The sequence below is a fragment of the Suillus fuscotomentosus genome (genome assembly GCF_016647785.1).
Source record: "Suillus fuscotomentosus strain FC203 chromosome Unknown F5891scaffold_15, whole genome shotgun sequence".
NCBI classification, from domain to species: Eukaryota; Fungi; Basidiomycota; class Agaricomycetes; order Boletales; family Suillaceae; genus Suillus; species Suillus fuscotomentosus.
The window spans coordinates 1-53757 of record NW_024539527.1 but is presented as its reverse complement, the minus strand read 5'-3'; the positions used below and the strand labels follow the sequence as shown (position 1 = coordinate 53757).

Below are 53757 nucleotides of genomic sequence, written 5' to 3'. Positions count from 1 at the left end.
CTGCTACCCTCCTAGGCATACTTTCTATCAATTTCTGACACTCCTCCTTAGCAATCTTTCCCCACTCTACTACAACTCCTCCCATAACTGAAATAGTCCATTAGGTGGGTCTTGATAGGCAGCAAGCATTCTCTTGAGTAATTCCCAAAGATGTTCAATGGGATTGAGGTCTGGAGACTGTGCTGGCCATGATAGGACAGTAATATCATGGTCCTCAAACCATTTGGTGGCCAACTTTGAGGTATGCTTGGGGTCATTATCTTGTTGGAAGATAATGTCTTCTTCATCAATACCTGATTCTTGCATGCTTTTGAGCAGACACTCCTCCAGAATGGAGACATACTGCTCTGCATTCATCCTCCCCTCCACCTCACATAGAATTCCCACCCCATGCCACCCCATGCAGCCCCACACCATCATATTTCCTCCTCCAAACTTAAGAGTACCTTTCACTTCTTTTTCTCCAAGTGGATCTCCTGCCTTTTTCCAAACATACTCTTGATCATCTGACCCCATCCTATTTATTTTAGTTTCATCTGACCAAATAACTCTCTTCCAGTCCTCTATAGTCCAGTGCTGGTGCTTTAAAGCAAATGCTAGTCTCCTTTTCCTATAGGCTGGTGACAGTAGGGGTTTCTTCTTCTTGACTACAGCTTTAAGATTGGCTTCCTTGAGGGTGTTCCTAACTGTTTGAGTGGAGACAGTGGTAGTGATGATGGAATTGATGTATTTTGTGGCTTGAACAGCAGTAGAGGCCTTTCCAGATATAATATGATGAACAAGAGCTCTTTTGTCATGCAGAGTAAGTTTAGAAGGACGACCCATTTTGACATTTTCTTTGTTGGGAATATTCTGGTTGATAACCCTGGCACTAGTTGACTTCCCCAGACCAGTTTTGGAGGCAATCTGCCTGATAAATAGACCAGAGGTGGAGAGAAAAAGGATATTATCTCTTTGAGAAGAGGAAATAGACTTCATGCTGATTATAAGGGACATGATGTTATTGGAAGGGTTTATATATGTACAGGATATTAAAATGAGACCATATTGTCAATATGGGACCATTTATATATATATTTGTAAATGGTGTCATGTCTAAATGATCTGATTTTCATATTTTAATAGAAACTCAAAAAAGTGTCCCAATGAGTCACCTAATTAAAATAGCCATATCTTCGCACGGTGTCAATGTATTCTCACGCTATAGGGGACATAATTGTAGCCGAGAAGCGGAGCTTTTTGGGACCTCCCTTTGACTTAGTCAGATTCTCACACCCTGGCTCGCAATAACACAATTACATGAAAACCTACAAACATTGGGACACTTTTTTGAGCCACTGTATTAATTGTAAAGTGAGAAAAGACGCAGATATGCATCACATTATCCCTATTTGATTGATCATTGCATCACCAGATATGAACAAAGACAAAAATGCCTTACCTTGGCTTTCTTTCCTTTCCGATGGGAACTCACAACAGCAGAGCCTGTACTGTCTGAAATACTAGTATATGATAGAGGAGGCTTCTAAATATTTGACATCAGCCCCAACTGTTTGGATAGAAACTTGAGCTTACTGAGGGACAGCCATGGCCTTTTTGATGTGATTCAGGAGCAAGAGGGTTTGCTGAGATATTTGGCGCGAGGGTTGTGGAGCCCTTAAGTAGGTTTGTCCATGTTCGGGCCTCCGGAACTGCACCAACTTTCTCTAGTTGAGCATTCCCTGTACCTGCACCAAGCGACAACACCAAACCAGCTTTATATGCTGCACATGCCTTCTTTCCTTGCCCAGTAACTGCTGTAATGTGAGATTCCATGACTTTGCACTTTGCCTTTACTTTTGGGGGCTAGACGTAGCTTGAGAGCAAGGGAGCATGATTGACACTAACAAAAGGTAGGAATGTCAGAAGAGAAATAAGCAACAAGACTCAGACAAAACTCACTCAACTCTTAAGGGACTTGGCTGAACCAAGCAACTTATCAGGATTAATATTGTGCAATATGCGCACCAAAGTTACATGGAAATTGTTGGGGCCAAATTTCTCTCTCCCCACTTTTCTCTCCCTCCTACTTTTCTCTCCCTCCCCACCTTTCTCGCTCCCACCATCTTCCCACCTCCAAGTTAAAGGTCTCACCACTCTCCTCCACTAGTTCCACCTTATGAGTGTCTCCAATCTCATATGTCATTTATCTGGTATGATTATACTGACCATACGAGTCTAGAATAGTGGGATGGTTTCATGTTTAATCTGTATCACAGACTGTGTTGGGACAGTATGAGGCTGCAGTAGGTCATAATAACATTTTTACGCGCATATATTCATATCTAGTGCAGAAATGTGATGAGGAGATGACAGAACTTATAGGTCACTGTTTTTAACAGAAACCTAGCATCAGCTCAGTGCGAGGTAAGTCGTCGGTCCCCATGCACCGACTTGCTGATGAACTTATTCACACTAGAAATATGAAACTGAGGACTATTGGCGCGTGACTTTTGTTTGTTTGTGATGCAGTTCTAAACCGTTCACTTGCAACAGGTTGCCAATGATTCTTGAACTTCTGAGACCTGAATTTTGTGCTTACTATGGAGATCTCACACCAGCTCAATGAAAGGTGTGTTGCTACTTTATTTCAGGCATGCAACAAGACCTATTAGCATCCCATTTCAAGTGTATTAACACCCAGTGCAATGCATATCATTTGTCGTCCCATTCAAGCACGTTTGCAAGGCAACTGGTGGGCACACATACAATCATATATAGTACTATTTGAGCATATTTTGAGATAGACCATGCATATGTTCAAATATGATTAGAAAATGTTTGTGCAGAGACAAACATAAATGGACATCTGCGAGTTTACCCCGTCTTATTTGAAATGTGATGTAAGTTTCACACTCTATATAACATGTGATGAGATCTGTTTTTATTTTTGACCACTGCAAAAATCACATCTCAACTCCAAGTTTGATAACTTTCTCCTCTTCACAGATTCGACAGTCCACCATCATTCAGACCATGTTTTTTCACTGGGATCTGGTGGCTCATCTTTTCTGTGATTGTTCTCAATGCATGTATGTCCTCCACACTCTTGTCTGTCAACCTCTTGTGCAACAACCATTCAGGGGACAGCTCAGGCGCATTTTTGAGTCCAGCAATCACTGCAGAAACGAGAAAATGACTGTATCCAGATTGAGTATAGATAGAACAGTCAACCATACCCAAACTAGATACAAGCAAGGTCGTCTGTCTAAGTCCAAAACATGTATGAAAGGGCTCACTGCCCTGCTGCTAGTTCCGAAGTTCCTTCATAAGAATAAGTACCTGCATGGTGTATTGGCGGATTGCCTCATTCATCAATACCTAGATATTGTCTTAAAACTGCTTAAGGAGGCTGCTCTACATGGCATGATGCTCTCAGATCCCATTAGACAGAGCCACTATTGTTTCACTCCACTTGCAAGTTATATTGTCAATACTCCTGAAGCCATGATGTTAGCCTGCATCAGTGGAAAGTCACCATGTACAAACAATTTGGAGATTCCTTTTACCATGAACCTCATATGGCATCAATCACTCTTGCACAAATATCTGTTATTTGCACATGAGCTGATCCATCAGATCTACAGGCCTTCTTTTGTGAAGTGCAAAAATTCCACTTGAATGGTGTCTTTGAGCCATTTTGGCGGGACTGGGTGCTTACAGATCCCTCCTGTTTCTTCACACCTGAGACACTCCATGTCTATTATGAGCCTCTTCTTATAACCCCACCTTGCGCTTCTCCTGCGCTTCGCACCGCTTAACCGCTCCATAATGCACTCTGCGCCGCTCAAGCACTCTATATCCGTGCTCGCACCTCACACACTTTCCCACACTTCACATCAGCCGACGAGCGGCACCCTCCACACCAATCCCTAGATCTCTGCTGCACTTGCTTCCCCTTTAGGGTCAAATGCTCTTGTCACTACAAGCATAGCAGCTTAGGCAAGCAAGACCCAACATATAGTTCAGTATAACACCATCTGAATTGTTGTTTCTACACCGGATCCACCCAAACAAGAGCACAAAAAGAGTAAAAAGGGTGAAAGACATGAGGGGAGACTGCCAGGGGGGAGTGAGGCACCTGGCAGAGGCAGTACTTTCAATTCAAACTCAACTATTGAACACATAGTTGTGGGGCTTCAGAATAGCCTCACAGTGGCACTTTCTCGACACAGACTCAAAGCTAATCGAGCAAATTGTGTATGGAGTGGGGTGCACTCAATCACTGCAATAAAGGGAGAAAATATCTCCCACAAACCTGACATTGTTATGTCAGATCAGGGAAGTGTGCTGCAAAATCCTTTAACACCAAGGCACATATGTATTATCTTGAAGCACCAGCCCTAGAGGCACTTCACCCTCATGCTATCTCTATGTAATCACTATCATGAACTTCATGTCCACATATACGACCACTCTTGTTCTGCTGTATCACCTTCATTCCATATTGACTGACAGAAGGACCAATTTCTGCAAATCCTCTCATCTATTGTCTTTGGCAATGATGAGTGCATCGGTTTTGATATGACAATGAACATTTGACAGCTTGAACTCCCTATACTATCACGTTATTCTCGTCCTCTTCAGGAGATTGCATGCTCTGACAAAGAGGGTCATTACTCATGGTACATCCAGTACATAGGCCAAGTCAGAAGATATGGCCTCAGGTGAGGAGTTAGGTGAGTCAGATGAGGACTCAACAAGTCAGGCGAGTCAGATGAAGCTTCCAGCCAGGAGTCAAGATATGAGTCAGCTTCATCATACAAATCTTCACCCTCACAGACTTCCAGTGATGATTGCCCATCAAGCATCTTCTCCTCCTTTGAGCTACATAGATGAGCAGCCTGATATCAGGACTGGTCCTCCTGCACTCCCCTCTGAGCTAGTTCCTTTCATTGCCCAAACTTCTGTTCCTCTAAATTTGTCACCAATCAGTAAAATTCAAGTCAACGACAACTGGTACAATATCCTGGAGGTCATATTTTCAAGTCATAGCCTGGTTGGTTGGTCATGACACTGTTTGCTACTTGGCCAGGAAGGATGACCAAGAGTACATCATCAAGGTCCACTGGGTCCTTGGAAATGCAGATGATGAAGATATCTTAAATGAGGTCATTATATTGAAGAAGATGCAGGGTGTCTGTGGTGTCCTGGAACTCATAGAATTCAGCAAAGTTAAGCTGTTGACTGGTGAGGTTGACAATACACTGATTTACTGCTATCAAGAGCTGCCTAGCATAGTCAACACTTGCCACACTCATTTTTGCCTCATTATGAAGCCCTGAGGGCAACCTTTACATAAATTTCAAATGAAGTTGGAATCTATTTAAGCTATATGTGACATCATGACCAGTAAGCATATCTCTCCTTCCAAATATACATATAGTATGTTGATACTAACCAGGAAGTGATCTCCCAGTTCAACAGGAAGCACATGCATGAGGTATTTCCATTCATGTCACAGCAGCTCCTTTTGGCAATTGAATCCGTCAAGCAAGACTATTTCAGATGATCTTGAATCACTGTTTTACATCTTTTCTTTGGTCTGCATTGGATGCAGTGACACACTTGGCATGGAACACCATTTGAACACTGAAAGCATGGCTTCCACATGCATGGAGCAACCGGAGTATTGCTGGATGCTTTAATACCAAAGTGTCATTAATGACCAACTCACAAGCTTTGGTGCAATGGAATATATCAGTCTCATTTACCGATGGCTGCAGAAGACGAATTAGGTGGCAAAATTCTGGGCATTCAATGATATTGATTGCCTGAAGAAAATCACTAACCATAGCACATAGAAAGTGCAATCGACTCACCTGATCGTCAGCAATAATGAATTTGACAATGTGTTTATGCATCTCATTGAGAGTAAACACAGGCAATGTATCATCTGGAGTCGGCAGGCTGGTTCCAGGGAGTGAGACAGGACTAGGGAGAGTACCGAGTGACTCTAATGTGCAAGCCAGTGTGTGCGAGGAATGATAGCTAGATGAGAAGGGGTGAAAGGGGAAGAAAGGGTGAAGTGGGGCAAAACTCAAATAGACCTTTGGAGACAAGTATATGATTCAGCCCAAGGGGATTGCTACTGAGAACGATTCCTCTATGTAAAATTGGAGGGAAATCACTGTAACTAATAAGGGTGGTTGAGAATGGATGGAGTGCGAGGACTAGCACAATGCAATGCGAGCGCAAGTGAGCCGCCATTGACACGGTGCAAAGTGAGGTTGAGTGGCCAAAGGTACATTGACACGTGGTAATGTGTGGTCGTGTAGAAACTGGTATGCGGGCTCCGCGAAGTGTTAAGGCGAAGTGGCAAAAATGGTGGATTCGTAAGTAGCGCGATGGCTACTTTAGCAAGGAATTGGTGGGATAACACAGCCGGTAGGTAGACATGCATGGCGGATGATGCAAAGTTTAGACTTTAAGTTCGGACAAAAATGCGTGCAAGTGGATGATAATTCCAAGCAGGAGGTAAGATGATACATGAAATTCATAAGTAAGTATATATGAGAACGTGCCAAAGCGCTGTTCAGAGCCGAGTAGGTAGCAGTTGTAGGTAATAAGGGTCCATGATGAAAGTGATAGAGATATAAACGAAATAGCGTCGGAATAATGGTCAGTCTATTCCAAAACAAGTGAAATACACACCGATAGACCAGCGGAGGACAGGATAAGGACGCACAATGGAGCCAAGTAAAAGCCAGTATGGTCTGATACATGCGCGTGAGCCGCAACCATCAGCCGATAGCGGAAAAGATGTGGGCTGCGAGGACCTATGGGACGACACAAAAATAGCCTTTACAAGGCCACAAGGACTAAGTCCTACACCGGATCTTTCAGCCTTTGACACATGGTCGTGATTTACCAGCCTTCATTCAAAAGAGTCTTCAGTCGCGATGACTTATAGAGACATGCCAGTGCTGACACTCTGCCTCACTCCAGGTAAATGTCGGTGTATTCGGTGAAGGTGTGTGCACGACGAGTTGAGGTGCTTGTACTAGGAATGTATGATGTAACATGGTAATTAACATCAAGGTTGTGGATTTTTCTGGTGAAGAATGTCAGAAAGAATAATAGATTGCAGATACAATACTCACTCACAGGCTTTGTAGACATTGGAATGAGTTGTAGGGTCCTGTCTGAAGAAGGAATGTATATTGGCAGAGGATTTAGGTGGTTTTGCTTGGCCACTAGTGGTGAGAGGGTCGGTGATAGCCAGTACTCATAGTGGTCTGAAGTGGGCTGTTGCCTGCTGCAGGCCTTACTGCAGATGCAGGTGAGTTAACCATGTCATCTTCCTCATCCCCGGAGACATTCTCAAGGTGGAAGGATTCCCTTTCATCTCCATTGTTTTGTCTGAATCGGAGAGGAGGCTAACAATGCCTTTTGAGGATTGTGAAAAATATTCGCATTCACTGCAGCAGCCATGGGAGCAACAGTGATGGGAGCACCAGCAGGAGTGGAAGCATCAATGAAACCGGGAGTAACAGAAGCAGCAATGGGAGTAGTAGCAGTGGCTTTGGTAGCAAGCTGGGAAGTGTTCTTCCATCGAGGAGGCATGTCATTGTTGATGGTTGGTGGACGGTGGTGATAGCGATATATATTTGCCTGGGGAAACTCCAGAACATGCTGATGAATGTGCTCACACTAGGACTCACCACCTCTATGACAACCGAGGCCAACATGGATGATACAGAAGCCAAAGGTGGCAATCCCCATCAATAAGCAGTGCCAAGTCGTCGTTATTACATAGTATGACTTGTCTGCTGGTTGAAATCACCATGATGATTCATGCAACAGGTGTAACCTGCAGGCTACAGCATGTTGACATTGAGGGCGCTGCATGGGAGTTGAAGAAATCATATTACATAATACCAAGTATTATTATTGTGCATAGGCACTGGCAGCTGTGTCATATTGTATAGTATATACACATACAGTGTTTGTACAAAAATAGGAGGGGCCATTACATGGATGTAAACTTGCAATTATATTAATTCATATGACACAGGAACATAAATGAACTACTCACACAAGTTGATCTGTGAAGCGGTGGGCATGGAGGCACTGCCTCAATTACCCAAGGTTCATGGGATACTGAAGGGGAATTGTACATCATGCTGGTTGAAATCCAGCAAGCATGCAAGCTGGTACAGGTGATGTAGAACTGAGCATATGAAGTAATGAACGAAGGTGGTTATAATCAGGATCCTCTGAGAGCATGAGAGAGCATGTGTAAATGAGGATTGTTGCGAACTCGACAGGAATTCCACAACATAAATTTTCAATGGTAGTGTTCACCTTGCACTCAAGTATCAAAGAGCTGGAGAGTTTCTCTTCATTGCTGGTTAACCACGGAAGAGAGCCTTGCAAAAAGTAGATTAACATGTATGTAAGTGACTCAAGGTCATCATGATGACCCAGTTCGACTCCCAGGTGGTTGTTGATCAATGCAAAAGTAGGAGTGCCAGTGACACGTTGATCTTGGTGAAATGGAATATGAACACTGGTTGATGTATTCCAGAATTCCTTTGCAATGCCAAAATCGATAATGAAGGCAGTGTCCCTCAAATCACCAAGCCCCACTACAACATTCTGCGGTTTTAGATCACCATGAATATATTCAAGACGTGAGAGCTAGGGAAGTGGGTCAGCGATTTGCATGTGCAACAACCCACACACAACTGACCAGCTGGTCTCCTAGAGTAATATGGTATCAAGGCTGAATTTTTGGTTGTAAGGAATAGACTGTATAGTGATGGCCCAAGGAGGTCAAGAACCAGAGCGTGATACGTAACTCCCTACCAAACCAAAGGACATGGGGAATACCAACACCACCTTCGAGGTGTTTCAAAATTTTGTATTCATGCTGCACAGAAGATGAGTTGCTGATGGGTTCAAGTTTAATGGCAACTGCATCATCCTTGATGATGTTCCATGCACAATACATGACAGCTAAATGGAGTGCAAATGTTGAATTATCATGTAGCTGGTATTATGTGCATAATGTATCATATGAACTAGATCCCAAGACATCTCCTAACCTAAATTTTCCATCAACTCAAACAGAGGTCTTATCCATGGTGTATACAATAAGCAAAGAGTCAGGGAATCTAGCCAACACTGAGAGACAATAAGAAAAGTTCAATTCAACCGCCACACTCCTTGTGGTAGTGTTATGGTCTGTGTACTTCAGTCTCTTTCTATCTTGAGACCCAATAGCCAGGTAAGCTCTCCTAGGTTGTTATCTTGAACCTTTGTATTTGTTCTAGATGCTTCAAAGTCACTGCCATGTCGTCGACTGGTACTGTTACAATAGTGTCTTCTTCTTCTTCCCTTTGGTATGAAGTTGAATACTAAGCCTGAGAATATCAACCACTCGAGGATCTGCTACGACTGCACTAGTCTTTTAGGTGTGCCAGTCGCTGGTAGTCCTCATTGAATGCTGTGATCTTCATCTTTCAAGATGAGGAGAAGCTGGTTGAAATGGGTGAGAATGGGACACAAGGAGGAGATCCATCTGACTGTCTGAGGAACTGTGAAGCAAGTACTCTAGGGGAATGCCAATGGTCTACAATGATGGGAGAACATCCCATGAAAGAAATATACTAGTTTGATGACCTGAGACCACACTGTAACAACAAGTGATCTGCAGGAATGGCTAGAGAGAGTCTTAAGGGTATTCTTCACAACTGAAGATGTTGAGAAAGCATGAGCGGCATTGGTTGCTAGGATTAGCTGTGTAAGATCCAACATCATGGACTGTAGTTCATTGATAATGAGAGCTTGGGCTTCATTTGAGCATTTGATGATGATGGGGAATAGGGGACTATGCAGGCCTGTGTTATTGATATTAAGGCTACGATGAATGAGCTTTGTGAACAGATATAACAAGAATTGCTGAGCTCACCACTGTTCCTTAATGCCCATATCCTGCCCAATGAAGCATTTAAGGCTAATAGCTAGTCCTATGCTCATAACTGACCGTTCATAGAGACAGATCCAAATGTTCCTCGTAAAAAGTCGGAAGGACCCACACACTGGACAAAGGTCGTGAAGGTAAGCTTAAGGTAGCTACTGGTAAAGTTGACACTGATTGCAGAAGATCCCCATTGGATGGCTCACTAGAAGAAGACTGATGGCTTCCAGTAAGGCTTTGTGCAGTGCTGCAGGCACAATTCTCAGCATCTTGCCTTACACTGCAGGTATTTTCCCATGTTCCTCCACAAACATCCAAAAAAACATTAATTGAGAAGATAGAAATTTCCCCTCATTTTTCCTGTCAAAACATTGAAAAAAGTAATTCATGTTTCAATGATGTTCTGTGTGTGGGACATGATGCAAAAATTAATCATGTTCCTTCAAGGATAATGCTATATTTTTTTCCATGTATTGTCTTCTTGGAGGGTGCTCAATGTGTCCCCAAAGTCTCTGAGCTTGGTTCTAAAATGCAGCATCAGTCTGTCAATGTATCTCAAGGTATTTAGGAATTTGATGGCCCTCAGATACAATATCCATCCAGTAGTACATCCCCACTCCTAGCCTGAAGATGTAGCTGACAACATTATAGGTCAGCATCACAAGACAAATGAGTGACCTCATCTTCCTGACCCTACTTCCCTAGAGCTCTTATGTTATGTGACCAGGAAAAAGAATTCAATGAACAATAAGGATCTTAATGACATGCAGCAACCAGCTAAAGGCAGACATGGGCTAAAACACATACAGCTGTTAGCCTGGTCACAAGCCTGATATGGCGAAGCTTGTAAGTGTATTATCATTGGCTTTCTCTCATTATTTCCTCATACTTCCTGGCATCCAGTTATATAAGGATCTCTCGACATGGCGCTCAGGGTAAAGGTAGGCTCAAAGTTTTTATGTGATGGTGTGGATGAACAGATTTGTTGAGGTACAATCTCATGAACATCTAAATAACAAGGCACTGCAGGGAAAAACACAAAACTTTGCCAACCCTGCACTTTGTGATGTCATCATCACATTCATGCACACTGGCCCATATAGAATTATTCAAAGACATCTAGACATTTCCAGCAAGCAGTTGCCATTGTCATGCTTGACTTTAGTTTGTGCTATGGTATTTTCTCAATTTTATTTTTACATTTGACAACAGACTGACTTTTTTATAGTTCATTTGTGTTCTCAATGGCCTCATCAAAAAACAGCAGTGGACAATCATTCCATAAATTCACTATTAAGGAATATGGCCCAACCTACAAATCTGCACTAAAGTCACTCTAAGATATCATGCTACATAAGGAACAACAATGTCATTACCTAGTCTGCCATTCAAGGAGCCTATTCATCCTTTGTTGCACGGTAGGGCCAGGGACATCTTCAAAGATCTCCACAATGTTGTTCCAGAAGGCTTCATAATCAAAGTCGCCATCCACAGTGTACCACGATGAGATACCTGATAGAGCAAAACATACCTGCCATACAAAAGTTAGATGCTAGACATTCAATTAATAGATATCACGATCTGCTCACTTGACAAATGATGTATATGATAGCATGAGGTGTGACCTTTCTCATGTTGATGATCAAGGCAATGCATATTTTCACCTTTGTATGGTCTGATTTTTGCTGGGTGCACCTGGTGTTCTCAAGAATGTCAGCTCTATCACCATTGCCACCAGCTTCCTTCACAGAGGAAGGTGATGTAAAGATGGCCTTGAGTACCAAGCCAACTAATCAGAACCAAAAGCTTGGACTTGAGGAAACTTCCTTCAAGGTTGTCACAGTTGATTTTGTAGCCCTCATAAGTGAACATCAGCCAAGAGTTTTCCGACACAATGTAATTTGATGTTTGATCACAGATACCAGCATTCATGCTACCCAAACATCAGCATCATGCAATGCTTGACAAGTATTGGTGCTCACTGGTCATTGTTCCAGTCCCACTCAGTAGGGCAGAGCAATGCCCCACAGATATCACTTATAAAGCCTTGTGAGTACTTGTCATGAGGCTTGATCAGAGGAGATGGACAAAATTCCTGATTAACCTACACAGCAATGAGCTCCTTGAGGCAGAAGGTATCATTGCCACATGCAGCATCTGCTTCTTTTTTGAGCTAAAAGACAATTAGGGAAATTCTTTGCAAACAAATATTACATACCTTCTTCAACATATCTTTGGATTCTTCATGTTCGAATTCTCCAATCTTCTCTTGAAACCATGCAGTGTCTGCGAGAGTTCAATGTAGCCCCATTGCGTGTGATTCTGCCTGTGTGATAATACAATTCATAGAAATGATAGAGGAAACAGTCGATGACATACTCCAAGGTTGATACCACATCATCTGAGCAATGTTTGTACCTGCAATCATTCTCGTTGACCAAGTCCTCCAAACTAGTATAGAGGCAGACCATGTGACAAATGACCCTACCTTGTGCAATGTAATAGCTGGTCTTTCTTCAAGAATAAATTGATATTAGCAAGTGCTGACATGCACAAAGTATGTTTTGTACATGAACATGGCAAATATCTAGCTTGTAATACCCTTCATAATAGCCTATGGTTATGCCTAGAATTTTCTTTGTAGCATTCATAATTTAGTTGAGTATGTTCGGGCTCAAAATAAGTGCAACACTACTTAACTGTTAAGACCGTGCACAAAGGGTAGGACTGATTCTGAGGGGCTTGGCTTCAGCTCATGTGCTGCACCCCTTACCCAAGTATGTGCCCTTAATTTCAGAATGATGTCTGGAGGAAGTCCAAAGAAGTCCGAAGGAGCGCGGGAAATTTCAGACAGACATTCCAGATGAGTGCAAGTAACTTCCAGATGAGTGTGGGAAAGTTCTGGAGGAACTTCTGAAAATTACAATGAGGTTTCGTCCTGATACAGATATGTATAATGGCTACTTAGGACATGTCCTGAGTAGAAGCAAACAGAGGAAAGGCTGCAAGGACAAAGTCCAAAGCAGAATAGGTCTGGAGGACCGCAGGAAAGTTCTGGATGAACTTCTGGAAACTTTGGATGAGTGGAGGATTGGAGGAGCAGAGCTCTGGCCTAGGGAGTTTCTCCCTAGGCCCAAGATGGAAATTGACTAAGTTAGAAGACTAGAACTGATATGAGGACTTAGAGTGAGATCTAGTGCGAGGAATAATATGATATTCAGACTGAGGAACTACAGGACATATACAAGAGTTTATATACTAAGTGACTATCGGAAAGATCAATAAGCAAAGGTCTGAGGCTATGTATGAAGCATAAGCAAAGTTATCAAACGCGAGTCAGAAATGAAGCATAGGTTAACAGATCAGTAAGCATACCGGTAGTAAGTATAACCGAGGTACCAGGAACAAGGAATACCAGATAGGCTGTGTTAACGTTATATGCACAGGAAATGAATGAAGTAGCTTATCATATATCAGATCAGATCAGATATGGTCCGGACAAGATGCATGGATGTATGGAATATGACATTAGGGCGATAGGACAAAGGATGAATGAAGCAGGCTAGCTGTGGAGGTATGGAGGTCTTGTGTACGGAGGTAAAGGGATTTGAATGTGGATGTGCGGATGTAGATGTGCAGAGGTGCAGGGATCTGGATGGGTAGAGGACTGGAGACATGGATAAGGCGTCCAAAGGTCCGGATGAGGCATGGGAATATTGTTGGACATAGGGCCGGAATATTTGCACACTTCTTATTTTCTTCACCACTTTCCTAATGAAAGTCTATCTAAAATCACCAAATATGTCAAAATTGTATACATAGACAGGTGTCCACTATATGAAATGACTACACTTTGCAATTCAAACATGTCAAAACTGTCCACTATATCAGCCACTATACATTTCCTATGCAAATAAGCCAAAATTGTGTCCAACAAACAAAAGACAACACTTTTCAATACTACACTTTTCCTATACAAATAAGCCAAAACTGTGCCCAACAAACAAAAGACTACACTTTTTCAATACAAACAAATGTCCACTAATTTAACACAACACTTTCCTTATATGAATAAGCAAAAATTGTGTTCACCAAACAAAAAACTACACTTTTATGATACAAACAAGTATCTACCAATTCAACTCAACACTTTCCTTATCCAAATAACTCAAAAAATGCAATTATCACACATTCATGATCCTGATAAGTCAAATTAAATTTGTTTCATGATACATTGTCTACATTACTACACTACACTACACTACACCTAAACAAGGTCTTACACAAGTAAAGGTAGGCTTACTAAGTCCTGTATCTGCATTTGACTATGATGGCCTTATTGTCTGAGAAGTCTTAGAGTTTATGGATGAAAAATGAGTTAAGGAAAGTAAAGGCTAGCCTGATTATAAAATCCTACCTATTCTGTTTTTCTTTTTTCTTGGCCTTTGAAGAGGCCTTTGGTATAGGTGCTAGAGAGTTAAGAGATTGCTTCTGTGCAGCTCTAGACTTACAAAGCTTCTTCTTAGTAGGGGGGTGAGTGATAACATCATCAACCTTTTTAAGTTGCTCTGCTGCCCTTTCATTACCAGCATTTGTGTGCTACTGCATGATCTAAAGATCATAATTTTCCCCCCCTCAATTCAACTGCTAAGCCCTGTTTATATATTACTAATGTTCCTCCACAAAAATTTCCTATAGGCAGAACAAAACAAAACTTCTCATCCTTAGCATTACAGTAAACCACAGTACAAATGTTAGTATTCAAGATTAATAAGAAGAAAAATTAAATAGAAAAGAATTCTTATCCTGGAAGTAGATCTACTTCAACTGGAGGATAAGGTCATATCTAATTGTAGCTAACACTCCCCTCATTTATACTTATAAGCTAGTGGGAGGGGACATCCTTAAGAGCATCTTAACCCTAGTTGGCCTTCAGTATTAATAATTGCCATAACAATAGTTTAAAAGGACCTTTGTAGTATATCTGTTCCACCATAAGAAATGTATACATTCAAATATCTGGGTCTATATTAATCTGGGTATTAGCTGATACACCAGATACACCGGATACACCTACAGCTATTCTTGTAATGACAAAAGATTAATGCTGAAAGATATTTTTACTATGAAAACAAGATATTAAATTATTTATAAGATAGTCCCAGATATGAGTGAGCAATGCTCTACATATAAATGTCATGAGAGATTTGTTAGAGTTTTGGATATCCAAAGTGCCTCTTGCAGTAATATTAAGTAAGAAATAAAAGTAGGTAGTATAGTAGGAAAACTCACTTTGAAACAATAGTGCTAGGAATCTTAATATAAAAGTCTGAAAGCTTACAGCCATCTTGATAGAAATCTGCAAGCTAAAGAGGTATCAGCTAAGACTGACAGAATACCCTATCACTCGCCTTGTTGACCAAGTCTTCAACATCCTTTACAATGGTGGTGGGCAATACCCGCAAACAAACTGTCCAGCTTATATAAGCAAAAAACCCTATGTCTGCAGAAAACACGGTGTCAGGGTGTATAATAGTAATTACAGCTACTATTACTATGAAATGTTAGTATTTATGTTACTTATAACTATTCTACTTGTATAGTGACTGTAGTAGGTGTGGCAGTATGTACCAATGTATGAGTAAAAGTGTAATTAAAGGTTGTTGTTGAATTAATATGTTAATATTTGACTTGAGAATTGATTAAATTGAGAAAATTAACTTTGTCGTCAAGTGATTCACCATGCCGTCGTGCTTTGTAGTGCTCGACAACCAATAGCAGCACCTGCAAGTGAGCATGCTTACTGCTAAAGTGAGTTTTTTTTCAGGATTATCTTCTCCTTACCTAGGCAACAGTGAAGCTCGAGCTGATCTTTGATAGGCTGATCAAGCATTGTATTGAGCAATGCATCGTCAACAATGATTTTGAGCACAGAAAAGTACTTGGCAATGGAAGCCTTCTTGGTGTGGCGTTCTGCTTCCTTCTTGTGATTCTCCTCAGCAACCGTCTTCTTGTACTGGATGACAGTGTCTCGTTGGTGCATCTCAATTCCACTGGCATCGATTTGGTGAGCTTCCTTCTGTATATGTGCATGATCTTCATCAATAAACAATGCATTCATAAAATCTTTGCGTTTCGTTGTGTGTGAAGGCTGCCTGGTTTGAAAAATGACCAACCGTAAGACTTGGCTTGTCACACGAGTGTCTCCGCCACATCCCAAGTATCCCCTCATTCACATCATTGGTGATGGGCATTGCTGTGAGCTCATGTTCTTCAGCTGACGACAAGGCTATTAGGCCACCTGCAGCAAACTCCTTTGTAAATTGTTCCCATGTTTCCAGCGCACCTCCCAAAAATGCGACAAAGACTTCTATAAGGTGTGGGAGTGTTCCTGCATTATGCATATCTATGATGGCTTGGATCACAAGCAAGTCATCCCACGGCTTCTTGTCAAACGTGGCACAAAGGTAAGAGTCTGGATGAAAATCAAAGATGACAGATGGCTTATTGATGATGGTTTTGATGTGATTCTTAAGGTCGTCATGGAGAAGGCTCAAATTGAGAACATTGAGGTCTTCAGTTCCAGGTGCACGAACCAGCCGCATGTAGGGTTTCGTGATCAACTGACTGTACAGTGTTAAGGCAGCTAATTCTACCAGTGTAGCCATATCATGAAGAGCTTTGTCAAGATTCTCTTCCATGTGGTTCAGGTGCGCATTTGTCTTGTTGTTGCGAATGAAGTCGAGGAAATCGAGGTAATGTTTGAGATATTTAATCAACTCAGTAGCAGCATCACAATGAGAGTGATAGCATGTGTTACTGGTGTCAGGAAACTTGTTCAATGTGCCCATGACATTGCCTTTAACCTGTATGAAAAAAAACTGATAGATATCTCCCTGACCCTTTTTGTCGTCTTTGTGGTTGAACAGTGCGCCTACAATGCTTGCCACCTTGACCCCACCATGGGATGACACCTCGAATGCCCACCTCACAGCTGCAGCTGATGTATCAACCATCTCGACTAGCTGTATTGTCGCTGCGTTATCCTTGTTTTCCAAGAGTACAGGTGCAGGAACACCATTATCTACCCACCATTTCATCATGGTGACATTTCTTCCCTTGACAGAGTTAAGCTCTTTATGCATTGAGCAGCCAGCCCAAAAGAAAAACTCTACTGATTGGTGTTCATCATCCGGTAATGCAGCTAGGATCCCCTCACCGAAACACAGTGCAAGTCCTTCAATCATCTCTGTAACATAAGGCTGACGTGAATCCACATCCAATGCATCCCATTTTTCACTTCCTCCGAGAGAGTTGATGATCTCCTGTGTTGCCTGGAGAAGGATGGCACAAAGATCATTTGGTGCGTCACATTTCATCTTCTCAATATGCTCAAAGCCATAGGAAGTGCATAAACATGATGCTTCCATTCTTTCCACAGGCGGCACATCTTCTTTTGATCGCTTGCATGATCGGTGTGCATCCCTTTGAGTTTTTTTAAGAAGCTGTCAATGTCCAGTGACAGACCTGAGCGCTTTGCAAATGGACTTTGTGAGAATGTCAATGACAGGTGAGAAATCTCTTCCTTCCATCCGCTGATTTGAGTTTCACTAGTGTGATTAATAGATGAAGATACGGAAATGATGCGGGCATGGTGCTTCTGTTGGGATGCAGCAGTATAAGAGGGGTCTTGAGCTCGATAATGCGTGACTCATAATTAACATTCTTGTGAGTTGTCCCATCACCACCTATTGTTAAGCCTGTTGAAAAGTGTTCATATGTCATTTTTGTGTCATTTGACGATAAACTTACCATAAGCTTGAGAAATTTCATAGCCAAGCTGAATGCTTGTTGCAATCCCTCCTTCAATTAGGGCTTGTGAAACTGTGTGGCGGATCATGATGTGGCTTGCAGAAACTCCTGCAAGTATCCTGATTTTCTGAATTACTCTCCCAATCAACTCCTGTGAGCATCTGGTGCATACAAGATATCTCGCGAGGCTCCTGGCCTCAACTGTGTAGGCCCTTCTATGCATAAGTTTGAAGGTATGTGGTTTATTTCTGGATAGCGCAGCTTTGATGGCACACATTGCATTACGCTGAGAATGCTTGCACAGGGCAAGGACATTTCGTTGACACCCAGACAGCTCTTCCGCAAGTTGAGAGCACTCGGCTTTCCATTTTTCTGCTATTTCCTCCATCTTGCAAGCCTCCTCTTGCAGCTTACACTTTAGTTTAAGAAATTGAGTTGTCTTTTCCTCGAGGTCTCCATGTGCACGAGTGAGCTCATCAGATCTATCCTTTACAGTTCCCTTCCACCTCACAGCATCCTGCAATGCTTTGACGAGTGCAACTTTGGTGCACTTGACCTTCTTTTGCTCGTAACCGAGGACCTTCTGGTAATGTTTGACCTTTGTATAGGCGGTTGCATGAGCTTCGCGTACTTGATGCAACTGGTCCTGGGTGCATACAAGCTTCTCATTTGAAGCAGCCAATTGCTTCTTGAGAACCTTGACCTGCTGTGGGAGCTTGTGAAGGAGAGTCATGCCTCACAGGTGTGGTATGTTCTCCTTGTTATGATGACACTTGCGAGCATGCTTGAGCTGATCCTTGAGGGCTTTGAACAATGTTTTTTTGAAGGTCCATACCGGGAAGGGCACCCCATTATTCATTCAAAATTATTAAGAAAGTGAATATATCATGAACAACCCATTAGAATAATTATCATGGGCTCTAGCAACAAGTTGCAACACATCAAGCACATCAAATGGGTCAATGTTAGCACTTATGGTATATCACATTTATGGAAAAACGTGCTTGTGGCTGAGGTTTCATGTGTTTAAGGGGCTATTGCACTCTGATAGACTTGTGTACCGACCTCTTCGTCCTACCACTTTGCTTCACGCATAACTTTTAACTATATCACCTCTGCGCACGACCGTACAAGAACAGAATTTCTATTACTGGTCATTTTCCTACCAAACTACTCCCTACATACCCTGTATGTTGCCCAATAATGATCCAAATAAAATTCTGTTCTTGTAGCAACATTCAAGATACCAGTTCTAACACTTTTCTCTGCAAGACCACCTCGTTTTTGTTGTGTTTGCAGTATGCAGATGCTGGAGTCGTTCTAAATATATATTTGGCTGTGGTGGTGCTGTGGGAATGGGACAGGTCTTTGGTGGTATTGCCCACCACCATTTACAATATGTTTCTCTGCTTTGCCATGTTTCAAATCTGTCTACTCAATATTAGCAGTGCAATTACAACTACCTAGAAAGATAGTGTTCTGAGGCAACACACACTCAAAATAAGTTTTTATACCAAAAAATTATATATCTTTGATAGCTTCTTCATATTGTGGCAGGGATGGAGGTATTTGTAATTGCATACCAACTTGCCATACAGTTTGGTCCTAGCTGAGTAGCCTCAAATTGCTGGAATAAGTTTAAATCCTTCAAATATTGGACCCAGGAAATATGATGAAAGACTTACTTGCTCTTGAAAGCATTAAAGCACATTTCAGAGACTACAAGATCTGAGACATTCATAAAGCTAGAAAGACCACATGTTCCTCTGAATTGTGGATCAAACAGAGTATCAAGCTACACAGATAGCATTTTACTTAAAAGGGTGATCATAGGTATAATTCGATTTTTGATAAGATTTGGGGTCTCTAGCAAAAATCAATAAGAACAATCTAACAGATAGAAGAGGAGGAGAACACAATTAAACTCTCTGGTTGTCTTAGCATCTTTCCAATCTCCTAAGACATCTTTCTTATTAATTTGGAGACAACCTACTGCAAATCCAAATCAGCAATAATTACAAGCACATATATTAACCCCTCTCCAGCAATTGCTGCAAACTTATGGCTGATAGTATTCTAATAGTCAAAAGTGTATGCTGCAGGACATTTGTTAATGTAAGTAACAGTCACTTTGTTAAGTTCTTCAAATATAGAGATATGACAACAATGCCAAGAATTTAAAATGTAAGTCAACATTAGGCATAAAATACTTGATTGGGCATAAAGCTTACTTCTGACTCTGGATTGCAACTTTTATGTAGACAATCATAGATTAAAACTCTATAGCAGTACTATTTCCAATGTGGGTGTCACATTATTAGAGAGTGGTATAATGATGAGTTCAACATTGGGCTCATATCCTACCAAATTCATAGATACCTTATATAGCATTCCTCCCTTAACCTTCTGAAAGCTTCATATATGCATCTGAGTTGTCCAAAGGCAGTCCATCTACTTCTGAGGTCTGTTTCTACTTATAATTCACTATACCATATTCTGTCCTTATTTATTTGACTTTGCTGGTGTGTCTTCCATCTTATCTATCTGGTATTAAATATATCATAGGAATAAATATGAATATTCTCATCAGTGACCTATCAGAAGCCTTGATTATTTGAATAATATATATAGCAGCTTACCTCATGCCTTATTACATGCTTATCTACTTAGTGGTTTGCTTCTGTCTTATTACATATATGTGGGCTTATTTATCTTACTACTATTCTTATTTATGCATTCTGGACTTTCACATTGTAGGATATAATCTCGCTCACTAGCTAATTCATATGGCACTTCACATCTCTTATTATAAGTCATAGTTAGTAGAGTCATTCTTGGGCAGCTATACTTTATACAATCAATCTTTTGTTTATTCAGACTTTGTATAGCCTGTACTTTGGTACTCATGCTAGTCTTATAGTTATTCAACACATCAACAACCCTGCTATACTTAGTCTTGAAACTCTTACTATTCTTTCACAAGTCTTTCACTGCAGGCATTTCCCTATGTTCCTGCACCATACATCCAAAAAACATAAATTGAGACGATAAAATTTTCCCCTCATTTTGTCTGTCAAAATATTGAAAAAAGTAATTTATATTTCAATAATTTTCTGTGTGTGGGGCATATGCAAAAATTGATAATGTTCCTTTAAGGATAATGCTGTATTTTCCATCTATTGTCTTTTAAATAACAGCTTAAAATAATGTTGATTTTCTTCCCTGTGTTTTTCAAATATACACAAAATATTTGACAAACATGGAGAAGAAATTTGACATTATTTTAAACTGTTATTTAGAAGACAATAGATAGAAAATATAGCATTATCCTTGAAGGAACATCATCAGTTTTTGCATCATGTCCTACCCATAGAAAATCATTGAAATATGAATTACTTTTTTCTAATGTTTTGACAGACAAAATGAGAGAAAAATTCTATCTTCTTAATCAATGTTTTTTTGGATGTTTAGTGAAGGAAAATGGGAAAATGCCTGCAGTGTTTGGTCCTGCATTCTAAGGTTGCACCCTCTAACCTAGCATGTGTGTATAGGCCACCCTCTTCTTTAGTGTCTAATTCAGCCTGAACTCTATTACAAATGCAGCTAAGAGTAATAATGGATCATATTAACAAGTCACCATAAGGCTTACATCATGAGATTTTCATATTTTTGCTTATTTTGCTTAGGATTGCAATGATAAGAATCACATATACCCTTTATCAGTATCTGTTTTTAGATATTTGCATGAAGTATTTCACAATTCTCATAATGGCTATAATAAGCTATTATGGCATAGACTTTTTTTTCTGATGCATGACCCTCTTCACCTGGTGACTAGAGTGAGAGCTCATGATTCACCTACTCTGCTTGTCTGCTTAGTTTATTCTTATATTCCCATGTTCTCTTGGATTTTGACTCACTCTCTTATCTCTTGTATCTATAGTATCAGCTGTTAATTATATTGCCTTTTGACTCTAATCCAATTTAGCTTATTTGTGTACTTATTCTACTAAGGAAGTAACTTGTTTGGTTCAATTACCTTTGCTACACTTGCATTTTGGTTTTTGAAATTTTCAGTCTTAGCAAGTATTTATTCTACAAAAATAGCTAATATTCTTCTTCTATTACCTTTTTAATAAGACTATAAGAATAGAGAAGAGCATCCAAGTGGTTTTAGCAATGCAAGACAATTTTACTAAATGACTAGATTAATGAGTGGGAAATCAAATGGTTCCTGCTGCAGTGAAAAGCTAGAAGTCTAGCAGATTGGTGATTCAATTTTTTTTCCTATTGCAGAAAGCTACTTGGCATGCCTTTGAGGCAGCATTCAATGTTCATTGGCCCCTGCATACCATATTAAACTCACCTACTTTCATTATTTACTCAAAATCATATATTTCCACTTACATCACACTATCACCAACACTTTCACATTTGACAGTAATTGCCACACCTCCCACATCAGCCACAGTGGATGTTATACCTTCTGCATGCATACCTTACCTACAGCTGTCATCAATGCCTTCTTCTACCACACCTATCTGATTCCAGCAATTCCTGGTATTGAGTATATATGCCTAGCACATGCCAACAAGTGCTAACATGACTCAGACACACAGATGATAAGCAGAAATGAGAGGAGAGAGAATGAAAAAGAAATAAAAAGATAAAAAGAGAAGAAGGACAATTAGATGGAAAAGAGAAAGAGATAGAGAAGTTGAAAGAAAGAGAGAGTCTACAGAATATGGTGAGCTTGCAGATATATATTAGCGCAATTCTACTAGCAATACCAAATGTAACATAATCATTCATGATGTCATTGTTATCACTCATGCCATCACTATTCTCAGCTCCTATCACATCTAATCAATAAGTCTCTACCTCATACCACTACTGTCAGCACCATGTGCAGATACTATGCCTATGCCAGCAAATGCTAGCATGACTTGAAAAAATGCAAATAGCAACCACCACCACTAGCAGGAGAGAAAAGAAGAGAGAAGTAAGAGAATAGATGAGGAGGATAGAGAAAGAAAAGGAGAAGAGGAGTTTGAAGAAGTTAGAGGACTTTGAAATAAGGCAAGTAGTATTATGCCTGGACTTACTATAGAATGCCCCAATGTGCTATCACTGCTTATGGATACCTTATTACCTTGTACAACTACTCAGCTGCCAACACTAGCACCATCAGTAGCAAGCATTTATGATCAAAACACACCAACAAATATTAATGAAACAGATGTATAAATATACAACAGTGGCAGGGTACTAGTTGGTAGATGGAGTAGAGGAGAAGGAAGAGTTTGGAAGGATAGAACAAGATGATAGGGACAACATTAGTGAAGAACAGGTTATTGAGCATGCTGCTATGATATGATGTGCACAAATGCACTTATTCCTGCCTCTTCTATACAGATTCATAAAACAAAGTGTCCAAATAGAGCCTATCATCAATGAGAACATCCTACATCGACAACCTATACAAATAGTGAGTTAGGTCAATAACATCATTTTTTCACCATAGCACATACATCCAAGATGTACTTTTTCAGGTCTTTATTTATCAAACACACTAATCTCTTAGTGAGCCTCCATAAGCATTAACACCATTCAATGACTCAACCACCACCACATACTCATGCTACATATTCTAACTTGAAATTTTCTAACATATCTTAGATTTGTTCTCATTCTCATTGGCACAATTCACACTTATGTCGCTTAAGGTACCTATCATATTTTGATATAAGTTTTTTTTAATTCTCATTTCCATTTACCCAAACATTTCACTGCCTATATGTTTTATTTTTTGCCTTTTCAGTCACCATTCTCATTACCACTTCACATCCAGTTCTCATCCCACTAGCCTCTTCTCCTATAACCTGAGAGTGTCATATTTTTAGGGAGGGGAGGATATTTGTAGTAGGAGGGTTTAGTCTCAGAGGTCATCAGAGGTATTTAAGATTCTTTGTAGCCATAATTAGAGCATGTTTCATAGGATTAGGTCTTAGTATCTCACCATCATAGCAGTCTGTTTGGTTGGTTTTGGCTGTCTCTCAGCTTGCTTGGTGTTCAAGGTCTGGCCTTCTCTACCATTAGAATTTGACATGAAGAAACCTGAAACTCATGCTGAACACATCAGGAAACCTATACTTTTCCTGATTATACTTCAGCACTCTTGTTTGATATTCAGAACTTGTAGTATTACAAAAGAAGTACACTCCCATTTATTCTCCCTCTACTGGACAATGGTCTATGTCTATCACTATGATACAAAGGTGGATTACCTTTCAGTACCTCATTTCTCTTATTGTGCTAGTAACCATCAACATGTCCAGCTATGAACATTCTTAGTTCTTTCTCAATATGTACTTCATGCCTACTTTTTCTAGCCTGGTCTGTGCACACCATATGGACTATTCAAGCACAGTAGTTATCGGTTGTATTCCTCACATTAATCTACTGGGTTTCACCTGGAACATTCTCTGCTAAAGTATTAAGACCATGCACAGAGGGTAGGACTGATTCTGAGGGGCTTGGCTTCAGCTCGTGCGCTGTGCCTCTTACCCAAGTATGTGCCCTTAATTTCAGATTGGTGTCCAAAGAAAGTCCAAAGATGTCTCAAGGTGCAGGAAACTTCGGAAGGGCTTTCAGGACGGGTGCAAGTAACTTCCAGATGAGTGTGGGAAAGTTCCGGAGGAACTTCCAGAAATTACAATGAGTTTTCGTCCTGATATGGATATGTGTAATGGCTACTCGGGACTTGTCCTGAGTAGAAGCAAACAGAGGAAAGGCTGCAAGGACAAAGTCCAAAGCAGAATAGGTCTGGAGGACCGCGGGAAAGATCTGGATAGACTTCTGGAAACTTCGGAGGATCAGATGAGTGGATGAGCGGAGGATCAGAGGATTGGAGGATTGGAACTCCAGCCTAGGGAATTCCTTCCTAGGCCTGAGATGGATATTGACTAAGTTGAAGGACTAGAACTGATATGAGGACTTGGAGTGAGGACTAATGTGAGGACTAATATAATATTCAGACTGAGGAACTACAGGAAATATACAAGAGTTTATATCCTAAGTGACTATCGGAAAGATCAATAAGCAAAGGTCTGAGGCTATGTACAAAGCATAAGTGTTCATTCCAATAATAATTAATTAATTATGGGAGTTTGGTTTGTTCTAAGGATTTTAATATCAAGAAGTGTGACATGTCTTTCTTACAGTGGTTAAATAGGCCAATATGTGTGCACAGACCAAGACAGCTTGTGAGAAATAAAGTACAGTTCCAAAAGTGGAAGGCATATCATATGAGTACAAGGGAAACAGATAGCGATTGTAACACTTCCCCTTACTGCTGATATCAGATCTTATAGATAAGCTCAAGGATGCGAAAATATTCACCAAATTTGACATTAGATGGCGATATAATAACATACATCTGAAGAAATCTGACCAGTGGAAAGCCACTTTTGCTACAGCTTGTGGCTTATTTGAATCAACAGTTATGTTTTTCAGCATGTGTAACTCTCCGGCTACCTTTCAATCTATGATGAATGACATCTTTGGAGATATGCTACAGGAAGGATGGATAATTATTTACATGGATGATATTCTCATATTCTCTCGAACGATTATGAAACTCCTCAGAAAAGAACACACAGAGTACTAGAATGACTCCATGAACATTGCCTTTATCTGAAACCAGAAAAGTGTATGTTCAATGTCATGGAGATTGATTATCTAGGTATGATTATTCACCACAGCTCAATAACTATGGATCCCACCAAACTAGAAGGTATATCCAAATGGAAGACTCCCGTGAAAGTGAAGGAAGTCTGATCATTCCTCGGATTCACTAATTTCTACAGACAATTTATTGCCGACTATTTTATAGTGGCACGACCCTTAATTGATCTCACAAAGAAAGATAAACCCTTTATTTTGACCAAAGAACAAGAGGATGCTTTTGAAAAACTAAAACAAACCTTCACTATGGCACCTATTTTACAGATCCCAGATAAAGTCACAGCCTTTGCAATTGCAACTGACACCTCTCTTTATGCTACAGAAGCTGTGCTCCTACAGAAAAACGATAATGGAGATTAGTTACCATGCTCTTTCCTTTTGCAGTCTTTTAATCCCACTGAATAAAATTACCAAATCTATGACAGAGAACTTTTGGCTATTGTCTGTGCCCTAAAAGTGTGGCGACATTATCTACTTGGTTCCCCTTTTTCCTGTAACCGTACACACTGATCATAAGAATCTTCAATATTTCAGAGACATTCAAGACCTCAACCAATGCCAAGCATATTGGCAAACCTTCCTTTCACAGTTTGACCTTCACATTCAATATGTACCGGGTAAAGACTTAATCATTCCCGATTTATTATCTTGTAGAATAGATTACCTTCTGGTCAATACCAATGAAAAGGACAATATTTTGATTCAACTTCTCCCTGATTTGCTGTTTATTAACACCATTGACACTTCTCTTACGGACAGACTACAAATTTCCTCTTCTATTGACCCAGTAGTACATACAACACTTGAAGCGCTTATGGACCCAGAAACTCCACCTCCCCTCAGCTTGGCTCTTTCTGACTGCAAATTGAGCAACAGAATTCTCTTATATAAAGGACTTACCTACATACCCCCTGGCAAAATTCGCCATGAACTCACTTCTCTCCATCACGACTCCCCTACCACAGCCCATGATTGCTGGTGGCCAGGTCTTGCGGCCTTTGTCAAGAACTATGTAGAAGGATGCAGCATTTGCCAACGGAATAAAGTCAACACACATCCTTCACATCCACCTCTAGCACCTATCTCACTTCCCATATCTAATTGACCCTTCGCTCATTGCTCAGTCAATCTTATCACCGACTTACCACTTTTGGATGGCTTCAACTCTATCATGGTCATGGTAGACCATGGACTTTCAAAGGGGGTAGTTTTCACCCCTTGTCTCAAGACAATCGACTCTGAAGCAGTTGTGAACATTTTCTTTTCCAAAGTTTTCTCTAGATACAGACTTTACAATAAACTTATATCAGACCATGGACTCCAATTTGCTTCCAGATTCCAACTCAAACTCAGAAAACTCCTTGGATACAAAACTCCCTTTCCACCACATTCCATCCTCAGAATGATGGAGAGACTGAACAAGTTAATCAAGAACTCAAGGTCTATCTTCAAATCTTCTGCACCAACAACCAGACCAGTTGGGCCACCATGCTTCCCCTTGCTGAATTCATCCATAATTCACAGCATCATTCCGTGCATGGCATGTCCCCATTTTACCTCATGATGGGCTATCACCCAAAACATCTTCCCGATTCACATCCTAAATCTGACATCCCTAATATTGAACCACAACTACTTATGCTGAATAAAGCATGCAATGAAGCACTAGCTGCTCATAAACTCGCTCGTAACACTATGCATCAATGAATCACGTCTAAATTCATACCATTCTTTGTAGGCGATAAGATATTCTAATCAGAAACTTGCCCCAAAACGTGAAGGACCATTTACCATCCTCCAAGTCCTCTCGCCCATCACGTACAAATTAAAACTCCAATCTCAATGGCATATTCATCCCGTTTTCCATGCCACATTACTTTCTCCCTATAAAGAAAATGATGTACATGGTCCAAACTTCATTAATGCACCCCCAGATATCATTGACAGAGAAGAAGAATATGAGGTTGAAGTCATTATTGGTCATTGTGGCTCATCATCTAGATGGTCTTATCATATTAAATGGAAGGGATTCCTGAGTTCTGAGGATGAGTGGTTAATGGAAAGACATTTGGGTAACACTTCAAACATTCTTTCTTCCTATAAATGATCACATCATCTTTAACTTTCATAGTAATCTGGGCTTACTACCCTTAAAACAGGGGTAATGTTACAGTTCTATTCTTTTCACCTCTTCACACTGTCACATATGCTTACTCATCATTCCATAGTATTCTATTACATTTGATTGTATGATTCTCATTCTCTTTTTCCTATTCACTAGTGCTGCCACAGTCCAGTTCCAAACCTCAGTTCAAACCCAGACCTTTCCAAACCAGACTCATGGTTCAGTCACAGGTCCAGCATTTCTCTTGGACTGAACCCTCTGGTAGGTCCAGGGTTTGGTAATTTCCTGATGCATGTGAACTGGTTCTGGACAAGTCCGGACCGGTTCGAACCTGTGCATGTGCAAACACGAGTCTGGCCGTTTTGTTCTCTTGACAGTTCAAGTAGTACGCTCACCATCTTCTGCTAACCATAACTAGATTACCCTCATCATAGTGCTTGTCGGTGTTTTGAGCTATGCAATTCATCTGAATCCAACTTGAAGTGCCGGTACTATGTTCATATTCTGTCATGTTTGACGAATCACTGACTTCTAATGTTTTTTATTTCAGAATATACCTACTACTGTGGTGATTCTCAGGTTCAACACCGAGTTTGTGCCATGGATTGTCATTATGATGTGTTAAGGTGCACAACATTTTTGTATTTAGTTTAACATACATTCAATTGTGGTATAGGTTTGACATTTACACTTCTCACCTCACCTATGTCTGAGTTGTCTGCACCAGCCCATCATCCTGATGGTTCATTGAAAAATGCTGAAGAGATGGAGTGGATCAATGACCCTGACAATGACATTGCTGTCCTTCCTCCCCCTCCTGCATCCAACTCCAATGGCACTCTTAATTCTTTTATCCATCATTCAGGCTGTGCCATCAAACCTATGGAGAAGATTTGTGAGGCTGTTGACAGTGTCCCAGCAAAACAGCGGGCTCCAGTGCCTCCTCAAGATGTTCCTGTGCCCAAGCAAGCATGCCCTGCACCCAAGCAAGCACGCCCTGCACCCAAGCAAGCACTTGTCAATGCCAGTCGCCAAGATGATGATGATGATGACACACCCGAACTTGAAGATGTTACTGATAATGAGGAAGAGGAGGCTGCTGAGGAAGCCTACCAGAGGATGAAGAGGCACAAGGACCAGGACTGAGACAACCGCAAATCCCTAAAGAAAGATGAGCAAAGTGCAGATCTGACTACTGTACTCACCCTCGAGAAAGGTCGCATCAACCCCCACACACAGGAGCATGAAGATGGGTGGTGGTGTGAAGTATGCAAGGCCAATGGAGTACCCTTACACCAGTGCTTTTTGAAGGGCAGCATCTCAACTTGCTGCACTCACATCACCCGCTGCCCTAAGTGCCATTTCCCCATCTACAAGGACCAGTGTACTGAATGTGGTATCACAATGCATGATCATGCTATACCTCGCATGTGCAAAACAATGCCCCAGCTGTGCATAGTTTTTCCCCTTCTTTTCACTACCATTTTATGACATTTCACAACTGTAGTCAGAAAACCTTAGACAACTCGCTCACTCCCAAGATTCCTGCGTTCACCAAGGCTGGGCTTGTGGACTATATTGTCGAACTCATTGTCTGTGAAGACGAGGTATGTGATTTCACTTTCTAATCTACTATTAAGATCCTTACACCAAACAGGCCTTCCAACTTGTAGATAAAGGACCCTTCCGTCATCTGCTTCAATATCTCCGACCCTCCCTCTCAGCTCAAGATATTTCCCATCGCACCAAAACATGAGATGAGATTCTTCAATGCGCCCAGCTGGCCATTGAGCGTATGAAAGAGAAACTTAAGCATGTCGACAGCAAAATATCAATGACATTCGACTCATGGACATCCGACCCCGGTGATCCTTTCCTTTCTGTTACTGCTCACTATATAGACTCCCCAATTGAAACTCCTCAAGAGTGGGAGCTCAAGACAGAGCAACTTGCATTCACACCAATTGATGGCAATCACAGTAGCACCAATATCGGCCGAATGTTGATTGGGTATCCATATGAAGGTTGTTTGGTTCACAGCCGACAATGCCACCAACAACAACACTGCTATTGAGACTGTTGCTGATGATATTGACCCTTCTGGTGAGAAGTGGGATGCGGTTGAACATTGAGTATGGTGCATAATATTTGATGTTTGAATTGAGATCTAGATCACTGATGAGTTTGTTTAGTTGTATGGAGCACGCACTCCACTTAGCAGCAAAACATTTCGTGGAAGAGGTTGCTCCTACACTAGCAAGTGCTCTACACAAAAAGGCAGCTGAAGATTTGGATGATGAAGATAAAAATGTCAAGTTCGATGTCGCTGACACCATTGGAAAAGCACTTGCTCTTGTCACACAGGTAAGTAGTCCTTTCTGCCATTGCATAATACTGATACCTTCCTCAGATATGGAAGTCTCCTCAGGCTTGCATCTTCTTTCAAAAGTGCTGCAATGAGGTGAATGAGCCTCCCCTGGAGCTCTTGAAATGGATCTGAACACACTGGGCCATGCTTGTCTATATGATCCAGCATGTTCTACAATTACAAAAAGTAAGTCATCTACTACTCATAGCTACCACGAATAGCATCACTAATTTTATTTGTTAGGGAGTCAATAGGTTTACCCAACTTGCTGATGATAGTGACAAGGTTCCCAACCTGCAGGACGGCAAGTCATACATGGGATTCAGGCTGTTGCCACAAGAGTGGAAGGACTTGAAGTTGATATATGATGTTCTCCAGGTTCATTATTTATTTCCTTTGACTATGTCCCATATGCTTACATTCTACGCAACAAGGAACCCGCAGATGCTCAGCAAACATTCTCAGCAACTCGTGAACCTACCATTTGGTGCACTATTCCAGTGCTTGAATTTCTTCAAGAGATGTGGAAAACCATGACTGGCTCTTCAAAATTCAGCAATGTCTCAACAGCCATTGAGGCTGGGGTCAATAACCTTCAGAAATGGTATCACAAGACTGACAACACCGATGTATACTTCATCTGCCTCGGTATGTAATTTATGCTAATGCCTCTGAACCTTGAACACTAACGTGTTGAGTCTGTAGCATTGGACTCAAACTATAAAGTCACATATGTGAAAGCTAAATGGGACTCTGATCACTTTGATGAGGGCATGATATGTTTCAATAAAGTTGTATGTCATTTGCCGTCTCTTCATTAATTGTACACATACTAATCTTACATAGTTTGATGAGTACCTTCATACTATTACTAGTGCCTCCTTGCCTGTTATGAAGCCAGGTGTTGCTGTGCCTTTGTCGCTTGGTCGCCAAGGCTCATATGGCCAAAATTGGATGTGTGACTCCATCAAATTGCGTGTCACGGATGATGCAGCAACACAACTTGGACGACCTCATCAAGAACTGGAGGATTATTTTGCCTCACTACTGGAGGATGTTGACAATGTGGTGGTGTGGTGGGGGGTACATCACATCATTTATTTACGTTGCTCAAATTCAAAATACTTTACAGCACCATTCTATTCAATACCCTACTCTCTCCCGCATTGCCAAAGACTACCTCACTATACAGGGATCCGTTGTAGCATCGGAACGAGCATTCTCGAGTGGGGGTATCACTGGAATGGCACGTTGTAATTGCTTACTGCTGACGACCTTTGAGGCTCTTCAACTGCTGAAGAGTGGTTATCAGCACGGCCACATCTCCGCGACAGCCCAAGCTGAGTTCTCTGCTCCATATGACAACCATGTTGTGCATGAAGAGTAGCCGTTGGCCCATTGATAGTGTATTAATGTGACCTTGTAGATTTTTTGCAAATGAAAATCTAGTGTTTGATGGTCCGAATCCATTCTGAACTCGAACCGAACCTTTGCAAACACATTCATAGGAGTTCAGTCCAAGGTTCATCCTAACTGTCTGAACCTGACCGGTGGTCAAGTTCAGGGTTTGCAGATATATGTCGGAAAATTCTAATTTTGGTTGAAATATATTAAAAGGGTGTGGAAGGCCTCAATTTACCGGTGGCATTGCAGTCCGGTTGCAAGACAACCCAAAAATCTTGGAAGTTGCTTGGAAGCCTCAGGGGTGATCTTCCAAGACTGTCCCAAGACCATTCCAATGCAAGGGTCAAATTTTATGGTATCTTAGTAGTCTCCCCAATCTCAGTCAGTTCTGTGTCACTGGAAAGTAGGAATATTGCCTGATATTTGAGAATAATGAGTTGTAGTTGTAACGATAAGTCGAAAATAACTTACGACAACAGCAGCAGCAGCAATCATACCTGGTGTTGTAGCCCATAGTTTCTAGATCTTGGCCTTTGTCCTCGAAGATGCAGCACCTGTGGCAGCCAACGATGATTTGCCAAAGAGCGATACTTTCAACACCTGCCATTCAAGGGTTTTATTAGCCTGTACAATGAGAAAAGGAGGAACAACGTACTTGCACCAGCTTTGCTGATTGGAGCATCTCACTTGATACTGGCTTTTTGGGTGTAGGAAACAACACTGGCACAAATTTTGTATAGTCACCATGGGGACTCAGTAAAAGTGCACGACATCCGGTGTCTTCGTGTTGTTTGTAGCCCTGTATGAAGATGTTCGCGCTCAGACTGAAGATGGCACCAGCACATGCCTTGACATCTGAAGCCATTTTGGAATGAGCATTACTGACACCCCTCCCGAACTAAGGAGATTCAGATCAGAACATGAGAATACATTGACAGGACAGGCACGACATACCTAAGAGCCAAAACTCTGATAATTCATCAATTCGTGCTCTTCTGTAGGAATGAACTGGAATAGTTCAGCCTTTACACCATCCTCCATCGACACCCCACTTATCCAGCATTCCTTGCTGTTAAGATTGATGTCTGGACAAGTACACAACGGGAAGATCTCAATGTTAACCCAAAGGCAATGAGTGATGGAGTACTTCCTCCCAAGAGTTCGGATGGTGTCTTCCTTGGCTGCCATCGCAAGATCATTTGGGGTGAGATTACGTTGTTTGTGACCTTTGGATGTTGCTGCCTCAAGGAGTGCATTCCTTTTCATAGTCTCCCGGTATGTACTATGCAAGTTGAGTAACAACTTCTGAGTGACCTCGAGAGCCTAGTGGTTGCGAACCGACGAATTTAAAATATAATATCAAACTCGATAACAATGTAATAGCTTACCTGACGGAGCTCCTGAGATGTTGCATCTACAGGAGCAGGTGCAATTGTGGCATGGACACATACAAGCTCTTCGTCTGAGTCATCCAAATCAGACTCTGACGAGGACTCGGAATCAAATTCAGTGTTGGCCTGCAGTAGATCTTGGTGCGGTGGCATGATGGGCAAAGGCGAGAGGACTGGCGCGACTCGAAATTGGGTGGAGCTGGAGGAATCTGGATTAATGTCACTGTGAGTTTATATGCAAAACTCACAGTCTGGAACATGCGCTGATAGGTGAGCATTGTAATTCAGAACATTTTGGGGACTTGAGGGCAGCACCACACACAAATACATACTAAACCTGTAGAACAAGTAGCGATTACACACAAATAAGTCACTCAAAGGTAAAATACACACCCATTACGCCCCAAAATGTCTAAGTACAACTTGTAACGCATAATGATCCACGTGTGGTATCATCATCGAACCCCTGCCAAGATAGGGCCGTGTCATAAGAAACGCATAATGAGTACACATGTCAGTCCTACTGTTACACCGGTGACCTTGTTAGTGAGCAGTAAGACCCTTCAATTTCATAAAGCTTACTGTTATTTGATGTGTATCGTGTCAATAAGTCTTCAGAAGACAATAAATTCGGAAGTTGATGACATTGACCTGATTGCCGATGCCCATGAGGAAGTTGTCAGGCTTGATTACACAGTTGAGGATTGTGCTTTAGATAATAGAAGTCAGATGTGAATGGAAAGCGTAGATTAGAGGCCGCACCATTTGAAAATGTACATCACAGAGCACAAACCACACAAATCCATGTCCTCTCTGTCAATGAACCCGGAACTGCACAGAAGCAGATGAAGGGAATTGTGGGGAGGAAGACAAGGGCACACTTGAAGAAGTTCTTCAACTGTCTGAATTGCAGGGAGGTAGACATAAACAATGGTGCATGCCGGAAGCAGACAAGGGTGCGCCTGAAAAACTCTTCAACTGCCAGAATTGTGGGGAGGCAGATAAGGGCGCACCTGAAGAAGTCCTTCAGCTGCCTGAATTGCGGGGAGGTAGACATAAATGATGGTGCATGCCAGGAGGCAGATGAGGGTGCACCTGAAGAAGTTCTTCAACTGCCTGAATTGTGGGCAGATGAGAGCGGGGAGGCAAATGAGAGCGCACCTGAAGAAGTTCTTCAACTGGCAGAATTGCAAGGAGGCAAATAAGAGCACACCTGAAGAAGTTTTTCAACTGGCAGAATTGTGGAGAGGCAGATGAGGGCACACCTGAAGAAGTTCTTCAACTGTCTGAATTGTGGGCAGATGAGAGCACACCTGAAGAAGTTCTTCAACTGGTGGAATTGTGGGGAGGCAGATGAGGGTGCACCTGAAGAAGTTCTTCAACTGGCGGAATTGTGGGGAGGCAGATGAGGGTGCACCTGAAGAAGTTCTTCAACTGGCGGAATTGTGGGGAGGCAGATGAGGGTGCACCTGAAGAAGTTCTTCAACTGGTGGAATTGTGGGGAGGCAGATGAGGGTGCACCTGAAGAAGTTCTTCAACTGCCTGAATTGTGGGGAGGCAGATGAGGGCGCACCTAAAGAATTGAAGAAGTTCTTCAACTGCCTGAATTGTGGGGAGGTAGATGCAGGTGCACCTGAAGAAGTTCTTCAACTGCCTGAATTGCAGGGAGGTAGACATGCATGCTGGAAGCAGATGAGGGTGCATGGTGGAGGCAGACAAGGGGTGCACCTGAAAAACTCTTCAACTGCCGGAATTGTGGGGAGGCAAATAAGAGCGCACCTGAAGAAACTCTTCACCTGCCGGACTTGCACACGACAGGGCAGGAGGTCCAAGAGAGAAGTATTGTACAATGGGGATCTAAGGAGCCTGCCAGGATTATGGATCTGTGATATGGAAAGGTATGGTAATATCTATGGTAGAGTATAGTCCAGTGAGGGATGAGTTAAAAGAGTTGTCTCTGAGAATGAAGAAATATGTCAGTGTCTACATAATTAACAAGGAAATAGTCTCCAGGAATAGCAAAGTCCGGAACAATTAATACGCCACAAATGATAGAGTGAAGTGTGATGAATTCTGATGAAGCCAGGGGTCACGCACAAAGATGAGTCAGTCGCAAATCTTGGTCAATAGCACGTCGCGGACCCATTCGCACATCCATAGGTAGAACTAAGGCAAGATCTAAAACCTTGCTGCCAACCATGTGCTTGAACATAAACAAGATGCAAACAAAAATGTTCTTGTCATTGCTGTCCTTGTCATTGGTGTGAATCAGGGGTCGCTCATGGCCATGGAAGCTCAGACTACATCACAAATAATCTGTAGCAAGCTTCCAATCCACAACAGACTCGTAGTTGACCTTGAGGAACCAATGCTCCTGGACCTGCGATAAAGACATTTAAGAAGAGGAACATCAGCAAAATGACTATTACTGACTGTCTCTCGTGCTGAAAGTGTCAGCCATTTTTTTCCATCAGGTAGCAGTATGTTGTAAGCAGGTAGAAAGTCATTGAGGAATAATGAAAGTTTCTTGCGGAACTGTGCAAAGGCAGGCTTGGATGCATCTTCTTCTTCGAGCTGCAAAAGGCTGACTGAGTGTTGTGGGACACCAAGATGAATGTGCCCACCAAAAGGTTGGTCATCTAGGTCTTCCTCCTCGAGCTCTCTCTCTGACAGCATGACTTTACATTGTTCTTCATCAAGGTATTCAATGCAGCTGCAGAGGAGCCTGGAGACGAGGGTCATATGATCTAATCTAAGTATCTGGTATGCAAAGGATGAACAATGAGTTGATTTACAGAAAGAATAAAGTAATACCTGGTTAGCAACATCCTTCCCATTTGTTTGCAATTTGTATGCACATTTGATCGGTCCATGTTGCTTCTCATTTGGTCTGGTGCTGAAGTTTCGAGCTGCGCCTTTCTCCCTGATGTCAGTAAATACATGCTTCGAGGTGTGAGCCTTTGGGAAATTCCAATTCTTGATTGTGTCATCGCCAAGGACCTCAATATATTCCTGTGTGATAGTAGCATTGAGTCACGATGACGGGTGCGAGCGATTCAGACAGGACTTACATCTAACAGTTTCTGAAACACGAGTATCTCCGCCTCCCCAGCTGCAAGAGTACTTTCAGTATGAACATCGAGTGATATGTACATATCAATGTGAAGATAGCTCACTATGCACTTTAAGAGTGCATAGCCAGCTTCATCTTCCGCATGTGTGAGTACGTTCTGTGCCGCATGCACAATTTGCTATCAAAACAATGAGAAATGTACAGTTTTAAATCTAGCGCCCTAGAATGTACCCTAGATATATCCTGGAACTTGTTGCCATTGGTAAAATAGATGTTAGTAACATGATCAAAATGGTTCAAGTTTTGCCATTGTGGAAATGCATCAAACCTTTAAAATTAATGACATGACAGACTGATAGAATAACGACTGGGAAGGGACTTACTTTTCATCAACCTTCTTCTCAGCAGCACATCCCAGCGCCTTGAGGTGTTTCTTGAACTCGTCAAACAAGTGATCGCCGAATTTCCCCTTATGATAAACATGTAGCGGATCCTGCAAGAGCGCATCATGCAGGTTGGACAGCTTGACTTTCCAAAATACATTCTGATGGTTGTGAGATCATGTAAGTGAGAAAGACATCAATCATGCACCTTGATAGGCCTCAAGCTCCATTTCTTCAGTTCCACCTCGCCTGCAATATGGTCTCTGGACCATAACTCGACACAATCTTGTGCGTCTTTAACAGTGCGCTTAGGATAGGTCGTTGAGTGATCGGTGAGCTCTTCTCTTGGGACCAGGCAAATGGGACAAGGACAGGCCGAATTGAGGCCCCGTATTAGCGCCATCACACACCTAATAATATAAATCATTTGTGTTAGAAACGATGTGTTAATGAAATATAAATGTGAATCACTCACTGCTCATCATAATCAGCCAATAGGATCAGAATTAACGGGAATAGCCAGCATTGAATTCCATCATAGCACTCGTGTGCAAAGCCAGTTGCAGATAAGAGCATGATAGCTACGAGCAGGATTGAAAATGATTCGTGCCATACGACACACTTCAAATTTGTGTAGGAAAGTTTGCTGTCCTCATCTGAATCCTCAGGAACCTGTAACAAGGGGCAAAGACCATTAATTGAGTCCCATTGACATAACATTGCGAGGACTTACAATTGGTAACCAACCTACCAGGCACCCTCCTCCAGGACCATCGACATTCCTGATGTTGACTGGTAGATTCCCACAGCGGGCAATTACCGGGTATGCTTTGACAGTACCAGCCGATGAAAGATGAGTTTTGTCAGCATATAATATGAACGCGAATGGCACTCCATTCTCAGGCAATGATGACTAAATGAATCAGTCAGTCACATAGTATACAAAGAGGGATTGATCACACTTGAAGATCCCACCAGTGGTCTCCTGTCCATGGCTCGTGGAAGAAGCGCTCAAAGCGAGTCCCATTGTGCTTATAAAGCCACTGAGCGTCCCAGACAAAGTGCAGAGCCAACAAGGGATTGACTAATAGGTCCATTGCCCAGTCCCACAGATTCAAATACAGGACATCGAAAATCATTTGACGTATGATCAGAATTGGAATGAGATTGTAATCAGTTGCTGACATAACTGAATCCTTGGAAGGCGCAAATACATCTTGCAAGTTACCAAAAATAATGTCGCTTCCTTGGAATGCTCTAAGAATATACCACGGTTGCTTGGAAGAATCTTGCATTGCGGATGCAATACAGCTAAATGATGTCTCAATTTGGAAACATTGCAAGGCACCTATGGAATTTTCTGACATAGGTCAATGAACCTGACTGAACCGGACTTCGGCAGCACTACTATTCACTATTTACATTCAAACTCCTCTTTAATATTCCTATATATACATCTCATTATGCTTTGTATCTTTAACTTGACCTATGCAGACTAGGGCCTGCAATCTAGCTTTCATCTTCATCAGAACATTGGCTTCACTTGAATCCTTGAACATTAAGATGTCTAAACAATGCTGAGCATAACACCAAATGGATGTTCTGCTAACAGCAAGACAGATGTGGTTCTTCTCTCGAATGAGAGGTCAAAGATTCAGGCTAAGGCAAGTGTAGGCGACTCTCTTAGAATAGTGGTTCTTAGACAGCAAGGTTGGAGACCTTGCTGAAGGACAAGTTCCAGGTAAAACCCAGTAGATTAAAGTAAGGAATACAACCAATGAACTACATGTATATATATAGTGAATGCTCAAGCAGAGCTTGTAAATGACCTATCAAGATAAAGAGATAAAAGGTGGACAGCCCACTTGATAAGAGATATGTGATAGCAAACATAGTGCGGACAGCCCGCTTGATGAGAGATAAGTGATAGCAAACATAGTGTAGACAGCCCACTTGATGGGAGATAGGAAAAATGAATAGGGGTCTAAATGTTATTGTAACATCATTGAACTCATACCATGTTTCGGTGAGAAAGTGGCCAGTGATATTTCATCAGTCACTTGTTTGGAATGCTACAAGCATTTCTTTTTGAACAACTTTGTGGACAAAGAAAGCTACCATGCATTGAGTACTGAATTTGCATAGACAGTGGCTCATTTAGCATGATCAACTATTGGTATCACATATATTGTATTGTATCTGTGAGCCTATCACATCCTATCAACAAAAGATAACTTGGTTTATGTTTTATCAGCCAGATTGGTGAGCAATATTGGTATTCAGGTATCTCCACCAATTGTGTGACTTCACTACTGAAGTTGTAAGTGTTCATAAGTGTCTGTAACACACATGACATTTCAGTCATTTTGCAGATGCACAAACCCATACTATTACCTGATAATCATATGATAACAGAGGGCTCTCAAACATTAATGACACTTGGAAGTGCTGGTTAACAGACTCATATTTGAAACACTAGGTCTTATACATAGATAAACAGTTCTCCATCTCCCTCCTCCAGCAAGTAGATATCTTGTATGATATATAGATAGCTGTGTTCTACCAATGCATGTCATTACCTTCTCCCTCCTCCATCTCAGCTAACACAGGCCAAAACACAGTTTGCTCACATCCTTGATTCATCTCTTTTATCTCTCTATTAAGAGAATATGCTGCCTTTCTAAAGGTAGCCTCAGCAACTATTGCAGCTTCATCTACCCCCTGTGTTATATGTGGGCTTGATGAAGGCACAGCCAGGAGCCCTACCAATGGATCAGAGGTACTGGCTGTACACGAATTAAGTTCCTGCATATAGAAGGTAGAACAAATCAATGTTTTCTGCTGCTGTTGCTCAGCTGGAAACAATGAGAGAACAGCTGTTAGGTAGGGGCGCAAAAGGATCTCAGCCGAATGGACAGAATTGGTAAGAAGAGGCATTGAGATATACAGGATACCTAAAATGAATTGAGGTACTGCCAACCATGAATTGAAAAAGTCACCGTACCTTTCCCAGAAGGGGCCGACATTGTACCTGGACCTGCTGTCATAACATGCACAGCAGAAATAGCCGATCCCCCGTGTAACGACCCCGGCGGAAAGACAAGAAGTAAAGAATCCGACACTTCTGACGTTCCCGAATCCTCGATATCCCACGGCAAAGTAATTGGCCCATTAACGACGGCAATACATCGCGCCACTGCAAATGGCCGCGGGGAGCTGTAGGATGATATACTCGGACGGATGACATCTGCTAGGGTGCTAAGGTGTCCTGGTAGAAGAGAAGTCGACGATATCAGGCATCGACAGTGAAGACGGTCTGGAAAGTCGTCGACTTCAATAGCGAACCGGGGTAGATCTGATGTCAAAACAGGGTTTTCTGGCTCAGCGGGATCGACAGACGAGATACTTGTAACGGATCGTCCTAGAATATAAACACCTCCCCTCACAGCAGCTGCCCGACAAAAGCCTTGTGCAATTTCGCCCGAGCCACCGTAGTAGCCAACAAGAAATGAGGATGGCCCATAGCGACCAGATGCCTTCAGGTAAGCGCGGATACGATGCAGAGCGGGAAGAGTCTTTTCTGCAATAAAATAACAGTATCCCAGGGCATAGGTGATGGCCCGAGCGGTTGCCTCGCTGAGCAAAAAAATCCTATGCAAGAAATCGAGCAAGGGCGAATTTTCTTGGCCATGCAGCTCCTTGTTATTCTCGAAATCTCCAGCAGCAAACATAAGGAAACGTGTGACCCTCCTCTTCTCTAAGAGACTCATCGCCTTGCTCTGAAAGATGTCATCCTTGCTCTGAGGCACATCTTTCAACATCCCACCATCATAAATAACAACGCGACCAAGGAGCTTGAAAGATCCATAGCGAGAGACGCCAGATGCAATGAGGGACGAAATGAAAGGGCCGATAGATGGAATGACCGAAGGACCCAATGAGACTGAGTACTGTCTCGCATAAGACGGGAGTTCACCATAATGGGTGACGGAACGATCGTGCTCTTTACGGCGATTAACCCACTGCACGAGTTCATCTAATGAGAGAGATGCTTCGTCTGCACCGTAATATGGATTGGGGTCAATATGTGCGACTTTGAAGCCAGCTTTGGAGAGAGCACTGATAGATTCCTACTAAGTACAAGAACATTGTGTGCGAGTGTCAAATTTTGCTCACGCAGCAGTTATGGACTCGATCAGACCGGTGCCAAGCACGATAACGTCAAAGTGATTATCCATTGCTGCAGTGATAGAAGAAATTGATTCAGATACAGAGCACTCTCAGCATTCTGGCAAGTCCTGAACCAACCTGCCCTTAATCAGAATGGCTCACGTGCTTATCGAGCCAAAATTTTGGACTTCCTACTTCGCAAATCTGTATCCTTCACTTGCACACCATGGCAAAATCAGACAAGAAGGCAGACAAAAAGACGGCAGATAAGGCCAAGGCTGCCAAAACAGCTGCTGCCTCACCCGCAAAAGCAAAGTCGCTAGCGTCATCCAAAGAGATTTTGGCCAAGGCTGTATGTATTTCCTGTCGTTCAACCGTCCCCTTCTGACCTTTTTACACAACCTCCATAGAAAGTACTCAAAGCATCGAACGGAAAGGCTTCCGTTAAACGTGCCAACGACGAATCATCTGACGATTCCTCAGACTCCTCTTCGGAAGACGAACAGCCTAAAAAAACTGTGTTAACGTCGGACTCTGATGATTCATCGGAAGAAAAAAAGCCTGCTAGTACCCCGGCCAGCAAAAAAGGAAAGAGTAAAATGGAGATCGATGATTCCTCTGATTCGTCTTCAAGCGACGAGAGCTCATCAGATGAGGTCCGTGACAAGGATGTAGTGATGCAAGATGCTCAGCCTGCCAATGGTGAGTGATTGATGATACTAGTCTGCGCTCAACTTGATTTTCTATCGTGTTCTTCAGGCAAAAAGACAGATAAAACCAAGGCGGCCAAACCAACCGTCTCGCCCGGAAAGAAAGTCAAATTGCCGACATCATCCAAGGACATTTTAGCTAAGGCTGTATGTATTCGCTTTTTCAGTCTTTTCAATTTTTACTCAACATCTACAGGGAGCACTCAAAGCATCGATTGCAAAAGCTTCCCAATCAAGCGACGAGTCCTCGGACTCCTCTTCGGAGGGTGAACCACCCAAAAAGGCTGCCCCTGCTTCAGACTCCGATGACTCATCGGACGATGAAAAGCCAGCCAGTGTCCCGGGCGCCAAAAAGGGGAAGGGTAAAGAAAGTGGTGATTCTTCCGATTCTTCGAGCGACGAGAGCTCGTCAGATCAAGATGGGGCCAAGGGTACTGAGGTACAAAATGCTCAGCCCGCCAAGGGTAAGCTATTGATCGCAGTGGTCATCTATCAATCTGAATGGTCTACAGGCACCAAGCGCAAAGCAGAAGCAGAGCCGTCCGTTCCCCAAAAAAAGGTAAAGTTGGTTGATGGCGATGGCGATGCCGCTCCTAGCGTATCGATCGAGGAAACGAAAAGTATCTTCGTTGGTCGGCTATCATGGAATATCGACAACGACTGGCTTGCACAGGAATTTGCCTCCTGCGGCGAAGTTATCTCTGCTCAAGTACAAACAGATCGCGCAACCGGCAAGTCGCGCGGTTTTGGCTATGTGCACTTCGCATCCGTAGATGCGGTTGAAAAGGCTCTCCAAATGAATGGCAAGGAAATTGATGGACGACCTGTCAATATTGACAAAAGCACTCCGCCGGATAAAAGCGCTGTCCGTGAAAACCGGGCAAAATCTTTTGGCGACACGCAGAGCCCAGTATCAAGTGTTCTCTTTGTTGGGAATCTTAGCTTTGGTGTCAACGAGGACCAACTTTGGGAAGTCTTTGGCGAGCACGGCGACGTTAAAAGCGTTCGTGTTCCAACGGATCGTGACTCGGGAAGGCCGAAAGGTTTTGCCTATGTCGAGTTTAGTGCTGTGGAGGCCGCACAGACAGCCCACGGGCAGCTGCAGGGTTATGAGCTTGACGGCCGCAGCCTTCGCTTGGACTATTCCCAACCAAGAGACAACGCTGGGGGTGGACGGGGTGGGGGTCGTGGAGGATTCGGCGACAGAGGTCGTGGACGTGGTGGGTTCGGTGGCGGTGACCGCGGACGTGGACGTGGTGGGTTCGGTGGTGATCGTGGTGGGAGAGGACGCGGTCGAGGTGGTGACCGTGGTGGGAGGGGTGGCGGCAGAGGCCGAGGGGGTGCACGCACTGGCGCCGTCACTCAGTTTGAGGGGTCCAAGATCACTTTCGATTAGACATTTTGCGATGTCATTCCGAGTTCGTATGGACTGCTACGCGGCGCTACCCCAAAATGATGACTTCCCACTTTCAACGTGGCTCAAGTCGTTGCATATCTTTCGTATATACATACATATGCACAATGTTCTATCGCTGCGGTTGACAACTTGATCTATCATACTTCATTAACTGTGAATTCAAGGTAAAGGGGGAAAGGGGATGATATCGGTAAGTAAGCTAATCGCAAGTCCATGTGTATCCACCATTGCTGAGTGAGGTTAGCCCATTTTACCCTCTTGAAACGCCTTGCGATAGGGATTCTGACTCGGAGGTAGCGCACCAGTCTTCTCTAAACGATCAAATAACACAAACAACTTCTCCGCCTCGTGTTCCTTCTCTTCATCAGTCATGTCGATGTTTTCCGAGGGATGCTCAACGGTGCCAGTGATGGGGTTGATGGGTAAACCTGACGCAGTAATCGGTGGTGCGCCCGAGGTCGCGCTGACAGGCGGTGCACTGACAACGCCTTTGTGAAATAGGAAACCAGCAACATTGCCGTATCCGAAATAACCAGCAAGGGTTGTAGCTAAATTTCATTCGTAAATATGACCGACGGGAGGTGCATATGACGTACCGTTTGAATCACACATTGCATACAACATTTCTCCCATGGAGTCCTTCAATCTGCTGTGGTACACGGATGCAAGGAGTCTCAAGCATCGACCTAAAAGATCTGCTCTCTTCTCCAAAGGATGGGTCCTGTCCAGATCTTCAGGCACCAACCACTGTCTTATTCTTGTCTTGGCATCGTCATCACCAAGACAGAGTCGTGTGATAAGTAGAACAAGTGGGCACACAATTTCATCCAGGGATGTGTCCCCATCAATTTTGCACAGATCTCGCACTGCAGGATCATCTGAATCGATATCACCTGGAAGGAAATGAGCAAGGGTCATGTCCAGGAGTTCATAAGCGCGTGAAGCGCAGTCAGCAGTGGAAGACGAGTCCGGAAGTGGTGAATGGTGAAACGAACGGCGACCGGCTGGAATGACAGAAGATATGGCACGTTCAATATGCTCCTTAGGCGTTGATTGGTCATCATGACTTGAACCAGTCAAAGAAGAGGTTGTGGGCTCGGCCGAATTAAGCTGTGGGGTAGTCGGACGTGAATGTGGGAGAGTACCGAACCATATCGCTCGGGATGACGAGTCAACAGGAATAGTGATTAGCGAGTGAATGATGTGAGTCAGCGGCGACGTAAGGGGATTTGGGGAGGAAAGGGGGATAGTCTGAAAGGCACGAACAAGTGAAGGTAGGATGCTGCAGTACCATGTGAGATACTATAATAAAGATCGTCATAAGGCACTCACCCATCAAGCCGCGAATTCCAGAAATCACCCATCACCTTTTGGTCATCAGGACTGCCAGCTAGCGCGGGATATTGTAACTCAGAGGGAACCAGCTGCAATGCGACTGAGAGTTCGTAATTATGGTTAAAGGCGAAGTGACTGACCTTGGGATAGTGTATGAGGAGATTAAAGGTGAGCTTCAGGAGATCTGTCATGGCATCGCGGGACATCTTTATTCCAGCTTGCATGGACGCGATTAAATCATCCAACTTAAGTGCAATAACATCGATTATTGTTCCATTTCCCGGAAAGTGGGTGCGTTTTGTCTCAACGATAGATTGAATGAAGGAAGCGGATTGATGAGGGGATGCAGTACAGAGGAAGAGGATTCTGGATGAGAGAAATGTGTTTTCGGGTGTTGCAGATTTCTAGAAAAAATGGGTTGAATGCAAAACACACAGGGCGATGGACTCTGACCTGGAGTAGCTCGATACAGATATTTCCTCCATCGATATCTTGACTCAGCAACGTGGTGCGGGCAGGTTCACTGAGGAGTAAGGTGTTGGCAATGCACTTCAAAGCTTCGTTCGATGCATCAGGAGCAGTTTCGAGTTTTATGGCAAGCGTCATAAGACATTTGAGGTTAGGAACTGATGCAAGGACTTGAGCGCCATGGGGAATTCTACCAAGTCCCTTGACAGCAGAAAGAGCGGACAATGCGTCTGCCATTGACATGGGATCAGTACGGAGTGTATAGATCTAATAGAGTGAGCAAACCGTCTCTGATTAAGCGGCTGGGCGAGCCATCGATAATGACAGCCTGGAGATCATCGATGATGAGCTGAATGAGTGCTTTACATGAAGGGGGATTAATAGGTGGAGCACCTAAGAAACTAGATTAAAGCAATTAGCCATAAAACAAGATTAAGACATACTAGCGATTGATTGAAGTGTACGTGATATCGTAGCTCTTGGGGAGCTCGATGACAGGGAAGAGTACACCTGAAGAACCGACATATGGTTTCTAGGAAACAAAGAGCTGTCAAGTATGCCAGAAGTTGTATGCTTGTTTTATTTATCTTTCAAGTGGCTTTCAAGCGTACCTTCAATAGCGTCACTATCGTGTAGGCGATCGGCACGGTCGCTTCAGCCTTCCGACCAAGTAAACATGTACAAATAACATATCCCTCGCAGTGGCGGCCCGCTTCTCAGCCAAGTACTTACTTACCATGCATCCGTCTGTTAAAGTGCTCGCACATAAACCTCTCATCAGCTTTATCGGAAAGCGTGTATGGCCAGCTAGTGCGTTGGTTTAATTATTGTCATGCATAAAAACCTAAATGTCATAATAGCTGCAGGTCCCTCTCACCCTCATCCAGCTGCTCCTCCAGAATGGCAAAAGTCCTTTTCTGAAAAGGCTGTTCCTCACGGCTCACACCGAGCACCGCAGGAACATCCTGTCTTCCTAGAATTCTGGGACGCTCCAGCACGCTTCTCGAAGCCATCCTCCAGATATTTAGAGCAAGTAGAGATCGATGCCATACTGGTCAGTATTTCTGTGTAACAAATAATTCAGTGCTCACTGCCGTGCAGAGTGGGGGAGCTTCTTTGCGATAGAATAGATAAATCTGATAGACACCATTTACAATTCATGCCGCGTCACCCCCAAACCTTATCTAAATCACTTTTTCCAAGTTTCCGCAAGCAAATGATTAATTCTCATGTGTGCAACAATGCATCTAGTCCTTTTCTGCATATGCCAGCAAATATCTCTCTACCTCGGCCTCATCCATCACACGCCATTCACCACGAGTCTTGGGGTCCTCGTCCTGAGCAGTCGACACGATCCCAATCTCTATTTCCCCGGCCTTGTAGTCCGTCGCATGAACAGTCGACATTGCTTCTATTGCAATCTAAACAATGCTCAGCTATTCAAGTCATTTTATAGTGTAGTATCCCTCACCTCAATAACCTCCGCTCGACTGAGCTTCTTGCCAGCAGCTGCAGCATCATCAGCTCCCTTGCCCTTGTCTAGCTTCTTCCATTTCTTTTCTAGGTGGTTCATCGCTTCTTGCTGTTTCTGTCCAGCAGCGGTGGCGTGGAACCCAACAAAGTAGCCCGCAGGGTCCAATTTGAAACATTGCGGCCCGTATTCTGGATCGATGCCAATTAGGATCATAGCTACGAGCATATTTATTGTCGTTAGTTGCGAACGACGATATAAAATAGGTGCCTCACAGATGCCTAGGGGCCGCATGCCAGCCCGTTGCGTGTAGACTTGATTGATGTTTGCCAGTCGTCGTGCTAGAGCATCCGGAGTTATCTCGTATCCGTACTTGTATCTCCACTGGACAGCCTCTTGCTGAGCACGTAAAACTTGGGCACGGGCATCAGCTATAACCTACGTCAGCGCAAGTACAAGCTATTCCACAACCAGCATTTTTGCTCACCCACAAGACCAGTCATGACACACCCAATAGTACGGGTGATGCTGTAGAGGTGCGTAACAGTCGATGCATCCAACAGCTTATCCTGATCTCAAGTAAATACCATGATGACAGCCGTTTCGTAGCACAACGTACTGGGATCTTCTTTTGGGTGATGACTACAGAGGTGTCATATCCTCTGACGGAGACAGCTGTGTGGCCTGAACCAGAGATAGCTTTGAATGCATATTCTAAAGGGGAGCATATGAGCACGCGTCATTACAAGCATGTCCAATCGTCATCAACGCACCGACTTGGTACAGTCGACCCTCCGGCGAGAAAACAGTGAGATATCTGCCAGATAATTCATAAGCATATAGACAGCGGAACTGGTGAATACTCGACCTATCGTATGATGTTCTCGACATGGTTTGGAGCAGGATATGATTCAATCACAGACACGCGACGCGCAAGTCTCATCACGGGCGTCACGCAGGTATGTCACGGATTGTCACAATTAAGTCACATCACACATTGATGCCCATCGATAATCCAAATTTCAAAACTTGCTTGTGACAGCGAACTGAAATTGTACATATATACACAGATACAAATTTGCTCCTGCATTGCGCATGGGTGACAGGCGTCGTTGCAAAATTTCTCGCTAGCTTCTTTTACTAGATTATTTGCCATGAAGGAGACGGTACCTTCTGAGGCACCAAAAGTTATGTATGTCCAATTTCCTCCTCCAGTTTTCTAAAATTGATTGACGCAAGAACCCATCAGAAAACAGCTACAGTTCAGCTTGCTCAATGCCCAAGATACAGTCAAGATCTCTGAGTTCCAGGTGACTCATCGTGACTTGTATACGCCCGCCGATCGACTTCCCGTCAAAGATGGCGTTTTAGATCGTCGGCTTGTGAGTTTCCCACACCTTCCCATGCACAGTGTGACTTATCATCATCTCAGGGAACGACAGAGAAGAACGCATTTTGCGAGACCTGCGGCCTCAATTCTGTCGATTGCGTTGGCCACTATGCATATATCAAACTGGTGGTCCCAGTATTCCACATTGGCTACTTCAAGCATACCATAGCCATCCTCCAGGCCATATGCAAAGTAAGCCGGTAGACTTTTTATATATTTCCTGCTTAATGACGCGATAAAAGACATGTGCTCGCCTGCTACTGGAGGAACCCGACCGGCGGACATACCTCAAACGCTTCCGCAGACCAGGTCTTGAAAATATTCACCGACAGGCATTGTGCAAACAGGTCAATACGATGGCACGAAAGGTCGTCTACTGTCCGTATTGCTCAGCAACGAATGGCGCTGTCAAAAAGGCAGGAGTACTGAAGATTATTCACGATAAATTTCGTGCGAAGAAAACAGCAGACGAGATGGAGAAATGGAAGCGTACATTTGCTCCAGCGGTAGAGGCGCAGAAGGAACTTGGGATGTATTTGAACAAGGCAATCCATGAAGATTTGAATCCACTTAAAACCCTCGATCTTTTCAAGAGAATATCTGATGAGGTTTTGCGTTTATGTCTACTTTCAACGTTTACGAGACTAACATCTACTTTTCAGGACTGTGAATTGCTTGGTCTACGACCCGAGTTCGGTCGTCCAGAAGAGTATATCTGGCAGTACATCTCCGTCCCACCAGTTTGCATTAGACCATCCGTTGCCCAGGATGGGGCTTCCAACGAAGATGACCTCACTGTCAAACTCACGGAAATTGTCTTCACCAATGCTCTCATAAAGCAGGGTCTGTCCAAGGGAGCGCCCACTGCACAATTCATGGTATGTGAGGACTACTCACGGTACTTGCCGTTGCTCAACTCACGCTCAGGAACACTGGGAGTTCCTTCAACTTTCTGTCGCCATGTATATCAACTCCGAACTCCCTGGGGTACCCTCACAAGCTGGTCAAAAGCCGATGAGAGGCTTTGTACAGCGCCTGAAGGGTAAACAAGGTCGATTCCGCGGTAATCTGTCTGGGAAACGCGTCGATTTCTCCGGTCGTACCGTGATTTCCCCTGACCCAAATTTGCGTATTGATGAAGTCGCGGTACCAGAGCGTGTCGCGAAAATATTGACATACCCGGAACGTGTGACTTCCCACAACATTGACGGTCTCAAACAAGCCGTTCGCAATGGGTGTGATCTACACCCCGGCGCTAACTACGTGACAGCGGGCAGCAGTGGTTTCAAGAAATTCTTGAAATTTGGCAATCGCAATGCGGTAGCTGACAGTCTGAGAATCGGGGATGTTGTCGAGAGGCATATCATTAATGGTGATATTGCCCTGTTCAATCGGCAACCCAGTCTGCACAAGGTCTCTTGTTTTGCAGTAGCTTCAAACCTTCACTGACTTTGTCCCTTTTAGCTCTCGATCATGTGTCACAGGGTCAAGGTTCGTCCTTGGCGCTCCTTCCGTCTAAACGAATGTGTTTGTGGCCCTTATAACGCCGATTTTGATGGCGATGAAATGAATCTTCGTCAGTTTTTTGTCATGCTGAATGATATTCGAACACTTATGACATCTCGAATAGATATTCCTCAGACGGAGGAAGCAAGAACAGAAGCGCTCGAGCTCATGAGCGTGAAACACAATCTAGTCACCCCTCGGAACGGAGAGCCTGTGATCGCCGCCATCCAGGATTTTATCACGGCTTCCTACTTGATGACCCGCAAAGATACATTTTTCGACCGTCGCCAGTTCACACAAATATGTTGCTATTTTGCCGATGCCGACCTACAGATTGACATACCCCCACCGACGATCTGGAAGCCTATACGACTCTGGACAGGAAAACAGATTTTTAACGTTCTCATGCGTCCTAACAAGCAATCCAACGTATTTGTAAACGTTGAATGCAAGTGCAATAAACCGGAAAAGTTGAAACCTGAACATTACCCCTCCATCAAAGACCCAGCCCCAGATCTGTCTCCGAACGATGCTTGGCTTGTCATCGTCAATAGCGAAATTATGTGTGGTGTCATGGATAAAGCCATCGTCGGCAGCGGGAAGAAGAAGTCGATATTCGGGATAATCATGAGGGACTACGGCCCACACGAAGCTGCCGCAGCCATGAACCGTGTAGCAAAACTGTGCGCTCGTTGGTTGGGTGCGTCTCATCGTCAATCAGACACGTTTCACGTTTTAATTTTCTTTCAGCCAACTTCGGTTTCTCCCTCGGAATCAACGATGTCATTCCAGGGCCTATCCTTGCATCAAAGAAGAACCAAATGGTCGAGGCTGCTTACGCTGAATGTACAAACCTCATTACGCAGGCAAAGAAGGGGAAGCTGGAGAACAAACCAGGATGCAACCAAGAGCAAACACTTGAAGCTATGATATCTGGAATTCTTTCAAGAGTCCGGGACAAGGTCGGAGACATTTGTATGCAGGAGCTGAGTCGACATAACGCACCTCTAATCATGGCAACTTGTGGTTCTAAAGGTTTGTCCCTCGGATTCCGTTTTTGTTAATGTCGCTTAGTGTCGCTAGGTTCCGTGATCAATGTTTCTCAGATGGTTGCTTGTGTCGGTCAACAAATCATTGCGGGTCACCGTGTTCCAGATGGTTTTCAAGATCGTTCCCTACCGCATTTCCAGAAGAAGTCGAAAGAACCTCCATCCAAAGGTTTCGTCAGAAACAGCTTTTTCAGCGGTCTGCTACCGACAGAATTCCTGTTTCACGCCATCTCCGGTCGTGAGGGTTTGGTCGACACCGCGGTGAAGACCGCTGAGACCGGTTACATGCAGCGACGTTTGATGAAGGCACTAGAAGATCTGACCACTCAATATGATCTATCAGTGCGCAACTCGACAGGCGGCGTTGTACAATTCAGATATGGCGATGATGGCTTGGATCCTGCATGTCTTGAAGGTGACGCGCAGCCAGTTGAGTTTGAGCGGACATGGACGCATGCTTTGGTGTGTACCGAAAATTGCTGTCTATCTGGTTCAGATGTCTCACCTTCTTGCAGGCAATAGGAAACCGTCGTGGTCGTGGTTTGCTCCCCTTCGAGATCGTGGAACTTGTCGATCTAGAGCTCAGGAAACCGAAGTTCACCAGCGAGTGCACACCAACATATCTTGATACTATACGAGACTTCATCGTTCAGCATATCGCTCATCATCTCGCTAAGATGCGCAAAAGCCAGGGAATGTTTGAGGCTCTGGAGCGCTCAGATGAATGGGATCGTGATACCGACTTGTCTATGGGAGCTTCAGGTTTGCACAGAAAATGTATTTGCTCTCTGCGTTCTGACACATTCCTTAGCCGCTTCCAAGGCTATTGTAGATAACAAGGCCAAAGTTACTGAGTCTCAGCTCCAGCATTTTCTTGCCTTGTGCTGGAAAAAGTACGTCAAAGCCAGGATTGAGCCCGGTAAGTGGAGTCTATACAATTTACCTTCAGGGAAATTGAGTGCAGTGCAGGTTCCACTGTGGGTGCAGTTGGTGCTCAGTCCATTGGAGAACCAGGGACACAAATGACCCTCAAAACTTTCCATTTTGCTGGGGTCGCTTCGATGAACGTCACGCTTGGTGTTCCGCGAATCAAAGAAATCATTAACGCATCCAAGACTATTAGCACGCCCATCATTAGCTGCAAGCTCGTCACTCCTAACAGCGAGCCGTCTGCACGTATAGTCAAAGGCCGCCTTGAAAAAACTCATTTGGGCGATGTAAGACATTTTTAGCCTACGACCCTAGGATGTCATTCTAAATTTCGTGCAGATTGCTGCTGTTTTTGAAGAGGCATGGGCGCCAGAGTACACTTATATTGGTGTAATTATAGATATGGATACCATCCAGAAGCTCCAGGTCAGTCCATTAACATATCTATCAATCTGTGCTTACTTGTCGCATCAGCTTGAACTCACTTTGGACGATATAAAGTGGGCAATCGTGGCCACGAGAAAGCTCAAGATTAAACAAGAAGTGAGATCCGTGTCATGTATATGTTGTCACAAAACTTACTGTCGATAGTCCATTACAGTTATTCCTCGCAGAAACCGCTTGCGCATCTATATTGATGGAACAGACAAATACTACAAGTTGCGAGAATTGAAACGAGTTTTGTCGGATGTGGTAGTCAAGGTCAATCATTTGGTCTTGGCCGTAATCAGTATCTGAATCATTACCACAGGGAGTGCCGACTATTCAGCGCGCCGTCATTAACATCAAAGAGAAGGACGACGTTAAGGGGAAAAAGGGAGACAAGGAACTACTTGTAGAAGGTTACGGACTACAGAGGGTCATGACTACTGAGGGTAGGCCTTTCTGTTCTTCAAACTAGTCGTGATTTGCTGATCTAGATGTAGGGATTGTTGGCGAGGCTACGACTTCCAACCATGTAATTGAGTCAGCAAAAGTCCTGGGGATTGAAGCAGCGAGACGGACCATAATCGACGAAATCCAGTATACCATGCAGAGCCACGGAATGAGCATTGACCCCCGTCATGTCATGTTGCTTGGCGATGTCATGAGCTACAAGGTACGAGTGCGGTGCAATATCGATTTCTCTTACTAATTGTGCACACAGGGAGAGGTTCTTGGTATCACTCGCTTTGGTGTCGCAAAAATGAAGGACAGCGTTCTGATGCTTGCCTCGTTCGAAAAGACGACGGACCATTTGTTTGATGCAGCAGCCTTCGGGAAGAACGACAGTATCGCTGGTGTGTCAGAAAGTATTATTATGGGCAACGCAGCTGCAAATTGCGGAACTTCAATGTAAGTGTGATCATAGTCTGTGACCCATTCATACTCCTGACGGTATCTTTCCCAGGCCTGCTTTATATTCACCATCGCCTCACATAAGCAAACCACGAAGATTATTATTTGAAGATGCGTTATAAAGGTTATTTCTCCACCGGGCTAAGTACTTTATTTTTCTATATATCTATCAACGTTTGTACAAGAAGAGCTGTATGCGCAAACTAAGTCGTGGCTTGTTATTTATGGAAATGACAGGTAGTATCGAATTCATGCTTGTGAGGCTGCTTGGCCGAACAATGAAGAAGAAAACACGCCAGTAACGAGTGATTACACCAAAATTGAACATTCATAATAGAACTAGATCAACCTGTATTCGCGGCCACACCTTCTGGAGCAGAAAGACCGAACGCGAACCATTGATAACGCGTATAATTATTATAGTCATATCAACCGCTCCTTCGCGGTCCCTCGCCCGTTCCTCAAACCAAACCATTTCCTTGCGCGACAGATCGCCTTGTTCGCCGTGCACATGAAGTACCGTAGGCGGACACACGCCTTCGAAGGCCATGCTATCCAGCCAGATTCTCGTTGTCCCTCCCTAGGTTTTCCTGTCCTGCACCCTCCCTCCGGCCACTGGTCATCACCTTCAGTGTTGTCAACGGCAACTGACGAAATTGATTTGTCGTCCTGAATATGCAATCATGATGGTCACGGTCCTCAGTACTATGTTTTCCTTACCTTCCCTGTATTTTTACGCATAGTTTCAATAACACCGCGTCCTCGAGTTGCGACTACAGGAACCTGCGGATCAGTTGTTTTCCAGCTACAGGTATTACTTTTGGCTTGAATGACGTATTGTACCAACAGCAATTAATTTAACGGACTGCAGGACAACTGCGGGATGAGGTTTATATCATCAGTAAGCTCTCATCGTTCTCAAGCAATCATCCAGATGAGTTTCAGATGTTGAATTCTGTGCGTAGCACAAAGTGGCGCGAGGGATACAACGCAGGATGTAGAGAGTGAACCCATGTGACGTATGCAGTGATGAATAACATAATAAAGGAAAACTGCAGATTAGTCGAACAGCCCGAAGCCCTGTGAACGAACATCAGCACCCCGTGGTGACTGGAAAGGGAGACTTCAGCGCGTACCATATCGTCGTCTGACTCCTCTTTTGCTTCTTCCTTCTTCTCCTCTTCTTTTGGTGCTTCAGCGGCAGCAGCACCACCAGCGGCAGCAGCAACGGGTGCACCGACAGCCGGTGGCACCTCCGCCAGCACCGACGTTTGATAGAGATCCTTCACATTCTTTCCCTCCAAAGCCTTAGCAAGAAGAGTTGCCCAGATTGGCTCGAGCTCGACCGAGGCAGCGTCAGTCAAGGCGAGTATTTTGTCAGCCTGCATATGCCTCGTGAGCTACGAGAAATATGGATGTGAAACCTGCAAGATACGCACGGTAATTTCAATACCCTCATCGGCGAGGATAAGTGCAGCGTAAGTTGCGGCAAGTTCTAATGAGGCCTGCGCATCGCAAAGGGAGGAACGCGTTAGCGGTTGTGACAATAGAGGTACTACATCCAAAGTGCGAGTTATCAATCCACCACTTGGACTCGGATTGTTGGTGTTTCAAACCGATCCTGCAGCGTATTCTAACCAAAACATGTGCAAGACAAAAACTTACCATTGAAGAGGGCGATTATGTCGTGGGCTTGGGGACGTCGAG

The 53757-nt window shown here is 43.3% G+C and overlaps 16 protein-coding genes across 16 annotated transcripts; 6 read left to right on the top strand and 10 right to left on the bottom strand.

The window, feature by feature from the left end:
* Positions 1-1376: 1376 nt before the first annotated feature.
* F5891DRAFT_978257 (uncharacterized protein) lies at positions 1377-2185 on the bottom strand (the record flags this gene model as incomplete). The annotated part of the gene is made up of 5 exons (XM_041376776.1): positions 1377-1387; positions 1475-1502; positions 1576-1845; positions 2008-2105; positions 2134-2185. The coding sequence occupies 5 exons, from the start codon at positions 2183-2185 to the stop codon at positions 1377-1379; spliced, it is 459 nt and encodes a 152-aa protein (XP_041228339.1).
* A 1094-nt stretch (positions 2186-3279) lies between these two features.
* F5891DRAFT_912278 (uncharacterized protein) lies at positions 3280-3516 on the top strand (the record flags this gene model as incomplete). Its single annotated transcript, XM_041373645.1, has 1 exon — positions 3280-3516. A coding segment is annotated over one exon (237 nt), but the record flags the coding sequence as incomplete, so codon positions are not given.
* Positions 3517-3608: 92 nt separating this feature from the next.
* F5891DRAFT_948322 (uncharacterized protein) lies at positions 3609-3800 on the top strand (the record flags this gene model as incomplete). The annotated part of the gene is made up of 1 exon (XM_041374800.1): positions 3609-3800. A coding segment is annotated over one exon (192 nt), but the record flags the coding sequence as incomplete, so codon positions are not given.
* A 4360-nt stretch (positions 3801-8160) lies between these two features.
* Positions 8161-8995, bottom strand: F5891DRAFT_1185888 (casein kinase I isoform delta; the record flags this gene model as incomplete). Its single annotated transcript, XM_041366609.1, has 3 exons — positions 8161-8682; positions 8735-8745; positions 8851-8995. 3 exons carry the CDS (start codon positions 8993-8995, stop codon positions 8161-8163), a joined length of 678 nt encoding a protein of 225 aa, XP_041228336.1.
* A 2341-nt stretch (positions 8996-11336) lies between these two features.
* On the bottom strand, positions 11337-12392 carry F5891DRAFT_978255 (uncharacterized protein; the record flags this gene model as incomplete). The annotated part of the gene is given in 7 exon segments (XM_041376775.1): positions 11337-11476; positions 11496-11516; positions 11746-11897; positions 11947-12000; positions 12073-12137; positions 12183-12250; positions 12344-12392. The coding sequence occupies 7 exon segments, from the start codon at positions 12390-12392 to the stop codon at positions 11337-11339; spliced, it is 549 nt and encodes a 182-aa protein (XP_041228335.1).
* Positions 12393-16065: 3673 nt separating this feature from the next.
* F5891DRAFT_948147 (uncharacterized protein) lies at positions 16066-16665 on the bottom strand (the record flags this gene model as incomplete). The annotated part of the gene is made up of 1 exon (XM_041374785.1): positions 16066-16665. The coding sequence occupies one exon, from the start codon at positions 16663-16665 to the stop codon at positions 16066-16068; it is 600 nt and encodes a 199-aa protein (XP_041228334.1).
* Positions 16666-32373: 15708 nt separating this feature from the next.
* On the bottom strand, positions 32374-32963 carry F5891DRAFT_1185883 (uncharacterized protein; the record flags this gene model as incomplete). The annotated part of the gene is made up of 2 exons (XM_041366608.1): positions 32374-32742; positions 32808-32963. 2 exons carry the CDS (start codon positions 32961-32963, stop codon positions 32374-32376), a joined length of 525 nt encoding a protein of 174 aa, XP_041228333.1.
* Positions 32964-33245: 282 nt separating this feature from the next.
* Positions 33246-34699, top strand: F5891DRAFT_978252 (uncharacterized protein; the record flags this gene model as incomplete). The annotated part of the gene is made up of 5 exons (XM_041376774.1): positions 33246-33352; positions 33559-33979; positions 34112-34203; positions 34316-34427; positions 34484-34699. 5 exons carry the CDS (start codon positions 33246-33248, stop codon positions 34697-34699), a joined length of 948 nt encoding a protein of 315 aa, XP_041228332.1.
* Positions 34700-34899: 200 nt separating this feature from the next.
* F5891DRAFT_1127421 (uncharacterized protein) lies at positions 34900-37405 on the bottom strand (the record flags this gene model as incomplete). The annotated part of the gene is made up of 10 exons (XM_041364179.1): positions 34900-35088; positions 35244-35570; positions 35625-35822; positions 35882-36061; positions 36115-36211; positions 36267-36427; positions 36475-36676; positions 36742-36938; positions 37000-37179; positions 37229-37405. The coding sequence occupies 10 exons, from the start codon at positions 37403-37405 to the stop codon at positions 34900-34902; spliced, it is 1908 nt and encodes a 635-aa protein (XP_041228331.1).
* A 1307-nt stretch (positions 37406-38712) lies between these two features.
* Positions 38713-40636, bottom strand: F5891DRAFT_1106234 (FAD/NAD-P-binding domain-containing protein). The gene is made up of 4 exons (XM_041363654.1): positions 40608-40636; positions 40443-40556; positions 39271-40385; positions 38713-39220 (listed from the first exon to the last, which is right to left on the bottom strand). Exons 2-4 carry the CDS (start codon positions 40502-40504, stop codon positions 38826-38828), a joined length of 1572 nt encoding a protein of 523 aa, XP_041228330.1. The 5' UTR covers positions 40505-40556; positions 40608-40636; the 3' UTR covers positions 38713-38825.
* Positions 40637-40639: 3 nt separating this feature from the next.
* On the top strand, positions 40640-42542 carry F5891DRAFT_1142707 (uncharacterized protein; the record flags this gene model as incomplete). Its single annotated transcript, XM_041364931.1, has 5 exons — positions 40640-40788; positions 40847-41138; positions 41196-41293; positions 41343-41610; positions 41659-42542. Exons 1-5 carry the CDS (start codon positions 40663-40665, stop codon positions 42540-42542), a joined length of 1668 nt encoding a protein of 555 aa, XP_041228329.1. The 5' UTR covers positions 40640-40662.
* Positions 42543-42672: 130 nt separating this feature from the next.
* Positions 42673-44688, bottom strand: F5891DRAFT_129439 (guanine nucleotide exchange factor). Its single transcript, XM_041370590.1, has 5 exons — positions 44352-44688; positions 44039-44302; positions 43896-43987; positions 43160-43845; positions 42673-43111 (listed from the first exon to the last, which is right to left on the bottom strand). Exons 1-5 carry the CDS (start codon positions 44607-44609, stop codon positions 42804-42806), a joined length of 1608 nt encoding a protein of 535 aa, XP_041228328.1. The 5' UTR covers positions 44610-44688; the 3' UTR covers positions 42673-42803.
* A 405-nt stretch (positions 44689-45093) lies between these two features.
* On the top strand, positions 45094-45592 carry F5891DRAFT_1021153 (uncharacterized protein). The gene is made up of 3 exons (XM_041361159.1): positions 45094-45176; positions 45227-45420; positions 45468-45592. Exons 1-3 carry the CDS (start codon positions 45104-45106, stop codon positions 45489-45491), a joined length of 291 nt encoding a protein of 96 aa, XP_041228327.1. The 5' UTR covers positions 45094-45103; the 3' UTR covers positions 45492-45592.
* A 21-nt stretch (positions 45593-45613) lies between these two features.
* On the bottom strand, positions 45614-46728 carry F5891DRAFT_1185877 (20S proteasome subunit; the record flags this gene model as incomplete). Its single annotated transcript, XM_041366607.1, has 6 exons — positions 45614-45787; positions 45838-46055; positions 46113-46268; positions 46325-46406; positions 46457-46551; positions 46611-46728. The coding sequence occupies 6 exons, from the start codon at positions 46726-46728 to the stop codon at positions 45614-45616; spliced, it is 843 nt and encodes a 280-aa protein (XP_041228326.1).
* A 132-nt stretch (positions 46729-46860) lies between these two features.
* F5891DRAFT_129323 (uncharacterized protein) lies at positions 46861-52404 on the top strand. The gene is made up of 20 exons (XM_041370589.1): positions 46861-47029; positions 47087-47219; positions 47270-47419; positions 47470-47835; positions 47890-48105; positions 48155-48640; positions 48692-48803; positions 48858-49433; positions 49484-49768; positions 49817-50244; positions 50298-50544; positions 50594-50701; positions 50752-50999; positions 51052-51138; positions 51187-51255; positions 51304-51414; positions 51464-51587; positions 51639-51811; positions 51860-52047; positions 52103-52404. Exons 1-20 carry the CDS (start codon positions 46992-46994, stop codon positions 52170-52172), a joined length of 4215 nt encoding a protein of 1404 aa, XP_041228325.1. The 5' UTR covers positions 46861-46991; the 3' UTR covers positions 52173-52404.
* A 361-nt stretch (positions 52405-52765) lies between these two features.
* Positions 52766-53757, bottom strand: F5891DRAFT_1021147 (60S acidic ribosomal protein P1). Its single transcript, XM_041361158.1, has 4 exons — positions 53716-53757; positions 53490-53555; positions 53187-53432; positions 52766-53130 (listed from the first exon to the last, which is right to left on the bottom strand). Exons 1-4 carry the CDS (start codon positions 53716-53718, stop codon positions 53110-53112), a joined length of 336 nt encoding a protein of 111 aa, XP_041228324.1. The 5' UTR covers positions 53719-53757; the 3' UTR covers positions 52766-53109.

Coding starts and splice junctions, on each gene's coding strand:
- F5891DRAFT_1106234 (XM_041363654.1), bottom strand. CDS start 40,504: ATGGATAATCACTTTGACGTTATCGTGCTTGGCACCGGTCTGATCGAG. Junction 40,386..40,442: donor ATCGAGTCCATAACTGCTGC/GTGAGCAAAATT, acceptor GGAATCTATCAG/TGCTCTCTCCAAAGCTGGCT. Junction 39,221..39,270: donor GTCGGCCCCTTCTGGGAAAG/GTACGGTGACTT, acceptor AATTCATTTTAG/GTATCCTGTATATCTCAATG.
- F5891DRAFT_129439 (XM_041370590.1), bottom strand. CDS start 44,609: ATGTCAATGGCAGACGCATTGTCCGCTCTTTCTGCTGTCAAGGGACTT. Junction 44,303..44,351: donor TCTGTATCGAGCTACTCCAG/GTCAGAGTCCAT, acceptor CATTTTTTCTAG/AAATCTGCAACACCCGAAAA. Junction 43,988..44,038: donor TCCTCATACACTATCCCAAG/GTCAGTCACTTC, acceptor GTCGCATTGCAG/CTGGTTCCCTCTGAGTTACA.
- F5891DRAFT_1021153 (XM_041361159.1), top strand. CDS start 45,104: ATGCATCCGTCTGTTAAAGTGCTCGCACATAAACCTCTCATCAGCTTT. Junction 45,177..45,226: donor AAAGCGTGTATGGCCAGCTA/GTGCGTTGGTTT, acceptor ATGTCATAATAG/CTGCAGGTCCCTCTCACCCT. Junction 45,421..45,467: donor TAGAGATCGATGCCATACTG/GTCAGTATTTCT, acceptor ACTGCCGTGCAG/AGTGGGGGAGCTTCTTTGCG.
- F5891DRAFT_129323 (XM_041370589.1), top strand. CDS start 46,992: ATGAAGGAGACGGTACCTTCTGAGGCACCAAAAGTTAT. Junction 47,220..47,269: donor GCGTTTTAGATCGTCGGCTT/GTGAGTTTCCCA, acceptor TCATCATCTCAG/GGAACGACAGAGAAGAACGC. Junction 48,804..48,857: donor TGGCGATGAAATGAATCTTC/GTCAGTTTTTTG, acceptor CATCTCGAATAG/ATATTCCTCAGACGGAGGAA.
- F5891DRAFT_1021147 (XM_041361158.1), bottom strand. Junction 53,433..53,489: donor ATGAGGGTATTGAAATTACC/GTGCGTATCTTG, acceptor AGGCATATGCAG/GCTGACAAAATACTCGCCTT. Junction 53,131..53,186: donor AGGAGTCAGACGACGATATG/GTACGCGCTGAA, acceptor GTTCGTTCACAG/GGCTTCGGGCTGTTCGACTA.